Source organism: Henckelia pumila, chromosome 2 (genome assembly GCF_033568475.1).
Source record: "Henckelia pumila isolate YLH828 chromosome 2, ASM3356847v2, whole genome shotgun sequence".
In the NCBI taxonomy this organism is placed as follows: Eukaryota; Viridiplantae; Streptophyta; class Magnoliopsida; order Lamiales; family Gesneriaceae; genus Henckelia; species Henckelia pumila.
The window spans coordinates 119,127,177-119,181,274 of NC_133121.1; the positions used below are offsets into that span (position 1 = coordinate 119,127,177).

General features: G+C 34.9%; 3 protein-coding genes and 1 long non-coding RNA gene across 7 annotated transcripts; 3 read left to right on the forward strand and 1 right to left on the reverse strand.

The window, feature by feature from the left end:
* The first annotated feature begins 10,850 nt into the window (after positions 1 to 10,850).
* Positions 10,851 to 12,601, forward strand: LOC140884986 (uncharacterized). Its single transcript, XM_073291894.1, has 2 exons — positions 10,851 to 12,194; positions 12,506 to 12,601. Exons 1-2 carry the CDS (start codon positions 11,144 to 11,146, stop codon positions 12,538 to 12,540), a joined length of 1,086 nt encoding a protein of 361 aa, XP_073147995.1. The 5' UTR covers positions 10,851 to 11,143; the 3' UTR covers positions 12,541 to 12,601.
* Positions 12,602 to 26,142: 13,541 nt separating this feature from the next.
* Positions 26,143 to 29,409, forward strand: LOC140881911 (uncharacterized). 2 transcript variants are annotated; one of them, XR_012150083.1, is made up of 5 exons: positions 26,143 to 26,540; positions 27,464 to 28,019; positions 28,169 to 28,190; positions 29,038 to 29,094; positions 29,214 to 29,409. It is a non-coding gene; the product is annotated as an uncharacterized lncRNA (long non-coding RNA). The 2 variants fall into 2 exon arrangements; XR_012150082.1 differs by lacking the exon at positions 26,143 to 26,540 and having other exon boundaries at positions 26,547 to 28,019.
* A 4,682-nt stretch (positions 29,410 to 34,091) lies between these two features.
* LOC140881630 (MACPF domain-containing protein At1g14780) lies at positions 34,092 to 39,114 on the forward strand. The gene is made up of 8 exons (XM_073287095.1): positions 34,092 to 34,655; positions 34,738 to 34,979; positions 36,775 to 36,979; positions 37,085 to 37,159; positions 37,330 to 37,513; positions 37,789 to 37,958; positions 38,032 to 38,096; positions 38,379 to 39,114. The coding sequence occupies exons 1-8, from the start codon at positions 34,410 to 34,412 to the stop codon at positions 38,998 to 39,000; spliced, it is 1,809 nt and encodes a 602-aa protein (XP_073143196.1). The 5' UTR covers positions 34,092 to 34,409; the 3' UTR covers positions 39,001 to 39,114.
* A 184-nt stretch (positions 39,115 to 39,298) lies between these two features.
* Positions 39,299 to 42,035, reverse strand: LOC140881631 (CRAL-TRIO domain-containing protein YKL091C). Of its 3 annotated transcripts, none has more exons than XM_073287097.1 (6): positions 41,796 to 42,035; positions 41,450 to 41,702; positions 40,357 to 40,393; positions 39,936 to 40,053; positions 39,669 to 39,779; positions 39,299 to 39,555 (listed from the first exon to the last, which is right to left on the reverse strand). In XM_073287097.1, exons 1-6 carry the CDS (start codon positions 41,883 to 41,885, stop codon positions 39,409 to 39,411), a joined length of 756 nt encoding a protein of 251 aa, XP_073143198.1. In that variant the 5' UTR covers positions 41,886 to 42,035; the 3' UTR covers positions 39,299 to 39,408. The 3 variants fall into 3 exon arrangements, with proteins under 3 accessions (XP_073143198.1, XP_073143197.1, XP_073143199.1); XM_073287096.1 differs by having other exon boundaries at positions 41,450 to 41,705; XM_073287098.1 differs by having other exon boundaries at positions 41,450 to 41,705; positions 41,814 to 42,032.
* Between the last annotated feature and the right edge of the window lie 12,063 nt (positions 42,036 to 54,098).

Consider the following 54,098-nt stretch of genomic DNA (forward strand, 5'->3'; position numbering starts at 1 on the left):
GCTCCTGAGACAGAGCAAACACTTGCCCTTGAGTCTGGGGACGATAACCAGAAGAACTCTGTGGTGCTGGCTGCTGACGTGGAACAATAGAATTCTGAGATCCAACCTGTGATCCCGATCCACTAGCAGAACCCATGCGCCAAGGACAATCTCTCCGCAGATGTCCCTGCTGACCGCAAATATAACAAGCACCAGTAGCTCTTCGACATGAAGCTGCAAGATGCTTCCCTCCACAATGGCTACAAAATTCCTCCTTCTTCTTCTTCTTCCCAAAACGGAACATACCTCGTGAACCACGAGATCCAGATGAAGTAGTAAGAGTAGAAGAAGACGTAGGTCCAGATTGCACAACAGATTGAGCTCTAGGCTCAAAAGATCCACTAGGCTATCCTGACATCATCAACTGTGCCCGCTTGTTGCTAGTCTCCACAAGACGGCAACGGTTCACCAAAGTCTCAAAATATATCGGGTCATCACAGACGACAACCTGAGAGTAGATATCTTGGTTCAAACCTTGTAGAAAGATATCATACTTCGATGCATCACTCTCATTGATATGAGGACTGAAAGGTAGCAGATCAAGAAATCGTTGCTGATATTGATCAATAGTCATTGATCCTTGCCTCAAAGTAAGCAACTCCATCGATCGTGCTTGGCGAACAGCCGGAGGAAAATACAATTTCTAGAACTCCCGACAGAAATCCCCCCAAGTCACCTGTCCTTTCTCAGTACGTGCCTGAGCAACTTTGGCATCCCACCAAAAACGTGCTCGATCCTCTAGAACAAATTCTAGAACTTCCAATTTCTGATCCTCAGTACAATCGAAAGCACGAAAAGTACTCTCGAGTTTAGACATCCAGCTTCTAGCTTGTTCAGGATTCTCGCCTCCCACCAAGGGTTTCGGTCCTACTTGCATGAACTTATTAATAGAGTAGCGATGTCTACCCTCATGATGACGATGATGATCGTCATGATGATGATGGCGACGATGATGATGACCACCTCCCTGGCCAACATTACCGTGACTCTCGTCAGCCATATCCTGAAAAGAATTGCACATTAAAATACCAAATGCGCAAGAATTACTAAACTAAATCCCAAGTACTAATCCCAAAATCTAAGCATGCTCTGATACCAAAAATGTAGTGACCCTGCATGGAATCACCTACTAACTGGAAACTAATAGCATGCATTAAACTTAATACAGAAAAATACTTAACAGAGTAAAAACGTGCGGAAACATAATCATAATTTACATATCAGCTTAGTAACAAATCCAAGCTTAAATATGTAGTGATACAACCAAATCGAAATCTTAAACAGTAAACATTATACAGCTATATCAGATTCTGCTGTATAATAAAATCCTCAAGGCCCCTGCTCCCTAGTCCTGCCTTGAACTACCAGCTCCGTCCATCCTGCGACCTGCCCCATGGAATAGGGTGTCAAAGATAACAACTAGGACGTGAGCGCTAACGCCCAGTACATAGACATGAATAAACATATGTATATAATGCATGCAACATGATGACTGGTACAGGGTCATCTGAAAAGTCATGCCCAGAACCGGCGCCACATGAGTGCTGCCACCGCACGGATCAACCTCTGGGTGCAACCACACTCGTCTAGTACACCAGAGTAGACAGACATAAATGCCCCCGCCGTCGCGGTACTCTCAGTAACAGACTATCGAGTATAGAGCTGAGCGGCTCTATAGTCAGGTATAACAAGGTATAGGCTCAACGTGTATATGCACATGACATATGAATATAGAAAGCGATAAATCATATATCATGCCATATAATAATGCCAAATAAAATGCAACATATAAACATGTATACTCGCTGGCAATCTCAGTCAATGTGTACGTACCTTTAGGCTAGTTCAAGTATAATAGGATCCTAGGTTCCAAGCCTATATTCAAAAGTTCACCGTATCACTACATAAATTCTATAAGCCTTAACTAAGCTAATAAGTACTCCCAAAACTTAAATAGATTCCCGGACCATACCTTCGTCCGTAGTTAGCCCTTTGGAGTTGCTAGTCCCGGATGACTATAACCACACCTTGGTTATTCCAGAACCTCTATTATAACCGATAGGGCCCTCAAGTGTATATCTCACACTATATAACTGTAGAAGAAAACTCGGGAATTCGTATTTCAAAATGAAATCGAACGAGCCCTATTTATAGGCAAAATTCCCGGCCAGGATCGGAACTTCCGATTTCGGGATCGGAGCTTTCGATCCAGCTCATTGCGTGCATGCAAGACACGCCAGGATCGGAACTTCCGATCGGGCGATCGGAGCTTCCGATCTGCTCTACGTTCAACACTTATCAAAACTCGCGGCTGAGTCATCGAACATTGCTGGCAGCTGGAGATCGGAACGTCCATTCTAGGATCGGAGCTTCCGATCTCTGTGCTTCCGATGAGCTTCCGAAGTGGCTAGGATCGGAACTTCCGATCTGGGTTCAGAGCTTCCGATCCGGCCCAAAGTCAAAAGCCCATAATCTTTTCCCCTTTAATCATGTTTAACATATTATTATCTTAAAATGGAATCTGGGTTACTACACAAAAGATGGTTCAAAGGTGCTAGGTTGACTATTTCTCACTCACTTGCAATTAAATGATATTTGATGATTTGTTACCTCTTATAAGTGACACTTGCGTTTTGTTTTAAACAAACGAGGACATTGTGAATCTATTTCATAATGCTTCTTTGTATCCTACCGGTGTTTAATCCAAGCGCATTTCCATTACCCTCATACATTCAAAGCGAGCTACTCTATTAATAAACTTTTGTTTCTTTATTCTGGAACAGGCCTTTACTGGTTCATGAATGGTAGAGCATACTCATAACATAATCAAGAAAGAATTCAACAGCAGAGGTGGCTGGTTAACCGAGATCCAAACTTGTTTCAAGGTTTAAACTTTGGCAAAAGTAGCTAAAGATTTAGAGATCTGCAACTTAGTTCGAAGTTAGAACATCCATCTTACTTGATGTTTTCCATATATATCAAGTGGTGGGGAACCTACTCTCGAGGTCCCCGAGCATGATTGTAATAGCAGATTGTGCTAAAAATTATTTCTCAGTTTCATGGAGTAATTAACACGATTTGCTTGGTAAAAAATTTATAGGAAATTTTGTAAACAATTTCAAATTACCCTAATGATTGGCAGTAATGTGATAAAAAAGATATTATTGGAGCTAGGTTAAATACTCATTTGTTCAAAATTTTACTGTGTATTCCTTGTGTTTTGACAAGTTAAGTTGGCTTCAATATCTGTTTCCAAGAGGTTCCCAACTTATCCCCTTTAAGGAAGGAAACATGTGAATTGGCATTTTTTGGTTTTTTGTTTTTAATTTCAATGGAAAACATGTAGGAAGAAATTTAGTACAATTAATAATTTAATTTTCGATATGGATACCATTTCATATGATTCGGTATCAAACAAATATTTTTAAATGATTTTTTTAAAAAAATTGTATATATTCAATTTGTATTAAATGAGAAAATATAAATGAAAAATAAAATCAATCTCAAATATATAAAAAAAACGTCTCAATCATAAACAAGAAGGAAATGAGAAAAATTAAAATTAAAAAGTTTGTATAGAATAATTGGCAACATCTTTTAATTATTTTGACTTTAAAATATATATTTTTCTAAAATAGTAGTCCAAACACATTTTTAACTTAAAATATTTTTATAAAATAGTTTAAAAAATACTTTTATAAAAACTTTTTTAAAATATAATTCCAAACAGAACCAGGGTATCATAACACCCACATATTAACAAGAAGTGTAAGAAGATGATGTGATCCGTTGTCACTTTTGATTGGTTTTTTTTTTTTCAACGAGGAGCCCATGAGTTATAAACGTGTAATATGAGATTACGGATTGGAAAATTTCTTAATTGCCCACTATCATGTAAATAATTTTGTTATGATTCGTTGCCACTTTTGATTGGTTTTTTTTTTTTTCAACGAGGAGCATGATTGTATATTTCTGCTGTATTTTTGTTAGTTTCTTTGTTTTCTTTTAAGTTTTTTTAGATGTGGAATCTGAGATTGCTGACTGAAAAATTTCTTAATTTCCCACTATCATGTAAATAATTTTGTTGTGATTCGTACGTTGCCACCTTTTATTGGTTTTTTTTTCCAACGAGGAGCCTGTTTCTATATTTTTGTTGTATTTTTGTTAATTTCTTTGTTTTCTTTTAATTTGTTATAAACGTGTAATCTGAGATTACGGATTGGAAAATTTTTTAATTGCCCACTATCATGTAAATAATTTTGTTGTGATTCGTTGCCACTTTTGATTGGTTTTTTTTTTTCAACGAGGAGCATGATTGTATATTTCTGCTGTATTTTTGTTAGTTTATTTGTTTTCTTTTAAGTTTTTTTAGATGTGGAATTTGAGATTGCTGTCTGAAAAACTTCTTAATTTCCCACTATCATGTAAATAATTTTGTTGTGATTCGTACGTTGCCACCTTTTATTGGTTTTTTTTTTTTCCAACGAGGAGCCTGTTTCTATATTTTTGTTGTATTTTTGTTAATTTCTTTGTTTTCTTTTAAGTTGTTATAGATGTAGAATCTGAGACTGCGGAATGAAAAATTTCTCAATTGTCCACTATCATGTAAATAATTTTGTTGTAATTCGTTGCCACTTTTGATTGATTTTTTTTTTTCAACGTGGAGCCTGTTTGTATATTTCTTATTTATTTTTGTTAATTTATTTATTTTTTTTATGTTGTTATTGATGTGGAAAATGAGATTGCGAAATGGAAAATTTCTTAATTGCCCCTATCATGTAAATAGTTTCGTTGAGATTTGTTGCCACCTTTGATTGGTTTTTTTTCAACGAGGAGCCTGTTTGTATATTTGTGCTGTATTTTGTTAATTTCTTTGTTTTCTTTTAAGTTGTAATAGATGCTGAATCTGAGACTGCGGGCTGAAAAAATTCTTAATTGCCCACTATCACGTAAATACTTTTGTATTCAAAGTTTTCTTTATAGGATATGATGAGCGAGAGGAAGAAAGGAGAGCTCGTTTGAAATGATTCTACGTTATTATTCGTGACGACTACTGCATTCTGTGTTATTGTTATTTCAAGAACGGTCACGTAACCAGATTCCCTGGTTCATGTCATAACACTACCTGCACGAGGATTGCTATCTCGAAGTTAAAAAGAAAAGCGATAAATATCCTGTTACTCGTCGAGAATATAATGTTTCTGCGAGAATTGATGTTTTGGTTCATCTTTCTGACCCAACACCTACTGACATTAATTGTGCACTGGAACTGGAAGAGATATCAGGTGTGAATCCAGATCATGTCAATGCACTTCGTGGAAGAGCAGCGCCTTGCTGCGGATATCCTTTTGGTGAAGGGGATTATGTGGTCTTTTCGAAGCCATATGCTACGGACATCCGGTGCACTCCATTTGCTACATTTATCATAGGGTAGGAGATGACACTCGGAAAGATATAGCGAGAGCGATACACTATCTCCATTCATATTGTGCAAGACAGTATCATGGTGATAATTTAGAGTGTAGACTGGATAAAGGTAATCGGATACAGTTATGACAAGATTCTTCAAGATTTATGCGGCATATGCTTTGGTTCATTATACCCCGGAACATGCCAACACAACATCCACGAATCTTGTCTTGATAGAGCTATATAACAAAAAACTTTGGTAGATGTCCAACATGCATGTAACAAGTGTTTCGATAATACGAGGAAGAATGACGTCCTGATTCGAGTTGCCCTCCTAATACTTACTGATATTTCCACATTATACGAGGACAAGATTCTTCAAGATTTTATGCGGCATATGCTTTGGTTCATTCAAGAATGACGAAGTCATTTTATACCCCGGAACATGCCAACACAGCATCCACAAATCTTGTCTTGACAGAGCTATATAACAAAAAAACTTTGGTAGATGTCCAACATGTAACAAATGTTTCGATAATACGAGGAAGAATGATGTCCTGATTCGAGTTTCCCTCCCAATACTTACTGATATTTCCAAAGAAATAGATATGACAATTTTTCCCACGGGTTCGGAGACCCGCGAGAAAAATCCAAAACAAGGCGGATATGGAAGAACTTTTTTGGGTATGGGTTTGGGTTCGGGGATTTTTAAAAATCTACGAAGTATATTGGGATGGGTATGATGATGTTATCCCCGAACCCGCCCCGATAATAATAATAATAATAATATTGAAGTATAAATATTTTTTATTTATCAAATTTTATTAAATCTTTGAATAATATATAAATTATACTAAATACTAAAATTAAAACTAATAGTATTTATTAGTTTATATTATTTTTATGCATTATATATAATACATACGCTTATGATAATATAATTTTTATAATATAAAAATATTATTTGATTACGTAAAATATATAAAATATTGAGATTAATCATGTATATTTATTATTTATTTGAAAAAAATTGAGAAACAATATATTTTTACTAAAATTTTGATATATAATAGTCTATTTTAAGAGACGGTGATGGGGATTAAGTCCCCGCAGGTATGGGGATGGGGAATCCCGATTAAAAATACGAGGAATGAGACGGGAATGAGGATGAGTTTTGTATTCGGGGACGGAGATGGAGAAGGCATCCTCGTCCCCGACCCGCCCCATATTGCCATCACTACACAGAAATATCCCCAGTCCCAGAGAGGAGTAGATGATGTTGATACACTCTTGGGACGAAGGGTGGCTTGTTGTCGATTTCTTTTTGTTAAGGATGAGTTTGCTCTGTTTTCAAGTCCTTGCGATACACACACAATTCATTCTATGTAATATATGGAAACACCAAGTGTTTCCAATGCCCCATTCTATCATATAATCTTGAGAAAATTAGTTGGGAAATTATGCTCAATTGATTTTCATCGAAGGGAAATTCTTTTAGTTTTTCTTCCAAATTGGTCATAATTTTTAAAACTTGAGGAAACATACGCTAATTTCGATTACGAATTAGTGTTTGAAAATTCTTGAGAAACTTTTTGAAGTTTGACATCAAATTTTGATGATTCCAGGTGTTTTGGGGGATGACGTGGTTATAATGAATTGTTTGTTGTAGAAATAAAAACAAGAATTACCAAATATAATTCAAACTGTTGTAAAAAATAAAAATTTATGGTAAAAATATAAAACCTAAAAAACTACAAATATATCAAACTCGACATTTTATAAAATTTCTTCTCTCAATTGTGTTTTTCCTCATAAATTAAGAGACCTATTTATATATCCTCATTTGAGATTAGTTCAAAAATAAATACATAATCATTTACATAATCACACACTAATATTCAACATTCAACTCTAATAATTTTCAACACTTCCCCATTGTGATGATGATCATGATACAATGACTGTATTTATTACGTGTTTTATACTGTCTCTTTAAAAATCTTACTAGAAAAAACTCATTGTGATAAAAATCATAGCAAGGAAAAAAAAATGCAGCCACGTAAACCCCCCTCATGTTAACACGAACAATTCTTCGCATATTTCATAGATTGCACATCCCAATATTATATATATTCTTTCTGAATATCGTCGTAAGAAGTGCCTTTGTGAAGAGATCTGATGAGTTCTCACTTGATTGAATGTAACAGATATCAATATCTTTATTTTTCTCAATGCTTGGGTGAATGCAAAAAATTTAGATGGAATATGTTTAGTTTTGTCGCTTTTGAATAATCACTACAAGAAAAATGCACAAACACAACACTTAAAAGACAACGCTTTTAGTGAAAAGTGTTGTTTTTTTTTAAAGACAACGCTTTTAGTGAAAAGCGTTGTGGTTATATGTATTTTATTAATCAAAGACAACGCTTTTTTTAAAAAGCGTTGTCATTCAGCGTTTTTTTGAGGTCAAAGACAACGCTTTTAAAAGTGTTGTCTATTAGCATTTTTTTCTCCATGTAGCACAACACTTTTTAAAAAGTGTTGTAGAAAATATATTATTTTTATTTAAAATAAAACATAAAAAAAATAATATTACCCAAATTCCCAAATCAGACCCCTAGCTTCTCGATTACTTCTCCCCCTTCTCGATTACTTCTCCATCCGATCCCTTTCTCCTTCTTCTCTCTTTCAACACCGACGCTCCCCAACATCGACACTCCCCAACACCGCCGATCCGGCAACTCCTGTAGCTCCGTACGTTAGAAATCACTCCAGTTTAATTTCAGTATTTTACATTAATCGATAAAAGCTAGCATATATATATACGCTTTCAGTCTGTCTCTGAAGCTCAACCCTAAACAGGCCCACCTTCTTTAATTGAGTCGGATTCCCATAAGCGCGATGAGAGTGCAGAGCCCAAGCGCGAGGAAGAGTTTGCGATTGTTATGAACCCCGTAAACACTATTTTTGGTGAGTTTCGTTAATCATTTTTTTTTTGCTTCCTGATCGATCTATTTTTTGTGGCTCTGTTCGCGAATTTTTTGCTCTAGATTGGTTCTTATGTTTTTAGATCTCTGTTTCTGCTCGGTGTGTGTGAATTCATGAGTTGGATGCTTCTACGACTTCTTTTCTAGAGACATGAGTTTATTGTTTAGGCAATGAAATAAGGATGTAGGTGTAGGTTTAAGCTTCTTTTGGTTCATATGTTTTGATGGAAATAAATCCCTAGAATAGAATTACTTCTCGATTTAAATAGTTGTGGCAAATGATTTGTGTTGTCTATGTTCATCGAGTGAGTTAATTGGTAGATGTATCGAGTTCTTCGAATGCACATTCTGTTATTAGTCTCTTATTATTATGGTTCTTAGTCTGGTTTCTTAGCCTTTTGAGTCGACAGGTTTATGATGTATAAAGTGCTCAAGATTATGGATTTATGTGTGTTTACTGTTGTTATGAAGCGCCAAATGAAGCAGCCTACTTTGGATGTTCAATGGAGTTTTCAAGCTGTGGTTGTTCCTTCTGGTGGACTGGGGTTGAGTCTTAATGCTACTGCTGCCATGTGAGTTCTCAAATTTTCTTGATTTTCCTGTTTTTTCAAGAAATTAAAAATCAATTTTTTAATTTTCTTTCCGGATATTTGTTTTGAGTTTAAAGTTTTTTTACCAAAGATGAAAATTATAGATTATGAGAATGAGTTTCTGCTTTTGTTTACTATGATAGGAATTGTTCTTAGAAACCAAAGCAAATAACAGACAAAGACGCTTGAATTATGCTTGTTTGTAGAGTCAATTGACTATTTTTGGCAGGTTTTAAAGCACTTTTTGTATTATGCATTTGCCCTTTTCTTGTACAGATTTATTCATTGTCTGGATATGATGAAATGTTGGCAAATAGCATAGTGGAAAAGTTCTGCTATGAAGACATACTATTTACTTTCAAACTTTGTTTGTCTGCATATGTTGATAAGTTCATATGCTAGGTTAGGTCGCTGGTGAGGAGATTTGACCAGCCTCAGAGCTACAAGCTGTTTGTGAGTAGATGTGTAATGCCATCTGAATTCGTAACTACTTCTGTTTATAGTTATTTTGTTTTGTTTCTGCTGTTTTCAGTATTTGAAACTGACTCACCTTCTTAAAATATTTAGCAGCAGCTCATTTTCTTTCTTCGCAAGTGTTCTTATTTCAGATGTCTGTTGTTTATAAATTTAACATGGCTGGAAAGCCTACAATTTTTACGCGGGTCGTTGATAGTGTATGAGTGACAATCTCAGGCCTACTCGTGCTGAGGCAACTGATGTTGCTAATGCTGATTTTGATGGTTAGTCTCTGGTTCTTGCCTCAATTAATACCACTTTCTTTCATTGGCATTTATGTTTTTGAGGTTTTGATGTTTTATTCAAGGGATATGTTGAACGGGTTCGTATTTTGTAGATCATTATTATGCATGTTTGTTCTAACCATTATACTTTATTTGTCGATGTTTGAGCCTGTCTATTTTTTAACTGAACAAGGTCAACACGAAATGATCATATTTCATGATGTGATGCAATTCTTCTTGGCGCTGAAACCTTACGTGGACTATACCCTGTCGAAACAATTTCTGCTGTTGGCAAAATTTGTGCTGAGGTAAGACCTTATATGCGTGCTGCCACTGACATTTAAGTTACGTCCAGTTTGTGGTTTTATATAAGTTGATATTTCATTAAGTCCCCTCCCCCTCTTATTTTATTAATTTCTGGGTTGGGAAAGTTTGTGCTTCAAGCTCTCAATTTCAAGAGTTTATAAAATACTTTTTCGTGCACACTATATATTAACATTAATGTTCTGTATTCTCAACAACAACAAAAAAATGGTTTTGTTGGTAACTTTTAGTGCCTTACCAAACCTTTTAAGCATTAGCTAAATATATTATCCTTTTTCCACATTAATTCCCAGGCAAAGAAGGTATTCAATCAAGAGTCGAGACCAATACTTCAAGAGAAACGTAAAATATGTTGGTGATCCCATGACTCACTTGGAATCCATCGCTTCCTCGGCGGTAAGAGTGAATGTTATAGAAGGATGAGAAGAAAAAAATATAGAGAAGGAAAACTGATTAGATAAATTTTTTTGTTGAATTGCTAATTTAAGCATATGCCTAGGATTTAATGAATAAATTTCTGCATTTCATCTTTAGGTTCGAGCGGTGCTGAAAGTGAAGGAATCTGTTATCATATGCTTTACCTCGTCTGGAAGGGCAGCAAGGTTCAATATATTTTTTGAATGAATCCACAATTAATATCCTGAAATGTTGTGAAACTACTGTTCGAATTTGACTTCACTCTATCTTGTTTATGCAGGTTGATAGCAAAGTATCGACCGACCATGCCTTTTTTATCAGTTGTCATTCCTCGGCTCAAAGTGTTGAAGAAAAGAAAAGATTTGGATTCCAATATTTCTGAATATTTGGAGATATATTAATTGTATATATTATATATATAATTGATTCAGTCAATATTGTAAAATAGGGAAATAGTTTAGATTGATTTCTTTCCTTCTATTAGAGATTTGTGCATGTATAAATAAGAACTATTGTAAAGAATTAAATAAGAAATAAAATACTTTCTTCTCTGCTACAATCTTCATGGTATCAAAGCCACCCTAAACGAGAACACAGCCCCACCCATAGTTTCTGCCCTTTTTTCCACTAATTAACCATGTCTGAAGAATCCTCCGTGTCTACTCCTCCTAGATTGACCCAGTTAAATACTCAGCCTCTGACATCCAATACGGACTCCCATTCTGTTCAGATCACTAACATTCGCCTTAATGGTGACAATTTTCTAAGGTGGTCTCAATCTGTGCGAATGTATATCAGAGGTAGGGGGAAAATTGGGTATCTTACAGGAGATAAAAAAATGCCAGCTTCGAAGGATCCTTCATACGCGATCTGGGATGCAGAAAATTCGATGGTGATGACCTGGCTTGTGAACTCCATGGATGAAGATATTAGCTCCAACTACATGTGTTATTCTACAGCGCAAGAACTCTGGGAAAATGTGAGTCAAATGTACTCTGACTTAGGAAATCAATCTCAAGTTTATGAGTTGACGATAAAACTTGGTCAGATCCGGCAAGGAGAAGACTCGGTCACCAAGTATTTCAATTCCTTAAAGCACATTTGGCAAGACTTGGATCTGTTCAATGATTATGAATGGAAGTCCACCGAAGATGCTAAACATTACAAAACGATTGTTGAGGCTCATCGGATCTACAAATTCCTTGCTGGCCTCAACGAGGAATTTGATGAAGTGCGAGGGAGGATCATTGGTCGGAGTCCGCTTCCTCTAGTTGGTGAGGTGTTCGCTGAGGTTCGAAGAGAAGAGAGCCGAAGACACGTTATGCTGGGAAAAAAGAATATTAATGGGCCTGTTGAAGGTTCAGCCCTTACTTTAGGCCCAGTTGAAGGTTCAGCCCTTGCTGCCACTAATAAATCAATAAACTTTCGACGGAAACCCGACGAAAAGCCAAAGGTCTGGTGTGATGTCTGTGAAAGACCGTATCACACCCGTGAAACTTGCTGGAAAATCCATGGAAAACCAGCGAATTGGAAAAGCAACAAACTTGGTAACAGACACAACCGCGTAATTCCTACTGCCAATGAAGCTGAGACAAGTCCATTTAGCAAAGAACAAATGGATCACCTCCTGAAACTGCTGAAATCCAATTCATTATCTGGTATTCCTAATGTTTCTCTAGCACAAACAGGTAGTGCATTTCATACTCTCTTTTGTAATACCACTCCATGGATTATTGATTCTGGAGCATCAGATCACATGACCTGTTCTTCAAACCTTTTTAGCACTTACTCACCATGTTCTGGTATAGAAAAAATTAGGATCGCAGATGGTAGTTTCTCGTCTATTGCTGGAAAAGGTTTGATAAAATTATCCAAGCACATAGACCTTAAATCTATTTTGCATGTCCCTAAGTTAACCTGCAACCTTTTGTCGGTCAGTAAACTAACCAAAGAATCTAATTGTCGTGTAATTTTCTTTGATTCTTACTGTCAATTTCAGGACCAGAACTCGGGGAAGATGATTGGCAGTGCTAAGATGACAGATGGACTTTACTATTTTAATGGTGATTTCTCCGGTTATAATAGAGTTCATGCCTTCAGTAGTGTTAGTTCCAATCCTGTATATGAAAAAATAATATTATGGCATTCGAGGTTAGGACATCCGAGTTTTCCATATCTTAAACACTTGTTTCCTGCTTTATTTCATGGATTGGATTTTTCATCATTTTATTGTGAAAGTTGTGCACTATCTAAGAGTCACCGTGCTACTCATTTACCAAAAGCTTAAAAACCTTCAAAACCATTTTATTTAATACACAGTGATGTTTGGGGTCCTTCAAAAGTCACTACTATCTCAAAAAAAATATGGTTTGTCACATTTATAGATGACCATACCCGTTTGTGTTGGGTATACTTGATGACTGAAAAATCAGATGTCGAAAAACTTTTTAAGGATTTTTACAGCATGGTTGAGACTCAATTTCAAACCAAAATAAATATTTTGCATTTTGATAATGGAACTGAGTATTTTAATGAGAAATTGGGGAGTTTTTTGAAGGAAAAAGGCATCCATCATCAGTCCACTTGTGTGGACACTCCCCAACAAAATGGAATTGCCGAACGGAAAAATAAACATTTACTTGAAGTGGCTCGTGCTATAATGATTTCCATTCATATCCCTAAGTATCTTTGGGGTGAAGCAATTTTAACAGCATTCTATTTGATTAATAGAATGCCTACACGAGTTCTGGCCTATAGCACACCATTAGAATGTTTTAAAAAATTAATTCCATTCTCAAGACTATACTCTGATTTACCTCTAAAAGTTTTTGGCTGCATTGTTTTTGTCCGTATACCTAACAATAACTACTCTAAAATTGATCCCAGAGCAGAAAAATGTGTTTTTATTGGCTATGCTTCTAATAAAAAGGGATATAAGTGCTATAACCCCCAAACACGAAAAACTTATGTTAGCATGGATGTCTCATTCTTTGAATATAAACCTTATTTTGCACAAAATTTTCTTCAGGGGGAGATTAACAAGGTAGTAGAAGGAAATTTTTGGGATTTATCTTATTCTTCTAATCCTTTACCAAATGTGATTTCAAGTTCACCTTATACTCATCCCATCCCAATTCATGAAAATCAAAGTCAAGAAAATGAAAATGAAAGTACTGAAGGAAATCCTAAGCATATTGTGCCAAACATTATTGTATCTAATACAGGGGGAGAATCACTACAACATGGCACAAACAAGCCTGAACCTCGATATTACTACCGGAGAAGACATCGTAAAATGGGTACAAGCCAGCCTGTTCATCTTGGTCATGATCAGTCTCGACCTCAGGGAGCTGGACCTCCAAATTCCACAGGTAACTCTGTTATTGATTCTCTTGTACTTCCTACTATTCCCCCTGTCCAAGAACCATCAGATCTTGATATTCCTATAGCCCTTAGGAAAGGAACCCGAACTCAAAAAAACAATCTCAAATATCCTATTGCTGAATACCTTTCGTATAAAAAAACTCTCTCATCCTCATAGGGCCTTTACCTCAAAGATTTCACACTTGTTTGTCCCAAGAAATATTCAGGAAGCCCTTGATAATCCAAATTGGAAATTGGCAGTGATGGAGGAGATGCATGCTCTTAAAAAAAGTGGTACTTGGGAGTTGGTCGATTTACCTGATGATAAAAAAATAGTGGGTTGTAAGTGGGTGTTTACTGTAAAATGTAAAGCTGATGGAAGCATAGAAAGGTACAAGGCAAGACTTGTTGCAAAAGGGTTCACTCAGACCTACGGAATTGATTACCAAGAAACCTTTGCCCCTGTAGCAAAGATAAACTCTATCAGAATTCTGTTATCCTTGGCTGCAAATCAAAATTGGCCATTACACCAGTTAGATATAAAAAATGCATTCTTAAATGGGGACCTTGACGAGGAGGTGTTTATGAATTTGCCACCTGGATTTGAATGGAAATTGGGACCAAACAAAGTCTGCAGGTTAAAAAAATCATTATATGGTCTCAAACAATCTCCTAGAGCCTGGTTTGAGAGATTTGGAAGAGACGTGAAGAACTATGGCTACAGTCAAAGCCAAGCTGATCATACCATGTTTTACAAACACGGTAAAGAAGGCAAGACATCAATTTTAATTGTTTATGTTGATGATATTGTCTTGGCAGGTAATGATAATGAAGAATTAAGAAGATTAAAAGAAAGACTAGCGGCTGACTTCGAGATTAAGGATTTGGGTGCATTAAAATATTTTCTTGGAATGGAATTTGCCAGGTCCCAAGAAGGAATATTTGTTAATCAACGCAAATATATCCTTGATTTACTTGAAGAGACAGGTTTACTTGGATGTAAGCCAGTTGAAACACCCATTGAGGCCAATCTTAGGCTACAACCATGTAGAGATGATAAAGTTACAAATAAAGAACAGTATCAAAGACTTGTTGGCAGACTAATCTATTTTTCACGTACGCGTCCAGACATAGCATTTGCAGTTAGTATGGTCTCTCAATTCATGCATGCCCCGGGACAAGAACACTTTGATGCAGTCTATAGAATCCTCAAGTATCTAAAAGGTAATCCTGGAAGAGGACTGTTGTTCAAGAATTGTGGGCATTTACAAATTGAAGCATATACGGACGCTGATTGGGCTGGGAGCACTATTGATAGACGATCAACCTCTGGCTACTGCACATTTGTTGGTGGCAACCTCGTTACCTGGCGAAGTAAGAAGCAAAATGTGGTAGCAAGAAGCAGTGCAGAGGCTGAGTTTAGATCAATAGCCCATGGAATTTGTGATGGATTAAAAGACTACTGGAGGAATTGAAGATCTTTAGTCCTAAACCTTTGAAAGTATACTGTGACAACAAAGCGGCTATTTCCATTTCTCATAATCCTGTGCTTCATGACCGAACTAAGCATATCGAAGTGGACAAACACTTCATCAAGGAGAAGATCGACAGTGGATTGATTTGCATGCCTTATGTTCCTACCAGTGAGCAAATTGCAGATGTACTCACCAAGGGCCTTCCGACAAGACAGTTTGAAAGATTAATTTGCAAGCTGGGCATGGAAGATATTTTCAAACCAGCTTGAGGGGGAGTGTTGAAGAAAAGAAAAGATTTGGATTCCAATATTTCTGAATATTTGGAGATATATTAACTGTATATATTATATATATAATTGATTCAGTCAATATTGTAAAATAGGGAAATAGTTTAGATTGATTTCTTTCCTTCTATTAGAGATTTGTGCATGTATAAATAAGAACCATTTTAAAGAATTAAATAAGAAATAAAATACTTTCTTCTCTGCTACAATCTTCACAAAGTCAAGACAAATCAACTGAATTGGAGTTTTAGTGGTGCATTTTAGGTATGTCCTCAACTCGCTTGAAAATTATTGTTATTGGAATAAAGGTCGGCTGAAAATATTTAGGCCAGTTCAGTGTTCTTGTAACTTTCTGTAACATTATTTCAAATAGTTCTTATCCTTTTGTCTGAATCTCGTTCTTTATCTTGCCTATTTTCTTTCGTGACTCAATTTTTTCTAGGATATGAAAATCCACCCCTATGCCAGTTCAGTGTTGTTGTAATATTTCTTGATGTGATGTTGTCTATTATATATAAAGTAGTAATATAATGTACTGCTAAATAAATTCTTGTAAGTTGTAGGCGATCCTTCTGTGCAAGAATTTGAAGGAGATTTGAGAACTTGCAGTACATGTTGGCAGGCACATTATGTGGGGAAGCTGGAGAATGGCAAGGTATTGGGACCCTTGCTCTTGCTTTTGTCACTAACCAGATTTAGGCAACTACTGCCCCAAGCACTTCTCCTCCAACTGTATCTTCAATCCTCCATTATTTGGTAATGCCATATGAAAATTAAAAGTGTAACTTTCTACTCACATCATTTGCTCTGATTGAATCAATTTTATGTGACCAATCCAGGATAAAAAAATCAAAACCCCAAAGATTAATGGATCTATTATCTAGAAAAGAAAAGTTAACATTCGTACAGACTGGGAATCACAATCTGAAAATCCAATTAAAGTTTCACTTACTGTCACGGGTCCAAATCTCAAGTCCTTGTCAGAAGTAAATTACAATACAAGTATTGACCATGTTGCTGAGGTACGACCCTATCCAACGAGTGAATACTTGTTTGAAAAGCATGAAGGTTAGACTCCCTGAAGAAGGAATAGGCAGCCTCATCGGTTTGTTTCTTTATAAACATTTTCACAAATTTCTTGGCCTAATTTCATATTTCACATATTTCGCAAGATCAACCATGTATATTGTGTCTAGTATGATAAATTTAAGACCTAGTATTTTTAGCATTTATTAGTTATATCACTGATAGAATCTCATTCTTGTGCTAAATAATGTGCAGGGAGGCTGGGGTATCTTCCATAGCTCTCCATCCAACTAGTAACATGGATGTTGACCGCGTTAATCGGTGTGAATAAATTCAACTGGCAAGCGTACCAGGTCAAGTAATAATATAGTGGACAAATGTCCAAGTGTCGAACCCACAGGGACTGTATAAAAATGATTACCAAAATCTATTTATTTCTACTTAATCTAGACTAATGAAAAAGGATGATTTCAGATTTTAAACTAATGAATAAAATTTCAAATAAAATTAAATTAAATAAAAACGCAGCAGAAAACTTTGGATTACTTAAAATTTGGGAAACAATTCGATCAAGGACACACGTAGGTACCAGACAATTCGTGTAACAAGCAGTCAATCTAAGATATCAGACTTAATCGTAATTCACGGGAATTTTCCTAATTTGTTCGAAGGACTATTTCTAGAACAATCAAACCTATTCAAATATTGATGAACTAATCTTTCGTAATTCTAATCAAATTTGAATGCATAAATTGCTGTGAAAATGCAGTAAAAACCTAAACCGTATAATGAAACCGAATTCTATTTTTAGTCAGTTTTACACTATGTTGATTATCGAAGTGATCAAAATCGAGACCTCCTCTGTCGACTTGGAATCGATTAACAAGCAAACAAATAACTGGCCAAGAAATTTGTAAGACAAATATAAATTTGATAATTAATAAAATCAAATCAAGTCTAAAAATCTCAAATAAACAAACGAGTTTTCTACATAAATTGTCTGGCCCAATCACGTGGCCTTGATCGAAAAAGAAAAACTACTCACAATTCATAATTCAAAACCAAGTTTTAATCATGAATTGACAAATAAAATAAAATAAAAGAGAAGAGAAAAAACTCCCAAGCCTGTGCCGTAGCCGCCTCTCGAAATCTCCTCTACAATTCTGGAAAATTTGTGGAACCCTTGTAAAATAATAAAAACTCCTATTTATAGTGTTTGGAAAGCCTTAAATATTAATTTCCTAGTTGAAATATAATTTTTGGAATTTTTTGGCCCGTCGACATGCGCGCGTGCGCCTTGGAGTCATCGCGCACGCGCAATTATATAAAACAGTGGCCCAAACTTCCTCTCTCGCGCGCGCGCGAGAAATAGTCCCGCTCGCGCGCGCTCCACTCACGAATCTCTGGAATTTTCTTCTGCGCGCGCGCGAGATAATGCCCTCGCGCGCGCGCGTTATTTATTTGCTGAACATGCGCGATAGCGCTGCTTCTTGCGCCAACCACAGCCATAAAGCGCGATAGCGCTAATTCTTGTGCTAACAACTTGTTTCTCAGCGCATTAGCGCTTCTCCCATGCTTATCAGCGCCTAGACAAGGGCAAACGCGCAACAACTCTCATCATCAGCGCAACCTTCAACCTGCTCCGAGCGACGATTTTGAAAAATTCATATCTTGAGTTCTAGCCGTCGGATTGACCTGAAATTTGGACTGCAGCTTCAAAACATCTTGAACTTCATTGTATTCGGTGGAGATCGGATTTCGATCTCTAAAAAATTAAATATGATTTTTAGATCAAGGCTGCTCCGTTATTCGCTCTTCAAAAATCTAATTTCCTACAAAATTAACCGGGGAAGTGAAATACACACACATGAACTAAAACACATAAAAATAATATGAATACACACAAAAATATATATATAAATATCACAAACTAATGCATACAAACTGCACTTATCAACACCCCCATACTTAACTCTTGCTCGAGGGCGAGCAAGACATGCAAAAACAAAATGCAAACAAAAACATAAGTAAGGACAAGTCATGAATGTGCACAGCCTCTGAGAAGTTCAATTACCAACAAAAATCACAGACATGCTCTCAACTTTTCATAATACACTTTTGGTTTTACGTAAACGTGTGTGTGTGAAATGTCATTCCAGTTTCATACAACTTAGACCGAATTCGTCTCAAATCTGCTTAGCAACCTATGACAAATCAGTGCAAGTTTCACTTTTCAAGTGTCCATTCATTCCAACGATCTCTAGACATACCCACCTCCCTTGAGATAATGAATTACACACCTTCGGATTTTGCACCCGGTATTGCATTAGCCCCAATAATTACCCGCTGACTTAGCTACAACTGGATAGGATATGAAAAATCATTCTATTTTTTCTTTCTAATCCCCTCATCTATAGCCCGGATGGAGCATCAATCCCATTTAACCCGCATACTTAGCCTTAAATTTAATCTTTTGTAGGATTTTAATCCTTTCAAGGCCCGGATGGAATTGTATAAAACTCTTTTTTTTTTTTCTCTAGGTGCGCCCAAGATCATAAGTGTAAACTAGAGCCTCATCAAAATTCATAGTACACAATCAAGATTCACAAACCACCTATTGTCGTGCAATGGTCAAACAGACAAAAACTTCATCAAATCTTTTGTTACAGTCCACTGGTCTAACATTAGTGCTTAAAAATATTCACGGTTCAACCTACAGTTTCTCATGTCAAGCCAAAAGCAAAATTTTTCAATTTTTTTTTTTTCAACATAACTTCATCATCATTGGCTATCATGACTCATCCTACTCATGCAATGCAAACAACAACAAAAACACACTATATGCAAACAAAAACGAAACACGACAAATGCAAAACAAACACACAAATGCTATAAATTAGTCTACCCCCCCCCCCCCATACTTATCCACAGCATTGCCCTCAATGCTTCAGAACAATGAACAGAATGCAAACAAACACACAATGTAATGAAAAACAAAAATAACACTCCCCTGGTTTTCGATGCATTCTCTTCCTTCTTGACAGTATCCTCTGGGACGGTATCAGTAGTCTAGATTATCGGCGGGCACGACCAACTGGCATGGGAAAGAAACAATAATCAAATAAAAACAAAAATAAAAACCAAAAACATAATAAAAAAAACAAAAACACTGGGTTGCCTCCCAGTCAGCGCTAAATTTATAGTCTATAGCCCGACTATACTCCTATTTGAGTGGTGAAATTCAAGGTGGTTTATCCACCGTCTATGAAAAACTCGAATCAGTCCTGCACTTGCATGCTACATCATTAAAAAACTTGTGCAAGGGATTAATTCCTGTAGACAACTGCACCTGCGGACATGCACCAACATCATGCATCTCATCAACCAAACGAATAACAGAACAAGATTTCAAAATTGGGCTCTCAGTAGCCGACTTAGACATAGTAAAAACTACTTCATCGTTCAATCTCAGAACCAACTCTCCCTTCTCAACATCAACTAGGGCTCTACTAGCAGCAAGAAAAGGACGCCCTAAAATCAGTGGAACCTCACAGTCCTCATCCATGTCAAGAATATCAAAATCTACAGGGTATATAAAGTGTTCTATCTTGACTAGAATATTTTCCACTACTCCTCTTGGATATTTAATAGAACCATCAGCAAATTTAAGAGAGATAGCAGCAGGTTCTATATTTTCAACTCCTAATTTTTGAGCAATAGAATAAGGCATTAAATTAATGCTCGACCCAAGATCACACAACGCATTCTCAAAAGACAAACTTCCAATATGACAGGGTATAGAAAAACTCCCTGGATCCTGAGATTTTGTTGGAAGCTTCTTTTGCAACACCGCCGAGCACTCTTCCTTCATTGTGACTTGCGTAAGATCATTCAGCTTCTTTTTATTTTTCAGCAAGTCTTTCAGAAACTTTGCATATCTCGGCATCTGAGCTAAAGCATCTGCAAAAGGTATGTTAATATGCAGTTTCTTGAAAATTTCAAGAAACTTTTTAAATTGAGAATCAAATAATAGTTGCTTAGCTCTAAGAGGGAAAGGTAAAGTAGATAAATCAACATTTTTATTAACTTCAAATTTTGAAGTCTTACCTTTCTTACCTGTCGTGGAGGATTTTTCTGTACGCACCTCCTCTTTTTCTTCATCAATTTTCGGCCCTTCCACAGCCTTCTCGTCTTCCGGTTGCTTCTCAGACTGTTCAAATTGTGATCTCGTCACTACCATAATTGCATTCACGCTTTTGGGATTGAGCTCAGTGTTGCTCGATAGAGATCCAGTAGGACGATTTGACAATTGGGAAGCAATTTGACCCATCTGAATTTCCAACCTCTGCATCATAGCTTCTTGATTTTGTAAACGAGCCTCAGTACCCGCCACATATTTCATCATTATTTCCTCAAAGCTCGGCTTCTTCTCCTCTTGCTTGGACTGCCAGTTCTGATTATAATTTTTGTTATAGGAGTTGTACGGCTGCCGTCCTTGATTTCCCATAAAATTTACAGCATCAACTTCAAACAACTGATGATCCTCTTTCAGATTCCCTTGTGTTGGCGCTGTTTTCATGAGTGCCACTTGATGTGTTAGAGAGTCGATCTTAGCGTTCAGGGCCATCAAAGCATCGACCTCTAGAATTCCACCCTTCTTTTCCTTCTTTACATCCGGCCACCCAATATTACTCTCTGCCATGTTGCCAATGATCTCCCAAGCTTTAGCTGGCGTCTTCCTGAATAAGCATCCATTGGCGGCAGCATCCAGCATAGATCGAACCGACTGATCGGCTCCGTTGTAGAACGTCTGGGTCTGCTGGCTTTGAGTAAGATTATGCTGAGGACATGTCCTCAACATCTTTTTGAACCTGGTCCATGCCGCATGTAGAGATTCTCCCTCCTTTTTCTTGAAAGATATAATATCCGAGAATAACTTAGCCATCTTCGTAGGAGGGAAGTATTTCTTTAGGAATTCTTGGACAAGACCCGTCCAAGTAGTAATACAACCAGTCGGCAGATCATCGAGCCACTCCAAGGCTTCGCACTGTAAAGAGAATAGGAATAATCGCAGTCTTACTGCATCAGAGGTTACCCCATTGAACTTGAATGTGTCGCAGATCGACAAGAATAGCTCCAGATAAGCGTAAGGATCCTCAGTAGACGTGCCTCCAAACCGTGCTTGAAGTTGGATCATCTGAATAGTGGAGGGTTTAAGCTCAAAGCTGTTCGCCTCAACAGCGGGGCGAACGATGCTGGATCCATAACCTTCAACCGGAGGCCTAATAAGATCCCAAACAGTGCGGTTGTCAACTTCTTCTGCCATCTCTTCCTCAGACTCAGAACTAAATTCCAGATTAAGATCTCTCTTAGCACAACGAATTTTTCTGAGTGTGCGTTCTATCTCCAAGTCAAGTGGTAAGAGATTTTTAAAAAATCTAGATCGACGCATGCACTAGCAGATGAGTACCTGACAAACAAAAAGAAAATAAAAATTCCGAATTTTAAATAAAAAAAACAGTCTAATCTCAAGCGAAATAAAAATTCTGATATCAAAACAGTCCCCGGCAACGGCGCCAAAAACTTGACCGCGTTAATCGGTGTGAATAAATTCAACTGGCAAGCGTACCAGGTCAAGTAATAATATAGTGGACAAAGGTCCAAGTGTCGAACCCACGGGGACTGTATAAAAATGATTACCAAAATCTATTTATTTCTACTTAATCTAGACTAATGAAAAAGGATGATTTCAGATTTTAAACTAATGAATAAAATTTCAAATAAAATTAAATTAAATAAAAACGCAGCAGAAAACTTTGGATTACTTAAAATTTGGGAAAAAATTCGATCAAGGACACACGTAGGTACCAGACAATTCGTGTAACAAGCAGTCAATCTAAGATATCAGACTTAATCGTAATTCACGGGAATTTTCCTAATTTGTTCGAAGGACTATTTCTAGAACAATCAAACCTATTCAAATATTGATGAACTAATCTTTCGTAATTCTAATCAAATTTGAATGCATAAATTGCTGTGAAAATTCAGTAAAAACCTAAACCGCATAATGAAACCGAATTCTATTTTTAGTCAGTTTTACACTATGTTGATTATCGAAGTGATCAAAATCGAGACCTCCTCTGTCGACTTGGAATCGATTAACAAGCAAACAAATAACTGGCCAAGAAATTTGTAAGACAAATATAAATTCGATAATTAATAAAATCAAATCAAGTCTAAAAATCTCAAATAAACAAACGAGTTTTCTACATAAATTGTCTGGCCCAATCACATGGCCTTGATCGAAAAAAAAAAACTACTCACAATTCATAATTCAAAACCAAGTTTTAATCATGAATTGACAAATAAAATAAAATAAAAGAGAAGAGAAAAAACTCCCAAGCCTGTGCCGTAGCCGCCTCTCGAAATCTCCTCTACAATTCTGGAAAATTTGTGGAACCCTTGTAAAATAATAAAAACTCCTATTTATAGTGTTTGGAAAGCCTTAAAAATTAATTTCCTAGTTGAAATATAATTTTTGGAATTTTTTTGCCCGTCGACATGCGCGCGTGCGCCTTGGAGTCCTCGCGCGCGCAATTATATAAAACAGTGGCCCAAACTTCCTCTCTCGCGCGCGTGCGAGAAATAGTCCCGCTCGCGCGCGCTCCACTCACAAATCTCTGGAATTTTCTTCTGCGCGCGCGCGAGATAATGCCCTCGCGCGCGCGCGTTATTTATTTGCTGAACATGCGCGATAGCGCTGCTTCTTGCGCCAACCACAGCCATAAAGCGCGATAGCCCTAATTCTTGTGCTAACAACTTGTTTCTCAGCGCGTTAGCGCTTCTCCCATGCTTATCAGCGCCTAGACAAGGGCAAACGTGCAACAACTCTCATCATCAGCGCAACCTTCAACCTGCTCCGAGCGACGATTTTGAAAAATTCATATCTTGAGTTCTAGCCGTCGGATTGACCTGAAATTTATACTGCAGCTTCAAAACATCTTGAACTTCATTGTATTCGGTGGAGATCGGATTTGGATCTCTCAAAAATTAAATATGATTTTTAGATCAAGGCTGCTCCGTTATTCGCTCTTCAAAAATCTAATTTCCTACAAAATTAACCAGGGAAGTGAAATACACACACATGAACTAAAACACATAAAAACACATAAAAATAATATTAATACACACAAAAATATATATAAAAATATCACAAACTAATGCATACAAACTGCACTTATCAGCTGTCAGTTCTTCATCTAGTGGCGACTTTAAGGTAGGTGGTCTCATTTACGATTTTAAGTTCTAATTTGTTGGTTGATTAGTTCTTTATATTATTTGACAATTTTAAATGGCAGATTTGGGTATCTTACAAAAGATGAAAGTTCAGCAGGAACTGCACATGAAGAACAAGGTGTTGTTTATGTTTCTGCAAACAATTTTTTATTTCTAGTAGCGGAATAGGTTGCTCGTTACTGTAAGTCCATCATGAATGCTACTGTGTCATAGTGAGAATTATATCAAGTAATTTGATATTTAAATTAAGGTCAAGAGTGTTGTTATTGATCTTAATCAGATATGCACATATATGGCAGGACCATCAAACTAGATAGTGATTATTCATTTACAACTCAAATTGACAGCAAAATTTTCAGTCTATAAAATGATAAATAGTCTTGATAAATTTAAAGTCTGAAAAATGATGAGCCTCTATTTGATAAGCCTCTGCCGTGAAATTACAGAACACAACAAGTATTATTAGTACTACTACTATAAGCAGAATAGAAGCATCATGATATATTATAGAAATATTGTTTCTTGGCTTTTGGAGAGTACTGTAATATTGTCACATCCAGATATATATATGAGTGTATTTTTTGGTCCATTTTTAGCATCATAACTATCGAACAAAGAAATCTTTACAAATATGGTACTTTGATGGGGTAGATCTGGTGTTCTATAAATCGTCCATGAAATCAAGTTTTCTTGAACTTGTACATATAATTATTTGGGATTCCGGATTAGGGCTTTAACATATATAATATGCTGCCATGTTAATTAAACATGATTAATATTGATATTATACAGGTTGGGATTCCATGCAAGAGGTTGTTGGATACTATCACAGTGAAATGTGGGCATTGCAACAATCTTTCTTTTATGAGCACCAGGCCCCCTCTTCCAGGACAATGTTATGATCATCAAACAACTTCTCACCAGGTAATACCGGAGATCGACGGTTAAAATTTTAATGGGAAGCAAATTTATACCAATTGTGACATCAAGACTTATACTTTGAGAAAAATTATATAAACATAAAATTTTGGAAAAAATTATATCTAATTTCAGGCGCATTCATTTAGTCGTTGTTATGTTCTACCTAATTCAATATTCTCGTACAGCTAATAGCTAATTAGATTATATCATGTATCTATACATACACACACACAACCAATTACTAGCCTTTTCTCTTTGTAACAGGCAATCTGTGGAGAATCTAAGAATGGTCAGTCTTCATCTTCGTCTTCTTCCTCGTCTCCGTTCATCTAACCCTTATCTCCTAAAGCTCCATTTGGGGTGAAACGTATGTCACATCACAAGTTTAATTTGAAAAGAAGCAGCTATCATTCTAAAGTTTCATCATCTGGTTTTATTACCATATATATTAAGTATATAAGTACAAATTTCTTGAAAAGTACTTTCTTGCAGCTCCCGAGAAGAAGCACATGCTTCCATCTGCCTACAATAGATTCATGAAGTAAGCTAAGGTTCTTCATATCTTATATATATATATATATAAAAGTTTATTTCACAATAATTATATCATATATTTAATTATATGATCCTGTGCAAGAAATATAATCAATCTTTGATCTTAAATGTCTATTTAATTTGGTGAAAATATTTTTTTTAAAACAAGTTTATTAGGGGAAGCTTAGGGAGGGTGCTTGACTGAAAATATAGATCAAACAAGTTTTTATTTTCGGATCAAAGATTTTGCATCTAGGCTAGGGAGCTACTGTTACTCTTTCATGTTTATGGATTAGTTTGGAAGAAATAGGCTTTTGCAAAAGATTTGAATTTATTTAATGACTTAGGCTAAATTTTTATAAAATCCATTTCACACTACAACAAATTTGATGTACAACAACATCTAAACGACAACGGTTTCGTGAAAAAATTGTTGTCTTTTGATCTTTTACAACGGATTTATGAAAATCCGTTGTCGTTTGCCTTATTTTAATAAAAAACGACAACAGATTATAGCCTACGACAACGGATTTTAAAATCTGTTGTCTATGAGCGCGTTTTTTATAGCATACGACAACGGATTTTAAAATCCGTTGTCTTTGAGCTGTTTTTTTATGATCTACGACAACGAATTTTAAAAACCGTCGTTGTATTTATATTAAAATATTAAATTTTCTTTTAAATATTATGTAAAAATACTTATTATCACTTAAATTAAAAGATAAACATAAATTTTCATTATCTTCCGATCTCTCGCTTCTCTCCTCATCGCTCTCACCAAACCCTAGTCGCCGATCTCTCGCTTCTCTCCAGCCGACTTCAGATCGAGAGCAGTTGCAGAAGAAGGATCGAGACACGCGAGTGATGGAAGACACCCCCACTCTCTCCCCTCCCTCTCTCATGATGGAATACTTTCGGTCACTCTCTCACTCCCGAGCACTTTCCAGATGACGGCTCCTCTCTAGCTCTGGAAACGGCTTTTCCCGGCGGCGGAGGTGGATCCAGCAATGGAGCTATGTACGGGCTCATGTCTCCGGCCAAGCTCCCGATCTCTAGGTCCACATGTATAACGATTCCGCCTGGACTCAGCCCGACGTCGTTTCTCGAATCGCCTGTTCTTATCTCCTACGTCAAGGTCAGGATTCCATGGAAATTTAATTTTAATTTATTACCTGCTTTTTTGCTTTGGTAGTGGCTCAATTGCGATAGCGGATTTGGTTCTGTTACCTTCGAAGAATCAGTTTCGGATCCGTTTTCTAATTTGTTTATTAAGTCTGCTGGAGTTAGCTTATAGCTCTATGTAGTTCAAATGATTAAATCTAAAGGATTTAAGTGCTCCTAAGTGAGGAATGGGCTGTTGTTATAGGTTTGATTGTGAGAATACTTTTTGAACCTTTACGTGTGTGAATAACCAAAAAATGGTGTTATTCTAACTAAAGGTGCTTGTAGTAGTGGGGTATTTAATATTACATGGATACTCATGGGTGATTTTTTTACAAAATATATAATTAATAAAAATGAACAATTATTGTGGATTTTGGTACGCGCTCACATATAATAATTTCATCTGATTTGTTTTATTGCATGTTTTTTAATTAATGGGATATTTTTAGTCGAGCTTTGTAATCCGAAACAGATGGATCTAATTAAATTGAAACAAGTTTGAAATTAAAAAGAAGAAGAAGCGAACTAAATTAAGGCATGATCGATGATGTATGTATCAGAAACTTATAATAATTATTTCTTGTGTTTCAGTGCAATGTTTTGGGCGAAATATGGTGTTTTGACACTCTATTTTACTTCTTTTGTTTATTTACTTGGTAACATTGTTGACTTTTGCCTGGCATTTTTTTACTTGTGCAACCACTACCAGATCTAATAAATTTTTTTCAAATCTAATAAATTTTTTGAGGCTCCTTGTGCAACCACTACCAGATCGCTTACTGAAAAAGAGCAGGTTCTATACTGAAGTTACTAGCTTCAAAAATCTTGCTGCAACATTAACCGTTGGTCGATTTGTTCTATAATCTTGACATGAATATCCCTGTTATTAACCAGTCAAGTAAAGGAAAAAAGAGGAAAATGACCAGCAAATCAGCCTCTGATAGTGATACACCAGCAAAAGGCTCAGTTAAGGTACCTTTCTGTTGTAATTGTGGTTCTTGTGCAATGTTTTGTAACTAATCCAACAACATAGGTGTCTGAGCCTGAGTTAACTAGTAATAGTTATAATTTTTTATAGATTTCAGTGTTCATTACTGGAGGTGTGGGAATTTGCTGCTTGCTGGTGTTGTGTTTTGTGTACCAGCCTTGCGCGCCATTTGTAGAATCTGAATTTTTTTTTTTTTAAATTAACTTTATATTAAGTGATGGGGACTGATAGCAGAATCAAGCTGTGGTCTTAGTTTAAAGAAACTTGAGAAGATCTAAAAATACGATCAGTTTATCACATATTTGCTGTTGTCGTGGTTTTATGTCATTCTCATATGACATATCCTAACTAATAGTACAATTTATATATGTCGAAACTTGAAAAATGCACGCCTATACACTGGAATTGGAAGCAAAAGTGGCAAAGTTCCGAGAAATAAACCCAGAGTTGCAGAAAAAACAGGTACATCTACTTTGATTACATTCAAACTATGGCTGTAATTGGTATTGCTATATATATATTCTCATCCATTCTTCTTTATAATACACAACTCAATATATATATATATGACTATTAATGTGATTTGCTTCTACATGTTTCATCATTGCTAGAGGTGGATGCTATCGAAACAAGGTGATTTTCTTTTCTCATATACCTATGTTTTCCGAACATCATAATTCATGAAATCATTATTAATTAAGTTTGAATTTATTTTCCCATCCCCGTTGTTTGAATCTTGATGCACGTTGTAAGAATTCGGTTTCTTCTTGTTAAGATCAAATTATTTTGAATATTAATGGTTTTCTAGGTCCTGTTAATCTATCAATTTGATTTAATAACTCAATTGAACACGTTTTAAATAATAGGTTTTTGTTTGTCTTGTTTGAGGTTGTGATTAAAATAAGAGTTAGATATTTTTCTTGGATTCGTTTTTAAAATATGGGCTTATTGTTCTTATATGCTGTGAAAATAGTTGTCACCGGAAGAATCATGTTGTGTATCAATTGAACACTACAAGTGCTATTTCAACCATTCTACTTCGATTCTTCGAATAAGCAGCATGTTTTCTTCTTGCTGAAAATTATTATCCAAGCTAAATTAATTATCCTATAGTTTTGTTTACGCTGATTCTTTATATTGCCAGTACTCCTTATTTTGACATCTTTTCTACTACCTGAATTCGTCAACTTGTGCAGATAGTCGGGATGCAAGGGATAATGATGGATGTTAATCTAGAAGGAATGTTCCAAGTTAATTTATATAGATTAGTTCATATAAAAGGAATTTAGTTGGTTTTTTTGTGTCTGCGTGTCTACTAAGCATATTTTTTAACGAAAATATTCTTCACATGGTAATTAAGTGTTGTTTGTGGGTTGTCTAATGAGTGTGTGATGTTAGGAAATTTAGATTTTGAACAGTATGACCATGATTAATATGACTTACACTTTTAATGGTGATTTTTTTTGAACAACATTTTCAGATTCTTGAAGGATTCAGATGTGCCTCTGTTGACTATATCAAACTGACGAAGTAATTTGTATGTTGTAACTGCTTGCCGCTTTATTTACATTATTTATTTGAAACTTGCGGCTTGCTATATACTTCTTGAACATTAATTTGCATTTACTGTTATAATTTTGTTTTGAATTGTTGCAGGAGATGCAAGTGGATGTTGCTGAAACGAGTGATCCAAGTTAATTTATATAAATTAGTTCCTTGCTCTATTTTATAGTGTAGAATGAATTAGAATTAGAGTTTTGTTTGATTTGTAATATTGAAAAATGTATATTAAATTTAATTTTGGAAATTTTAAATTTTCATTTATTTATAATATTGAAAATTTGTATATTAATTTTTTTTTTTTGTTTTTTATTTGAGAAACGACAACGGATTTTATCCATTGTCTTTATCATTTTAAAACTGTTGTATTTTTCAGTGTTGTTAAAAGTTTGTTTAAAGACAACGGATAAAATCCGTTGTCGTTGAGAGATACAACAACGGATAAAATCCGTTGTCATAAATAAAAAAGACAATTGATAGAAAATACAACGGATAAAATCCGTTGTCGTAGGTAGCAAAGACAACGGATTTTATCCGTTGTCGTAGGGCACACTTTTAACAACACTGAAAAGTACAACAGTTTTCTGCAGCCTACGACAACGGATTTTATTCGTTGTCTTTAGCCGTTTTTCTTGTAGTGTCAATATCACACTTCACAGTTATCCAATTGATTTCGGGGTCTTATTACACTAAATTCTATGGAATTTCATCTTATTTTTGTTCCATTTCCCATGATTTATTGAACAGTGAGATTTCTTGCATCAGATCATAAGTTAAAACTGGAGAATGCTTATTTTTGCAGGATTATTGTTGCAGTATTGACAATTCTTGAGAAAATTGGCGATGTATTTGTTTCATGGTATGTGATGGAGAAAATAGAGTTATTAGATACTTTAGTTTTGTCCAACTTTTCTATTTATGTCGTTTTTCGTAAATAACGGAGTATATGTTTAATTTCGTTCTAGTATCTCTTTATTGGATATGAGCTAAATCATGCCAATAAATTTACAAGAAAAAATATATCAATGAAATTCTGATTCTGTGTTTAGAATCTTAGGATGTTCAAGAACTTGAAGTTTACTACATTTGACCTCAAGAGAATTCTTTTAATTTTCTTATATTTATGTTTTAAGTGAAAAAAATGTGCGTGTGCAAGAAAAAAACAAGATATTTTTGTAAAAAATAAATAAAATCTGCAGGAATTGGTTGCATAATTTTGGTTAAATTTCAAGATTTTCCCGATTATCTAAAATATGATAATACTCCTAATATGAATCAAAATTATAGGATCTTGTTTAATTTTTGTTAATCTGCAGGAATTGGGAGCATAATTTTGGTTAAATTTCAAGATTTCCCCGAATATCTAAAATATGATAATACTCCTATTATGAATCAAAATTGTAGGATCTTGTTTAATTTTTGTTTTTAGCCGATAACATTTATGATTAATTAATTGATATAATATGTTTAACTGTTCAAGTCGCCCCATATATCATATTACAACGAACTCGCTGAAGTCAAGTCAAGATTTGGACACCTGAAAAATTCTCCTCTGTGTTGATTTTTCACTCGTAATTGGCCTTCTAACTTCCAAGTTCACATCTTAATCCAAAAACAATCAAAACAAAAATTCCATATCAATATATTTTATTAGTATTCCGTAATTTTTTTTAAAAAAATCGTTTTTCTTATTTTTTGGAGGAAAATTGTCTCTTTTTTTTTATATATATTTTTCATATTTGTTTATTTACGATTTTTGTTCTATTTGGTATGAATTTCAATTTTAGATATATATATATATATAATCTTGTTCTCCTGCACACCAGTGTGCAGGGATTGTATATATATATATAATCTTGTTCCCCTGCACACCAGTGTGCAGGGATTTTGTGTGCACCCTGTGATAAAAATGTGATAAACTGTAGGTCCAATAGAATAGTGTCACATCATTGGTGGGCATGGTGGTGGACACTTTAAAGAAACTATATATATATATATATATATATATATATATTGACAATTTTAATCATTTTTTTGAGGGCTCACAATGTAATGTTGATGTGGCGCTAACGTGTTTATTGCTACATCATAAAACTCGATGGGAAAAAAACAAAAAAAAATTTCCCAAAATTGCGGAATAAAAACCGAAAATTTTGTAATATAAATGACCGAAATCGCAGAAAGACAACATAAAAGATAATTAAAAAAAATTCCAATTTTCTTGCAAAATTGTAGAATTGGCCGATCAGTGTGGGAACCATCTGATAAAACCAAAGGATATTCTTATAAAATCAATTGAGAAGAGCAGCATCTGATTTAAAAATGTGAAATAAACGGCCAAAATAACAATTTTAGTCCACAAATAAAAACATAAAAGGAATTTTATTTTTTGGTGGCGTAGAATTAATTAAAGTGTTTAATTTTCAAGAATTCCTACTTTAAAATGAATAAGTAAGTTGATTCGGTCTATATTTAGATCTAGATTTATAAATAATACTTTAACATAAAAAATTAATATTTTTCACGTGTTACAAAATTAATTCACGACAAGATGTCATAAAAAATTTCGTCAAAATTTGTAAGTGTCATCCTCCCTCACCGTCGCCCACACGCAAAGGGCTGCAATTATTCAAGCCAATCTATATATTTGGTGTGAAACTAGTTCGTACAAGGAGCCAAGTTACGAAAGTTCACATACATATTCACACTGATTCAAAATATGTTCGAAAAAAATAGCACTGCTTTCATTTTCATCTCACGATAACGCATTTAACAATTTTTTTTAAAAAAAAAAAGCAAAAAAGAAGCAAAAATGTCTCTAAATTAAAAAAGAAACCTAGTCTTGCCTAGACATGAAATCAAAGAAATTGAAGTAGTTTTTTAAAAGACTTTTTCCTAACGTAACTTTCGCGATCGAGATTATTCTAAGAGATTTTTATTTTCCTTTCGATTTACGTAATTATATTTGGAACTTCATATTTTTCAATTATTTTGATTCGATTACATGAGGAGGCCGTCACATATTTTGATTTTTGATACGTACATTGATTCATATTTAATGTTTTACTGATCCAACACCTCTACTATTAATTTTTTTCCTTCTCATTTTACATATTAATTTTTACAAATTAATTATGACTTGTTCAAATAGTGATAATATATTTTCGATTAGTCAAAAGGTTAGCTGAGATTCTGCGATTATTAGTTGATTTTTTTATTTTGTCAGAAAATAGATCACCAAGATCATCCACGAAGCGATTTTCTGAAATATAAATACATAAACTTTCAGATTTTTTTTAAATTTTTTTAACACTAACCAAACCCTTGTTCAATTCTTTCTCTCCTGAAATTTTAAAGCTATAGTACTTATATTCGATTTTTTAAGATCTCAAAATTTGAATTTTTTTTTTTAAGAATTCAATTATATACCTTTAATTAAAAATATATATGTAATCCAATTATATAGAGTATGTTATTCGAATTAATTCAAGAGTTTTTATAATTTTCGGTATATATACCCAAGATTTCGATATGATACGGTAACGATACACAATTTTTCGGTACGGTAACGATATAAAATTTGAAATTTCAGTATATACCGTATCGAAATACTATATAAAAATTTAAAAATATATAATGTTTTTAAACAATAAATTTATAAATTTAAGTTTAAAGTTTTTTTTCGGTATAAGACGGTATATACCGATACCAAAGCTTACCGATACCGAAGCTTTCGGTACGATAACGGTATAAAATTTGAAAATTTTAGTATATACCGTATCAAAATACTATATAAAAATTTTAAAATATATAATATATTTAAAAAATAAATTTAAAAATATTTAAGATTTTTTTTCGATATAAAACGGTAGATACCGATACCGTACCAAATCTCGATGTGCAAAATTTTAGCATAATCGGTATGCTAATTATATGTGCCGCCGAAATTTGCTATGCCAAAAGTTTCGGTACAATATACGGTAATTTTTGGTGCAGCATATAGTATACGATTTTCGGTACAATACGATACAATATACCATCCCTAACATCCGGGATGTAAATGGTGAGAGACATTAAATTGCTCGAGCTACTTGGAGTTCAATTTGATAAAAGTTTCGTTTGAGATCGTTTAATTTGTTAATCTTATCAAGTCGATCTGGGGCTCAATTTCAAGCTTGCTTATAGACACATGGGCCTATTCACGAGCTCGTATACGACTGGCTTGTGCATGCGTCTCACGAGTTCGGCTCGTTTACTGTTCACGAACTGACGAACATGTTATTACGTGCAATACATTATGCACTAATTTACGATAAAATTCAAAACATAGGATTAATCGTTCAAACAGAAACAAACGAAATGCATGGATATTGTTCTGGTTATAAATTAAATAATTCATAGTTTGATCTGTTTTAAGTTTTGTGAAATTGATAAAATACACTTCGTTCAAAATTTTATGTAAAACCGAACTAAACTGTAATTGAATAACCGATCGAACAGAAGTCCACATATTCAGTCACATATGAGTACATGGCCTTAAATACATTGGGACAATTGGAACTAGTCATTTTCCCATTTTATATATTTTCTATCACTGATGCAATATATATATATATATATATATATATATATATGTATATATATGAAATTTAAAAATTCTTGTAACTTCAATTATGTCATCCATGGCTTAATGAAAAAATTGAGGCCATCCAGGAATAACCAACCATATCTGTAACAAAATTGCCATTGCAATCGAGAGTCAACAGCCAATTATTAATTTGGTCGACCCATCGAATGAAATAACACGCAAAATACACATGATTAAAGTCAAACTTAGTTCTTCAAATAATGGACAGATTCAAATATAAAATCAAGGGTACTTAATATGAACCAGTGAAATTTCCTCAACTTTTTCCTATTTAATTCCATTATTTTCTAAAACCACCGAAATCAAATTATAAGTTAATTTCAAATTACTATATTAGCAGCATTTCATGGTCTATGCACGCAATTACTTATATACTAACCACCTATAATTCAATTATATTTTTATTATAAACGAAGCATTTAAAAATTAAGTACTCATAATATATCCATAAAATATTACAATTACCTCACGTCAAAGTTCAAACACATATGTATAATTAGTATAACGTCTTTACTTTTCACACTGACGCTCTCTTTCTTTCTTTCATCCATATATATAAAATATCCAACCCCACCTACCTGATTGTGTGTGTGTGTATATATAAACCAATTACTTTGAAAAACTAAATCCTTAGAAACAGAAAAATGAGTGTCGTCGATCATGGAATCGTGCTCAAGGCCCTGAACAGCCTCGGCAAAGGTTTCGATTTATCGTCCAATTTTCGACTCAAGTTCTGCAAAGGAGACAAGAGGATCGTCGTTCTTAACGAAACGGACACCAGACAGCTCTCGGTGCCAGGTTTCGGATCCATCGATGATGTCTCGATCGACATACGATGTGACAAAGGCGATCGTACAAGGTATCAATCAGACATGCTCGATTTCAACCAGGTGCGTTAAGCGCTTCTTAGAAGCTCTCTCAAACATCACGTGAAATCTTGTATCATTTATATATGTACATAATATTTCTCAGATGTCGGAGTTTTTCAACCAAAAATGCTCGGTTTCGGGTAAAATCCCGTCGGGGCAGTTCAACTCCATGTTCGGATTCCAGAGCGGGTCGTGGGCTATGGATGCTGCGAGCACAAAGTGTTTAGGGTTCGATGGATATTTCATCATTTTGTTCAATATTCATATCGATAGATATCCACTGATTCTTGACGATGTAGTGCGGAATGATGTTCCTTCTACATGGGATCCTTCTGCTCTTGCAAGGTAAATACAATTTAATTATCTATAAATATTTTGCCTAGGGCTTTCAAATTTTCAATGCTGGTATATATACCTAAGAATATAATTGATTTTTTTACCCTTCCATGAGGTAATACTACGTTATTACGAAATGGGTTTTTTTCCCGTCATTTAATTGTTTTTAATAATTTTCTAAATTCTAGGTGCTGTCTTCTATGTAATATTGCCAATAAATTACCATATTGTAAGAAAATTGAGATTTGGGAAGTAACTAAAACTTAACAAATTAAATTGTAGGTGAGTATTGCTAGAAATTTTGTAATCTATTACTATTAATATACTAACAAAATAGGGTCATAATATAATTTTCCTAAAATACCCTCCATCTTATCAAAATAAACATGTTTTTATTATATTATCTTTTACTAACAAATTTATTTCCATAATATCTATTCAACTTTAAAAATGGATAAATTTTATTTTAAAATTTAAAAAATCATATTTCTTATTTTTCTTTCCTTTTTCTTTTATCGTTCGTATGCACAATCGCGTGTATCATACATACTAGTTTTTAATAATGCATTTAAAATATGGTAGGGTTACAATTAATGTCATGTGTGGTGGTAGTGTAATAGCCACTACGATATTGATAAAATTCAAATGGGTATCAGAAACTTTTTTTTTTTTCACAGAAATTTTTTTTGGCTTATCCAAATATTGCTCCTTATATCTAATTACTATATTTTTTGACTGACAAATACAATCAAGTTATGTACAGATGTACAACAGTATAAGCAATATTAAAATCGCCGCAGCATTGGACACACCACTTTTTTATATATATATATATTTTCCAAAAATTATTATCGAATTACGTATACATATAATTTTAAATTTATTTAAATATAATTATACAACAAAATATTACAGTTGACCCACAAAGGCACAGACGCCAGACCTTGAGGATGTGACAACCTACTCGAATGACCAAGTCTTAGCGTGGAATTTGGAAGTGTGTGTTTTTAGTATCAGTTATAAAAAAATAAAATTAAATTAAAAACAATTCGGTGTGAATTTGGGAAACTTTTAAACGATACGAGCTGATATATTTCTTGAATATTTTAAATCGAATCAAATGAAATGTTTTTGTTTCTTTCCATATTGTTCTCCTTGATTGGGGTCCCAACTGGTGTCTTTAGTCAATGAATTGTTGATCAAAGAAAATATATATATTTATTTATTTTCTGGAGGCTTTAACGTATGCACGATCATTGCATATCGTTCAAAGTTGTAGTTTTTTTTTTTATATTTCGAGAAAGTCAGCAATGGGAGCATATAGTATGACAAGTTATGATCATTTGATGGCTAAGATTTATACAACAGTTTTCATATTGAAATTTTTGGTAGTTTGATTAATATTAGCTGTCTTTTGTAATTTCAACTTGCTTGACATTTTGGTGTTCATATGACTAATTAAATTAAGCTGTCTTTTGATGATTCTCGAAATCAATAGCTAAAATAAAATAAAATAAAATAAAAAGTCGGGTATATAACTAACATTTTAGTTAATTAATTTAATTCCGATCGACCATAAATAGCAAAGGGCCAATTTCAAACATCTTATCCACTCACGTCAATTAACTTGCATCATTTTCTCAATAAAATTTGAATCGTAACGATGCTTGACTAGTTCTTAACAAGTTTAATGATCTGATAATATCACACCTCTTTATCAAACATTATAACTAAATTTAAGAATAATAAAGTCTAGAACGTATAATTTTGCTTATTTTATTTATTTATTTATTGCGAGGAACAGATTCATAGAAAAATATGGAACACACATAATCGTGGGGCTAAGCATGGGTGGGCATGATTTGGTTTTGGTAAAGCAAGACAAGTCTTCAAGCATGGAACCATCGGAGCTGAAGAATCACTTGTATAATCTCGGAAATCAATTATTCAATGGAACATGCACATTTTCGCCGCGACACTTCAAAACGAAAGAACAAAAACACAACAAGGTTCCATTCATGAATTATTATTATTTTTATGTGATATCTATATGCAGTGCAATGATCAAGACGTGGATCGAATCATTTATATATACATGTTTGTGTTTCGTGCAGGCACCACAAGCATTCAATGTATTCGATCCGCAGCCTAATATTCTCAACAGTTTCGAGTCGATTACAGCAAAAGATGTAGGTTTGATCATCATTATACACAGGTTATCTTTCATGTAGAAATAAGTATATATTAAGGAATGTGCATAAGTAGTAAGTACTCAAATTATATATAAAACCAATAAGTTCGAAAATATATATGTTTGCATTATTTTTTGAACAAATTAATTAAAAATATATAATTGCAGGGGATCAGTGTGATATGTTCGAAAAGGGGAGGGGATTCGTGTGTGAATACACATTGTGAATGGCTACCAACGGTTCCATTAATGCCCGATGCGGTCCATTTTAACCTCATACCAATCACTTCTCTTATGAGAGGCCTTCCTGGCAAAGGCTTCTTGTCACATGCTATCAATCTCTATCTTCGATGTGAGTCTTGTTTCCTCATTTATTATTGCTCCTTTGGATTATTCAAATAAGATTTTTATAAAATATATATTTTTCGAGAATTTTGGACAATTTAATTATGACAATGATATTATATGTTACAATATATTTCTTTTTTTATAAGATTTCCAATTTATATGGCCAAAATCATGATACAAAATCCGATAATTTCAGTTCTGTGTTTTTTTTTTCTTTTTCCTTGTTTGATTGGTTTAATTAAAATTAAATTTGACTATTATTATTTTTTAAACGAGCAGATAAGCCTCCAATAGCTGATCTAGAGTATTTCCTGGACTTTCAAACACATCGAATTTGGGCCCCCATACACAACGATCTCACCATGGGCCTAGCGAGAAACAAGGCTAATCACACTCCATCTCTGAATTTCAATCCCATGGGCCCTAAGTTGTACATAAACACAACTCAGGTATTTTTTAAACAATAATTAATTACCAACGTCACGAATTGATTTTATTTTAACATCAATTAATTGTGATTAGGTCACTTCCGGCAATTTACCGGTGACTGGAATGAGATTATATCTCGAGGGCATAAAATGCAACCGGTAAGGCCCCCATTTTGTGTATATATCACATCATTATTTTTTTTAAAAAAAAAATCATTTAAAATTTCAACTAATATGCAACTAAATTTAACTGCAAGGATTAAATTGAGATGTTGTGAAATTTCGATATTTTAAAAAAAATTAAGATAAATCAACCTTTTTTAAGTGAGTTTTTTTTTTTCAATAAGCATTTAACTATATCTCTATATATAGTTTTAGCTAGCATGCATGCAAATCATTTAGTACGTAGCTTAATTACGCTACATGCACAATATTTCTCAGGCTGGGAGCGCACCTCCAACACCTAACCACCCCTCCGGTCCACTTCCAAAACAAGATGAACGGCTCCGCGACATGGCGGGGAACCGACGAAATCCCCGAAAACCACCGTTATTTCGAGCCGATCCAATGGAAAAATTTCTCCCACATCTGCACTGCCCCGGTGAAGCCCGACGTGAAATGGTTAAGTCCTTCACAAGACACCGCCTTCATCGTCACCGGAGCCCAACTCCATGTGGAAAAGCATGACTCCAAAAATGTGTTGCACCTTCGTCTCGCCTACTCCAAGTTATCAAACTCATGCATCATGCAGTCTAACTGGATGCATGCAGCATCGGAACACAACTCGATAAAATCGGGATTCTTTTCATCCATAAGTACGTCGATAACCGGAAACGTGGAGAAGGAGAAGCCGGAACAAGTCATCATGGATTCGGGGGTGTACCCAACGGGGCCGCCGGTGCCGGTTCAAATGCAGAAGCTATTGAAGTTTGTAGATATGACACAGTTGTGTAGAGGGCCGTCGGATAGTCCTGGACATTGGCTGGTGACGGGGGCTAAATTGGACATGGAAAAGGGAAAGATTTGCTTAAGGGTGAAATTTTCTTTGTTGAAAATGTACTGATTTTGAAAAAAAGATCAGTTCTTTAGTGGCTAGCTAATATACATTACATTAGGGGTTAATTTGTTTCGTGGTGTACATTTGACTTGTAAAAGCTCACATCTCTTTCATTCTTTATCTATAGTGTTCTTTTGTTTGCAACGCATCGAAGTACACAATCGTTGTATCATATGTGAAATGTTAAACTTGATAAATTTGAAATTCGTTTTCATTTAATTAATCCAAACATTAATGAAGTACATTTTATAATACAGACAAGTAAAGAGCACTAGTTCCTGAGGCGATTTTGAATACGACCTCCTTATCATAATTTGTTTCTGTCACATAATTTTATTTATTTGAATGATAAAGCATGTTTTCGTACATTAGTTTCTGAGGGTTGAGGTCCAGATGGAACTACAATGGGATGACTCAGAGGACTGAGTCTTCTAATGGCATCAGTACGAAATCTTGAATAGGAACGAGTTTAGCTCGCCCACCATACTCTTCTGCCAATGCTTCTTCCCCAATGTCCTTCATGAAATGTCTTCTTTCTTCTTCATTCGTTACAATCACAACCTGTATCAAATTTGAAGACTGGGATTTTAACATATAAAGGCCTAAAGGGCAGGGCACCAATCCAGCATACACTATAGGCTTTGATAAAAGAGAGATCTCATTATCAAATATACCTTTTCTAAAGTGGCTTTCTCCAAGAAACGTGAAACCAATCTCCAGACGCTCACAAAAAACCATGGCATATGTAGCAAGTATAACTTGGCCAACCGCTCCGGGTAATATGCCTGTGCAGTGGCAGACATATACTCAGTATGAATGACAATAAAGATGTCTCACTGTGATACTCAGAATCTCATGACTCTTGGACAAAAAGCCTCACTCTAACTTCACTATAAAATACAAAGAATTGCTTCTGGGAAAGGGGTATTGGGGCGACTTACTTGTAAGTACTGAAAACCAGTGATTAAGCCGCGAGCGTCTATGTTCTTGTAAGAAATTTCTTTCAGATCAATAATGCCAATCAACTTTTCATTTCCAATTTCTCTGCCTTTAAAAGAACTGTAAAAGGTAAAAAAAAATCACTTCTTGAGCCATAACTTAAGCTTAATTTTACAGAGCAGAAGATACGGGTACCTTCGGTGCAATCCTGATCTACTATATGTACATGACATATTTGACCATAGTTCAGGACAGGAAGTTAGCAGGACACCGATATTTTATCAAAAACCGATGACAATTACAATATCATATAGAAATTTGCTTCAAAGTAAAAAGTTTTTGCCGACTCCACCAGAATTCCTAAGAAGAGTTGCAAATGAAATTGATCTTTATTCACATATGACAGATGACTAGAATCTATACCTTGCAATAGTCTTGTCCAGTAGATAAGTCACGAATTCTGCATTGAAAGTAAAAGAAAACCGAGTCTTTTAATGATCTGTATTTCCAAAAAAGTGTTACCATGCATGATCAATCCCTAAATTTTCAAGAAAAGAAATTTTCACCGCACAAACTTCCAGTAACTACATAATCAAGTATTGAAGTAGTAACAAATACATAAACCAGAAGTAGGTTTTGATTCCAATATATTACAGCAGACATGATAACAATTCACAAAAGACATCACATGTAAATACAAAAGGGAACAAGTCAAGTATGATAAGCACATGCTATGTTGTCCATTAGATAAAGTAACACTCAACCTTGATTTGGTACAAAACTTTTCTAACCGCTAAACATGAATATATTTCAATCACCGGTCAAAAAACGGGCACGCTTTAATGTACTACCAAACTCTACACTTGTTATCCATGCATTTGTTGACTAATTTGTCGAATCAATTGACAAATGTATGTTAGAATCACATCCCGTATCTAATCCCCATCGACAAACAACAGAGAAAAGAACCCCATAGTATATGTCAAGAATCCAATACTCTCTGATCTAATGTGTCAATGTTGTGCTTGAAATGTATACATTTTGCTATTTTAACAGGGAACTCAGGAGTGCATACCCAAAATGATCTTTATGACATATTTTAAATTTTTAATATCAACTTCCACAAAAACAAAAAAATTAGTGCTTAAGAGGTTACTAAAATTCAATAAAGTTTTTTTTTAAAAAAATAATCAAAAGAAGTTGTTTGGTAGTGTGAAGGAGGGGCCAACACACTTCCAGAGATCACAGGAAGGGCCCATTTGAATAAACAATTTATAACCTTCAGATCGTCAAAATCCAATTGACTTTTATAATAAATCTGTTTCCTCGCGGACAAAAAAATAATAATATACTTATTTTGCGCTACCAACATCAATGGAACAACAAAAGGATAAGAAAGGAATAATGCTACAACTCAAAGCCAGAATCTTTATGTACTAAACCAATAATCAAGAAATAGTACCAAACACTAAAGAAACTAAGAAATCAAATTACAAAATGAAAATACATTACTTACTCTTGAATTGAAGCTGATCCTTGGAAGGGAAATGCTTATTGGATTTAACCACCATCACGGGGTACCCTTTTTCAGATAAACCCTGCAAATAAATTTTCTTTGCATTTAATTCATCCTCAACTTCAGATTCAGGGATGTGACCCAGAGGCACGGACGCAGCCCTCCATTTCTGCCAGTGCACAAACATTTTCGAAGCCTTGTCTGTGTCCATTGACCTTGCAATCAAGAATCTCATCAGTGTAGGATCCCCATACTTCTGCAACATAAATGACCCATGATCAGTATTTCACAAAGAAGACTAGAACTTTACAATTTTTTTCAATCACAATTCAAAATATGGCTGTACATATGTTACAACGATTACATCGGTGGAAGAACCAAGAAGTTGAACTGATTTCCTCATCTGAGCCAATGCCTGTTCTTGATTTTCATCCATTTTTCTGCTGCTGAAAGGGAAACAAAGGAATACCAAAATATAATCTGTGATTCAAGAAGAGGGGAGAGAATCGGAACAGAAGTCAGGTTTGACCACAAGGAGAGAAGCACTTTCGTGTTTCGTCACGAGTTCTGTTTTCTATTATTTGAGGTTTTCATTAATTAATAACACGTTGAACAAAGTTAAGATAGGAGCAAATCGGTGATAAATACTCAAATTCAAACTTGACTTTGTCTTAATTCCCTACACATAATATTTTTTGCAATAGCTTCCTAGGACCCAAAACTTGAATATTTAATTGTTTAATTCTTGTACTGGATTTATGCTTTTTTTATGCTAAAAATCTAAAGATTTTATGCTAAAATCTGAAGATTTTGTGCTTATTCATTATACAAAGAATTATCCGCAAAAATGGTATCAAAGCCTTAGGTTAATTATTCATACATAATATTATTCGTTAATTCATGCTTTTCTTTGTTGAGGAGAAGATTTTTTTTAAGATGACTTCAAACGAAGGTTTGAATCAAGAGGATTTTATTCATATAAAATCCTATAAACAAGTTAATCTATTCACAATAGATTACTTACAACATGTTGTGATTAATGCTCTTAATTTTTAAGAGATAAAGAAAAAATGATTTCTAACTCTCAATTTTTAGAGATTACCCCAGATTCCTCTAAACTCTCCGGACATCTTAGAGAAATTCAAAAGATGGTACAATATTACAGCAATCAGCTGTATGAAATACCTCGAAAAATTGAAGAAATTCTTAAGAAACAAGAAGAAATTCTTGGAAACCTAAAGGATCTTCAAAATAAAATCATAAATCTAGAACACACTTCGGGTTCTAGAAAAAGAAATACAGGAGGAAGGTTACCACTCTCATTTGGTACCGAACTTTTGTTACATCAGAAAGGTAAAACCAAAATGGTCCAAAAACCTTCAACCAATGATGAAATGATGATTAATCTTATAAAAGTAGTATCAGAGAAAAACACTATCTGATGACTACTTTAGAAAAATTAAATCTCGAGGATCTACAAGATCTTGCGAATTTTTTTGCGAATCTCAAAGTAGTAGATCTAAAAATGAATTCCCCTGAGGGTGAACAACCCATAGGGAATCCCCCAAGATATGTGGTTAAAACATAAGAACCACATAGTGAGTTTCAGGTTAGAGAAAATTCACATCCAGCAGGAACCAGATCAAGAAGGAGTAAAATCCCTCTCCATCAAACTCCTTACGGAAAAACTGTTTTAGATCCAATACATCCTTACGGGGTTATGTTAAACCTTGATGTTTTGGACTTCAAAAACAGAGAAGATCTTATAGATGATTGGACGTCAGCTATGAGAATAGCAGCAGGGACATTAGATCTCAATAAAGAAGGATTCATTAAACTTCTAGAAATGAGTTTAATGGGATCTGTTAAGATCGCATGGGAGATGACTATGCCAGAAACTAAGAAATCAATCTTAGCAGGAGAATCCCTCAGCGAGATTGGAGAAAGAATGGCCACCCTATTTAAAGCACAATTCATAGGGGTGGACTATTTCAATAATCAAGATACAGAGAAAAAGAGAAGATATACTCAAGCTCTTTATAGCCTCGAGTTACATGATATCTGCTTAGTTGATGAATACATTATGTTATTCACCAAATACAGATGGAATTCGGGAGTCGGGAAAAATATATTTATTCAGCTATTTTTTGCAAAAATGCCAAGTCCCTGGAGAGAAATACTGATTAAAGAATATGTTCCAGGCAATCTTGATACATTGGCAAGACGTGCCTCCTTTTTGAAAGAAAAATTAGCAGAATGGTGTCATATGGCAGCATTACAGAAGAACTACAAGAAAATAAGGGATATAGATAAGCGTACACCTTTGTGTTGTAGAGAAAATGATCTTCCAACGATCATTGGAAACAGATCACAGAGATTTAAAAGGAAAAAATTCAGAAATAATCCCTATAACAAAAGAAATAGGCTCATCACAAAGCAGGGAAAGAACACCATCAAGAAGAACTTTCAGAAGAACTCATACAAGAGCAAGTGAAAGTTTCAAGGATTGCAACTGCTGGACATATGGAGCAAGAGTACATATATCTACAAATTGTCCAGAAAACGAGAAAAAAGGAGTTAAACTCTTTGAAGCAACATCGGATATGGATGATGCAGTCTTCTTTCAAGATCTAGTCCAAGTATATCAATTTGAGTATATCCCCTCAGATGAAAGCATATACGAAAAAGAGATATTTTTTAGTCGAGAAGTTTCTGAGAATGAATCAGAATCAGAATCAGAGTAAAGAGGAAGTGTTTCGCCATGAAACACATGAAAGTTTGGCTGGGTTCTTTAGCCAAACCACGATATCTCATAATATGGTCCAAAGAATTATGAGAGAAAATCCAACATTACAGAAGTACCAAGGATTTTCGGCAGGACAAGTTGAAAGAGTCTTAGGAAACCTAGGGCTAAGACAAAGAAGACATAATTTGATTTATAAGGTATCCAGAAGAGAAATGGCGATCCCTATGTAATTAACCAGTAATCAAATTGAAATGCAGTTAATTCCCTTTGAAGAAATTCGAGAAGAATTACAGAAATTAAAATCAGAAGTAGCAAAGACAATGTCTTGGATTCATATTGGAGCAATCCAGATTATGATCAAGGCTACTTTTAAAGAGAGAATAGATTCACCCATAGATATCGTAGTATGCGATAAAAGAATGGGAAATATACGAAATTCGGTTCTAGGAACTATCTCGGGAAATTTATGTGCAGGAAAAATTGTGGGAGTTATTTATCCAAGAATATCCTACAATTTAGCTGATAGAGATTTTAGTCGAGCCTTGACTTTGCATCAAAATTTCAAGGAAAAAAGACTAATGAAAGAAGGTAATAGACCATATTCTATTACGTATCAAATTTTTTATGCTCTTTCTAATACTCACCATTCTGAATTATTTATTATAAATGAGTTCATTGAAATTCCAGAGATCTTTGGTAAAGTTGCTCAAGTAATATACTCGAAAAGAATCGAGTTTCCTTTAATTCATGAAACAGACATTCAAATTCAAAACAGACCGGTTCTATACAGAGACCTTAAAATAGAACTCCGAAGGTTATCTTTTCAAGGAGACAGAATGACAAGCAGGAGATGGGACAAATCTCCTATTCAAGAAATTTCACCAGAAGAAAAAGAATTTTTTATAATAGAAAAACTTAGATCTCCAAAAAGATGGAAAGAAGTGAAAATAGTATTCGAAATTACAAGTCATCGGAACTTGTTCTCTTGTAACTCGATTTATTATTTAGAACAACAGGAAAAAGGAACTTACCAAGGAGTGATAAATATTGGAGAATTGGAAGTTCAAATCTGGGGAATTCCAGGAAAAAAAATGGATCAACTCATTCTTGGTCTAGAATTCTTGGAGGATCATAAACCATGGAAACGCCTTAAAAAAGGATAGAGTTCATGGCAAAAGAAAAGACTTGGAGGATTCAATAAGAATTCTACTAAATGGAAAACCAAGAGAATTGGATAAGGGACAATCCCTTAATCAGATTCGAGAACTCTGTTCACAGACAGAGGAAGAAGCAACAGTTGAAATTAGTAAGTCATGAACATGATTTACTAGAACGCATTGAAGAAGTAGAAAGGAGTAACCATACTCTACCTTCTGAGGCCTTAGGAAAACTAAAAGTAAATAGTCTTAATCGGATTATTGAGTTACAACACAGTCTGTTAAAAATGGCGGGGCCATTTAGTAATCCCTTTAAAAAATGACAACAAGTCATTTCTCCATATACATTTCGATAGGGATGTTATATGAACAATATAAGGCTGAGTATTTTGCAGCTTATATTGACTCGGGAGCAGGAATTTGTACAGCAAAAAGAGGAGTCTTCCCTGAAGAATGTGAAAAGGAATTGCCAAAAATTGCTGGATGAGATTTCTCTCGAAAAATTTTAATTCTTTGCAAAGGAATAAAACAAGCAGAGATCCTTATGGGAGGTGCAGGTCAAACACCTTGGTACAAGGTAAAAACACCACCAATCTATTTCCATGATACAGGAGCTGATATCCTATTAGGAAATAACTTCTTACAAATGTTTAAGAAGTACACACAAGACAATGAGTCAAGAAGACTTATATTCACTACAATTTGTGATCATAAAATTATCGTTCAAAGACTCAAGGTTGCTTTTTATCGACAATTGCCAATAACATTTCGCAGCCAGCGTGGTGATAAAGGACAACTTTTTCACCCAAAAATTAAAGATCCAAGAAGGTTTGGAGAAACCATGTTGAAAATAACAACAGAACAAAAACTCCAAACAGAGGATATGGAGATTCTCAAGGTAACTCTAAATCACAGAGATATAGAGTTAAAAAATAAAGTACCCCTTGAAGATGTCAAAAAGAGGCTCAAAGAAAGTTACAACAAGCATTCTTTGGCATGGTGGGATAGAAATCAACTCAGAGCCAGTCTTACTCTAAAGGAAGGCAAAGAGTATGAATTCGTCAGATATAAGCCTATCCCGATGAACATAACAGATCAAAGGGATATGAGAATGATTAACAAGAAACATTTGGACCTTTGTTTAATCAAAGAAGGAGTTTCACCATATAGCAGCCCAGGTTTTCTGGTTAGAAATCATGGTGAAATAAAAAGAGGGAAACCCAGGCTAGTTATTAACTACCAAGGTATTAATAAAATTCTGAAGTTTGATGGGTACTTCATACCAAGTAGAGAACACCTAATTAGCTGTGTACGAAATGCTAGAGTGTTCTCAAAATTTGATTGTAAGTCTGGATTTTACCAGATTCGAATGGAAGAAGGAAGTAAGAAATTCACAGTCTTCTCTACTCCACAAGGACACTATATTTGGGAAGTTATGTCTATGGGATTAGCTAATGCACCCCAGATATTTCAAAGAAAGATGGATAACTTTTTTAAAGATTATTTCAACTTTATGTTTGTTTATATTGATGATATTCTTATAGCATCAAAAAATATAGACGAACACGTTAAACACTTAGAGATTTTCTCTAAAATTTGTAAACAAAAATGACTGGTTTTATCTGAAAAGAAAACATTCATAGCAACAAGGAAAATTGAATTCCTCGGTATTGAGATTGATGAAACTGAAATAATTTTACAACCACATATTGTGGAAAAGGTAAAGAATTTTCCAGATAAACTCAAAGATGTAAAACAACTCCAGAGTTTTCTCGGAGTAGTTAATTTTGCAGGGATGTTCATTAACAATCTAGCAATGTACAGAAAGGTGTTCAGTCCTTTGTTAAAAAAGGATTCTAGGTTTATATGGACTGATGACCATACTAAAGGGATAAACCAATTAAAAGAGATATGTAAGAATCTCCCAAAAATAGCTATACCCGTAGATGAAGATGATCTGGTATTATTTACGGATGTCAGTGACGATTGGTGGGCAGCAGTCCTTACCAAGATCACTCCAGATGGGAAAATACCATGCAGATACTGTAGCGATCTTTTTTCAGAATCTGAGGCCATTAGATGGAATATCAACGAGAAGGAATTTTATGCAGTTAAAAGGGCTTTTGAAAAATGACCATTATTTTTACTTGCTAAAAAATTCACTCTGAAGGTTGATAACACCCAGGTAAAAGTTTTCCTAAAGAATAAGATAGAATCTAAACCTGAGAAAGCTAGGTTATTAAGATGACAAGCATTATGTCAAAATTATATTTTTGATATTGTTATTATTAAATCTCATGAAAATATTCTTGCAGATTTCTTAACAAGAGATGGAAGGCAGTGACGTGAATTCCATCATAAAAATGCAGAGGCATCTTAGGGAGCACCTTGGGTTGCTTCAAAACGAGTTCAACAGTTAGCCATTAATGCTGAAATGGCCGGTAGGTTACAACAAGCTGATCGGATCAAAGTATCTAATCAAATTACAGGATGTATGCAAGCTCAAACACAACTATGAGCTGCTATTCAAGGGCCAATTGTGAAGGCTATAGAGAAACCATTGGTTTCTCATAAACAAGATATGCTAAAACCATTGGTTTTACAAGAACAAGAAATACAACTACCGGTTGTGAAACAACATGTTGAGGAATCCAAAACTCAAAAAACAAGTGCTAATCTATCATCAGCCTTTGATGATCTGGATGAAGCAACAATTGATGAGGATAACTCATCAAGTCAACCCTCCGCCTCTGGGATAAAAGAGGAAGAGATCAATCTTAGGCCCAACACTGACAAGGGCAAATCTAAGATTGATACTAATACATCTATTATTTCTCCATTCCAGGTTTATCAACAAAGGTGGGAGAAATTGAATACAAGGAGTGAAATCAACCCGAACACTTGCTTGATGTTGCAGGAATATATCCAAGGGTTTGGCTAAAAAACAATGTCAATCCTAAAGATGTAAAACTCTGGTATGAATTTGGGGCTTTGGCCTCAGTTTATACAACGTCACCAAGCTTTCCGGAGATATCACAGTTACCAAAATGGATCCAGGAAGCAGTCCAAGAAATATGGGCAAATAATGATTATTTGTCCAGAGGAGATGTGCTTGAGTTATACTTCTTTAGTGCAGCTCCAGAACCAACAGTGAAAGGATCACACGAACCCTTTTATTTCATCAAGCTGAGGAGACCTGATATAAACAGTCATAAATTTATCAAGGATCCTAAAACTGAAGAAATACCCTTGGTGTCCACTTTCGGAGAAAATAAGATCTCAACCAGAAGAGCATGGGATATTTGGGTCTGTCTTACTGAGATGGACAAAGTCAAGTTTCCATTCAAATTTTATCAGAATTCTGTGAATGGATCATTCCTGTTGAACACAATGACAGGAAAAACTACAGCATTTGCGGAAGAACTCTTCGAAAAGAAGAGAAACCTTTTGTGGAACAGCAAGCTGCCGGGGAGTAAAGAAACTCGCCGAAAATTTTGTAACATGGCTCATGTTGGACGATGGTCAGAGAATATCTGCCCAGAATGCCCAAATCAGAAGGAGCCAGAATTTGGAAAAACCTTTAGACCCCAAACGGATCGAAAGGATTTTTCCGAAGACAAGAAAAGGTGGACAAGGACCACCGAAGATGCGTTTTCACAGGGGCCTACTTCAAAAGCAAAAGATACCCCGACAACAATAAAGCAGGCATGTGAGGAGAATAAAGCCAAAAGAAAGTGGCAGGCATGTGATTCCTCCACTAGTAAAAAAATGTCATCAATAATGGCATAAAAAATTCCAGACAGCTGCCTCCTCCACTAATAAAAGATGCTATCAATAATGTCATAAAGAAATACAAGACAACTGTGAGATTCCCTGAAGTTTCTCGGTGAAACGAGTGGAACTACAGCTATAAATACAGGCATTTGAGAAAGCTGAAGACATCGATCATTCCCTTCAGTTTTCTTACAAATAAATTGTTGTAATATTTTTCTTTCTATTGTATTAAGTTTTCTTTTATGTATTTCAAGAACAAGGCTACTATGAGTAGCTAAACAAGTTGTCTTCTCCTCTTCAAATGAGTTGATTTATGTAATAATATTATGTCTGAATAAATTTCCTAAATCTCTCGTTCTTCATGCTCATATTTTATAATTAAATTTATATATCATACGCCTTAAGGTAGAAAACGAATTAAGGCTGTGATGGGTGTCGTTGAAGGAGCTTGTGCAGAAATCATCTGTTGCGACTGCGTGGTTGGGGTGTGAGGAGCACTTCGTAAAATTCGACAGGTATGACCCGACGACATTATGGTCAAAGAGGTATTTAAATTCAATTTATCTTACGGAAGCATGTTGGACCCTTAATCCGAAGTATATCGGCTGGAAACCTTGCGTAACTGATAGTCTTGCATGGCCGGGACTGGTTCGATAGGTATAACAAAGCCACGTACAAAGGATAAGTTTTATTTATTTTTTAATTCAAAAATGGGGACCACTAGGGAGTGAAAATAAAGAAAATGGTGGGTAGGAAGTTAAGTTAAAGAGAATTTTGGTAGTGAGGAGTTTAAAATAATTTGCCCTTAGGATAGCTCTCATAAAATAATATTTTTGGTATGAAAAATAAAAAATTTGTTTAACAAAATTGATCTATAACCATCAAATAAGATTTTTTCTGTATTTTTATATTAGTTTCTCAACTTATAATACTATATTACATTTGGACCTCCGTAGTTTTTTAATAAAAAGGATGTTATGACCAATAATAACAATCATAATAAAAGTCAGCTAAGGACGTAATTTTTTTTAAAAAAATTGATCATGCTCAATAATTTAACTGGCCATACCAAAAAGGCTAATTTATCTATCAAAATTTTATCCATACTTCCATAAAATAAAAATCTGGCCTTCTTAAATTCATCTTTTTTACCTCGATTAATTTTGTGGCTCTAGTCCCTACTACGTAGATGATAATGGTTTTCTCTTGATGAGTAGGGTAAAAATATGAACAAAATTTAAGTACAATCGATTTATTTTCGAAGCAATAGAACGTATATAAATTGTATAAAAATAATTTAACCCACTGAAAGTGAAATAGTCGGAGCAAATAGCAATGAAACCAAAAAGTTATGGTTAAGAAAAAAAACCTTCAGATTTGGATTATTAGATGCGAATATTCTCCATAAATAAAGAAACTACTCGAAAACATGCATGTCATGGACTCATGGCAAAACCAAAAAAAAAAAAAAACGACAACTATATAAAACTAAAAATAAGTACCGACTACTGACGATGATGCAAAGAATATTTTTAGCTATAAAATATAGGGAAAATTGTATTTTTGATACTCTATATTTTTAAATTTTAATTTTAGTTTACTATCTTTATTTTTTCGATAATTTTAATTTTTTTTTCCGATGTGGCGCTGATTTGACATAAATGCAGTGCTGATGTGGAGCTGACGTGTATAGTATCACGTAAACATTTTCGAATAAAAACAACTGAAATTATCAAAAATCGGAACATACAGAACTAAAACTGAAATATAGAAACATAGAGGACCGAAATCGCAAAGTGACAAACATACATCACAATATTCCCTAAAATATAAAAAGACACAACATTGTCTTCAGGTACATACAAAAGTAGAAAAATATTTGTCACACAGAGCTTGCCTAGTGTGGTTTATCTGACTAGCGTAGTTTGCAGGCTATTGTGTTAGTTCGGGGTTTACCCAAAGCGCACCGAAAGGTGGCGGCCGCGAGTTCCCACGTAAAGAAAAAAAAAAAAGTAGAAAAATATTTGGGCTAAAACTTGAAACCTGGGGAATGTAACAATCTTTTTACCCTTTGCAATTCTTGAACCACATCTTTCATGTGCATTCTGTGGCCTGGCAACTCCTTTGAGCATGCAAGTCCAATGCTTAGTATACATGTCTGTTAGATGTGTCTATCAAAGTTGGATAAGAGTGGATCTAGAAGTCTTAGCTGGAAGCCACAAATCAGAGATAATCGAAAGCCTACTAACGGTTTGACAGTTAGAGTTGGTTATTGGAGTTTGAAGCTTAAAAGGCAGCTGATGTTAATCTGGATAAATACTCCAACAGGCATTCATTCTAAGGGATTGGAGAACAGTTACAAGAGAAAGCGAAATAGAGATTCGAGAGAAGAGTCATAGTAGCTAAGTTTTTCTTAGAGTTGTTCTGTGATTGATCTTGGATCAAAGAAGCTTTGTAATTGTATACTTGTCTTGATCAATAAAGTGATTATCATTCCTCTCGTGGATGTAGACTCGAAGTGAGTCGAACCACGTAAATTGCTTTTGAGTGTTCTTTCTTGTTCATATATTGTTCTGTCCATTGTGAGATTTCTTGAGGGTGTGTTTCTGAGATTCAAAGAATTGGTATTGGTGATTAATCTCAACAATTGGCGTCGTCCGTGAGAATCGAACAAATTCTTTGAATTCGTGATCGGAAATGGTAGGAATGAAATTCGATATCGAGAAGTTCACTGGGGTAAACGACTTTGGGCTTTGGAGAGTCAAGATGAGGGCTATCTTGATCCAACAAGGGCTTGCTGATGCCCTTTTGGGAGAAGAATCGATAACTGGAGATTCTAAAGATAAGGCTCAGACTCTACAGAAGGCATTAAGTGCGATTATATTGTGCTTAGGAGACAGGCCACTGAGAGAAGTAGCAAGAGAGACGTCTCCAGCTGCTATGTGGTCTAAACTCGAAAGCCTCTATATGACCAAATCCTTGGCAAATTGTTTATATATGAAACAGAGATTGTATTCTTTCAAGATTGGTGAAGACAAGTCATTAACAGAACAGATAGAAATCTTTATAAAGATTCTGGATGATTTGGAGAACATCGAAGTGAAACTGGAAGATGAGGACAAGGCACTGATTCTGCTAAATGCTCTTCCAAAATCCTTTGAAAATCTAAGAGATGCCATGTTGTATGGCAGAGAGCAGACCATATCACTTGATGAAGTACAATCGACTATACGAGCAAAAGAACTCCAAAGGAAGATTCATCTTGATATTCAACCACAAGGTGAAGGCCTGGTAATACGTGGAAGAACTGAGAAGAGGTCTCAAAAGAAATTTAAACCAAGATCAAGGTCCAAGAGTCAATCAAAGTTTAAATGTTTTCACTGCCATAAGGAGGGTCATTATAAAAGGAATTGTCCAGATAGGAAGAAGAAATCTCACGACAGAAATGAAAGTGATGGAGAAGCTTCTATGGTATCTGGTGGATATGAATTTACCAAAGCCTTGGCAGTAACTGAACATAGCTCATCAAATGAATGGATTATTGATTCAGGGTATTCGTTTCACATGACTCCTAACATGTCTTGGTTTGAGGATTTAATCGAATCAGATCAAGGCTTGGTCATTCTAGGAAACAACAAATCATGCAAAGTTAAAGGGGTAGGATCAGTAAGATTAAGGATGCATGATGGTAAAGACAGGTTACTCCAGGAGATAAGATATGTTCCTGAACTTAAGAGGAACCTAATCTCTCTTGGTACCCTGGAATCAAAGGGTTATTCATTCAAGTCAGACAATGGAAACTTGAGAATTCTAAAGGGATCACTTGTGGTCATGAAAGCCAAAAGGATAAATTCTTTATATATCCTTATGGGAAACACTGTTATTGGAGGATCATCAACAGTACAAAGAGGAATTGATTTGACTCAGCTATGGCACAAAAGATTGGGCCATGTCAGTGAAAAAGGATTAGCTGAATTAGCTAAACAAAATCTATTGTGTGGTGATAAGATTCAAGAACTAGAATCTTGTGAATATTGCATATTAGGCAAAGCTAAAAAGGTTCAATTTCATACAGCAAAGCACACAACAGAAGGACCTTTGGATTATGTTCACTCAGATCTTTGGAGGCCATCCTCAACTCCTACTCATGGAGGTGGAAGATATTTTATGTTAATAATTGATTATTATTCCAGAAGAACTTGGGTTTACATACTCAAGACAAAGGATGAAGCACTCTTTAAATTCAGAGATTGGTTACTTACAGTGGAAAACAAGACAGATAGGAAACTTAAACATCTTAGAACAGACAATGGTTTGGAGTTTGTTTCTGAGAAATTTAACAGATTTTGTAAGGATAAAGGGATAACAAGGCATAGGACTGTACCTGGTAATCCTCAGCAAAATGGAATAGCCGAGCGCATGAATCGAACCTTATTAGAAAGATTAAGGTGTCTGCTCCTTAGTGCTGGACTTCCAAAGTCATTTTGGGGTGAAGCAATCTCCACTACCTGTTATCTGATAAATCAGTGTCCTTCAAGTGCATTAAATTTCAAAACTCCCATAGAAAGGTGGAGAGGAACTCCTGCTGATTACAAACAACTAAGAGTGTTTGGTTGCTTAGCGTATGCTCATGTCAAACAAGGAAAGCTGGATCCAAGAGCATTAAGATGTATTTTTATAGGTTACCCTGATGGTCAAAAGGGCTACAAAGTATGGAATTTAGAAACCTCAGGGCCAAGATGCTTTGTGACAAGAGACATAACTTTTGATGAAGACAAGATGGCTTACAAAATAAAAGAAAATCAGTATGTATCAAATGAAGGAGCAAACAACAAATTACAAGTTGAGGTGGAGCAGGAAAAGGATGTTGAGAACAGAAAAGATGATCAAAGGACAGAGGAATCAAGCTTAGAGCAGGAAGAGCATGATGATGATACTAGCTCATATATGCTAGCAAGACATAGAACAAGGA

Excerpts from the sequence above, each read along its gene's own strand:
- LOC140884986 (XM_073291894.1), top strand. The coding sequence starts at position 11,144 with ATGTCTGAAGAATCCTCCGTGTCTACTCCTCCTAGATTGACCCAGTTA. Across the intron at positions 12,195-12,505 it reads TGTTTCTCTAGCACAAACAG|GACCAGAACTCGGGGAAGAT; the intron begins GTAGTGCATTTC and ends TGTCAATTTCAG.
- LOC140881631 (XM_073287096.1), bottom strand. The coding sequence starts at position 41,885 with ATGGATGAAAATCAAGAACAGGCATTGGCTCAGATGAGGAAATCAGTT. Across the intron at positions 40,054-40,356 it reads CTGGACAAGACTATTGCAAG|TTCTTTTAAAGGCAGAGAAA; the intron begins GTATAGATTCTA and ends TACCTTTTACAG. Across the intron at positions 39,780-39,935 it reads CTGGTTTTCAGTACTTACAA|GCATATTACCCGGAGCGGTT; the intron begins GTAAGTCGCCCC and ends GCCACTGCACAG.
- LOC140881630 (XM_073287095.1), top strand. The coding sequence starts at position 34,410 with ATGAGTGTCGTCGATCATGGAATCGTGCTCAAGGCCCTGAACAGCCTC. Across the intron at positions 36,980-37,084 it reads AAGAACAAAAACACAACAAG|GCACCACAAGCATTCAATGT; the intron begins GTTCCATTCATG and ends TGTTTCGTGCAG. Across the intron at positions 37,514-37,788 it reads TATCAATCTCTATCTTCGAT|ATAAGCCTCCAATAGCTGAT; the intron begins GTGAGTCTTGTT and ends TTAAACGAGCAG.